The 68,421-nt window shown below is 34.1% G+C and overlaps 2 protein-coding genes and 2 long non-coding RNA genes across 4 annotated transcripts; 1 reads left to right on the forward strand and 3 right to left on the reverse strand.

Moving 5' to 3' along the window:
- Positions 1 to 6,107: 6,107 nt before the first annotated feature.
- LOC132633800 (uncharacterized) lies at positions 6,108 to 8,418 on the reverse strand. The gene is made up of 2 exons (XR_009579824.1): positions 8,213 to 8,418; positions 6,108 to 6,378 (listed from the first exon to the last, which is right to left on the reverse strand). It is a non-coding gene; the product is annotated as an uncharacterized LOC132633800 (long non-coding RNA).
- A 12,997-nt stretch (positions 8,419 to 21,415) lies between these two features.
- On the forward strand, positions 21,416 to 22,923 carry LOC132630713 (uncharacterized acetyltransferase At3g50280). Its single transcript, XM_060346276.1, has one exon. The coding sequence runs from the start codon at positions 21,477 to 21,479 to the stop codon at positions 22,848 to 22,850; it is 1,374 nt and encodes a 457-aa protein (XP_060202259.1). The 5' UTR covers positions 21,416 to 21,476; the 3' UTR covers positions 22,851 to 22,923.
- Positions 22,924 to 25,494: 2,571 nt separating this feature from the next.
- Positions 25,495 to 31,824, reverse strand: LOC132630714 (sulfoquinovosyl transferase SQD2). The gene is made up of 11 exons (XM_060346277.1): positions 31,451 to 31,824; positions 30,037 to 30,103; positions 29,498 to 29,568; positions 29,214 to 29,331; positions 29,039 to 29,112; positions 28,869 to 28,924; positions 28,694 to 28,777; positions 27,962 to 28,049; positions 27,785 to 27,862; positions 27,461 to 27,517; positions 25,495 to 26,239 (listed from the first exon to the last, which is right to left on the reverse strand). The coding sequence occupies exons 1-11, from the start codon at positions 31,561 to 31,563 to the stop codon at positions 25,741 to 25,743; spliced, it is 1,305 nt and encodes a 434-aa protein (XP_060202260.1). The 5' UTR covers positions 31,564 to 31,824; the 3' UTR covers positions 25,495 to 25,740.
- An 18,967-nt stretch (positions 31,825 to 50,791) lies between these two features.
- On the reverse strand, positions 50,792 to 54,895 carry LOC132630715 (uncharacterized). The gene is made up of 2 exons (XR_009578659.1): positions 54,283 to 54,895; positions 50,792 to 51,080 (listed from the first exon to the last, which is right to left on the reverse strand). It is a non-coding gene; the product is annotated as an uncharacterized LOC132630715 (long non-coding RNA).
- Positions 54,896 to 68,421: the final 13,526 nt, after the last annotated feature.

Below are 68,421 nucleotides of genomic sequence, written 5' to 3' on the forward strand. Positions count from 1 at the left end.
AATCACTACTTTTCTGCCATCAATTGATTCTCAAACATCCTGCTTGCTTTTGCTTTTCATTGCTTGATTTTGCTTTTCATTGCTTGATTTTACAGATTATAACTTGAGAATTTTGTACTACATGCATCTATAGTTCCTTGATTATATATTATTTTGGGGTCTTGCATAAATATCATATAAAGGTGATTGGCTTTCTCGAATTTGTTTTTAATCCTTTTAATAACAGGTATTGGCAGATCAACAGACCAAGCATGTTGACAGGATGTTATCACTAATTCACAATGAGGATTCAGTAGAAGAAGAAAAGTTGAGGAGGTTGAACATTGTATTCACAACATATGTTCGGAACAAGAAAATCATTTATTGAAAATGATTTTAATTATCCGCAGTGTGTTTCTTTCTTGAGACAAAAAAAAAAAAGTTGGTAAGTTTATTGATTTCTTTATTCAAATAAAAAAAAAATTATTGTGATAAGGATTAACTGAAGTGCAAGGCAGTAAGAACTTTAAATAAGGGTGAGTTATTAAGTAAAAGATTTCATTGCCGTTAGGGCATGAATTTTCGGTAAAAATAGTACCACTAGACAACAAGGTCTATAAACAAAAATGATAAAGGAAAAAAGTGTAAGGAGTATTAATGGAATTGAGAATATGATTATTTTGGAAATGATAGGAAATCAAAATTGCAAAATGGATCTTGCTTGAGGTTATTAGGTTTTGTTTGTTTTTCAAATTTTAGTTCTTTTCTAAATTTGGTATCATTTGGATCCCATTTTTTGCTTGAATGTGAAAGTTAGGAATGGTGTAACTAGGAAAGTAATATTTGTTCTTAATAAAAGATATTTTTCTTTGTCTATGAAAGTTGGTTCCCACTTGCACTAAATAAAAAAACGAATAGGTTCATAATATGATGTGGTCTGTTTTGTTAGATTTTCAAAAGTTTGCTTATATTTTTTAGTTGGTCTTTTGTAATTGACAAGAGACTGAGATTGATGGCTTGGTCCCATGATTAGAGAAGGACCGTCTATAATTTTGTTTCTCTATTTTAGGTTACTTATTTGATTATTGATCAATGTAACGTCAATTGGGAAAGAAGTTTTCACCTCACTCCATATAATACAAACAACTAATCGATTAGGAGAGATTGATTATCTTTTTTTATAAAAAAAATTAGTACTCTAATCATATATTCTCTTTTAGTTTATTTAATAACCATGGGAAGCATGATAAATAACAGATTACATTGTCCTTAAAATGCTAAAGTTGTTGATTTTTTTCTTATTCTCTTCAATGGTGTTGTCAAGATACTTGAAATGCAAGATTAGAACGTCAATATTAAAAAGAGCATTGGACGAAAATATTAAATCAAGTAACAAATTAATAAATAGTTACATTGACAATTTAATAGTGTTAAGTAGTGAAAAAGTAATAAAGAAAAATGGGCAACAATTAAAAATTATTGGATGACTTTTTGATATAATTATTTCCTTTAAACAAAATAAAAATTAAACACTTTGTTAGAATATTATGATCTATTAGACTTTAAAATTAGAACGTCTCAAAAAACAAATCAGTTGTCAAATCTCAAATAGATTAAAAAAATTCCATCATTATGTATAACTTAGTGTAGCTATTAAGTAGGCTCTTATGATAATAATTTATCCACACTTGGTGTTTACACAAAATCATATTAATTTACTTTGGTTAAATTATAAATTAAAGAGGAAATGTGTAATTAATTAATAATTGGTGATAATTATCAGTGCAGGTAAATTTTTACAATAAGGTGGGTACGAATACTAGTTTTGAATTGGAGAGAAAGAGGATACAATAAGGGAAGTTTCCTTAAGTTATTTATTGTGTTTTATTTGCTTCTTTTTAATTTATCTGATTCATATAGACTTTGTAAAAAATCGATTGATATATTTTGTAAACTGAAGAGTATCGTCATGTTCTGTAAATATACCCTCTTAGTATGTATGTATACGTTGTTTGCCCTATTTAGAAACTATTCTTTTGTCGTTATCATTGGTAGCTCGTGTTTGATCAATCTTTTCAAAAAGTGATCTGTATTAAATTATGAGATATTAAGGACATGCCACGAATATTATTTTAAATAGATAAATAATTCTAATTCTTTTTTTATTATTATGAGAGACTTTAATTATTTTTTCAATTTTATTGAATTAATTTAAGGTGGGGCAGAAAAAATAGCGTAAAAGACAAATATGTTAAATTAAAGAGGAATGGTTAGGTAAATATAAACTTTTTATTGATGCATAATATTCGAGAAAAATTAATTTCATCTTCTTCTTCTACTTCCTCTTCTAAGGAAGAGTTGCGGATTCTTATTTCTACTTAACACAACATCTTAATTCTCAAAAATAAGTACCTTATTAGAATCATAAAATGAGCTAGGTAAAAAACAAAGACAAAAAAAAAGGTACCTTTTTCCAAAAAAAAAAAAAAAAAAAAAACCTCTAATAAATACATTCACCATAGAGAAAATTTATCAAGGAAATGAATATATGTAGCCCCTATATCCCATTTAATGGCAAAAAATAAGTGTAGAATGAATTTTTACTATACATATGTAATACGAATTTGTAAAATAATGTTAAAATATCTATCTCCTATATCCTATTACTCTGCTTTATTTTTTTAGAAACATTTCCATCTAATATTAGTGAAATACTTTTTTTGGTCCCTAGTGAAAACATGAGTAATTAAAATGAAAGTTCTCTGTGTCCGATGTTGTTTATAGCTTATACTTTTCGAGAGCCAACTACTATAGTAAGTACACTACTAGATTTTGACCCCCTTTTTAAAAATATTTCTAGATTTTTCTAACAATGAAAAGAAATTCCATCTAATTATATTACTTTTTTAATAGTAAATTATTCAGATGAAATATTTATCTAAAGAAATTTCATTCTAAACTTTGGTTAACTTTTACTGCTATAACACAAAGTGACTGATATCTGGGGACAACTTTGTTTTCTCTATTTGGGTTTTTGTTTTCTATTTCTTGTTTGTTTGGGAGTTGTATGGAGGTTTAGATGAAAATCTTCAATAATTATCAACAATAATGATGACAATGATAAGGTTGATAATACACCCATTAATGAGCGATTAATCAGTGATAATCCTGTACACATATTATTAGTAGATTTTGTCTGAAACCAGACACAATTAGCAAAAGTTGATAAGAAGATATGATTGTGTCATTTGTGTGCTAATTAACAACAAATTTCCGAAGATTAGTCTTTTGTTTGGGCCTCATATGTCATACAAAGGGGCCAATGGGTAAATTAAGAGCCCGTTTGGATTGGCTTACAGCTTAAAGCTGTTTGCAGCTTATAAGCTGAAAAAAATAAGTTGGGGTAGTCCAACTTATTTTTTTTGGCTTATAAGCTGTTTTCAGCTTATAAGCTGCTTTAGATAAACTAAGTCAAATGGGTCAAATTATTTTTTTGAGCTTATTTTAAGCATAAAATGACTTTAAGCTGGCCAGCCAAACACTCAAAAAAGCTGAAAACAGCTTATAAGCTAACTTATAAGCCAATCCAAACGGGCTCTAAATTAATTCCAATAAGCCCCACCTCTATCATCAGATGCATGAACCAGGTTTTATTTAAATAATTAATCATTTTCACTTGATTTCGTCACTCAGTCCAGCACATAAAACCTCAAGCCAATTGGCACTATTTCTTTTTTGGGTACTCTTGTCCGACATATATTATAGTGATAAATTGAATTGTATATCGACTCAAAATTGTATATTATCTGTATACTTATTTTTCAACCATATGTATAGGGTTAAATTTGAAGCACTAGATCTTGCCGAACTCGCAAAATCGGTGGTTAGATTAGATACGTCACTCGCACAATGAAATTTGCCATTGAAATATGAAGGTTAATAACGCATCTACTTATTGGTATGAATGAATTGAATTTTAATTATTTTTTTGAAATAAAGTTTAAAAAATTAAGAATTATGGAAACAAATACTACAAATCCTGAGGTTTTATAATTAATAGTATTTCTTCTATTCTATTTTATATGACGCTATTTTTGCACTAATCCGTACCAAAAACAACAATACCTTTTACTTATGGAAAAAAAAAAGAACAATACATCTAGAATTTAAAATAATTTAACTTCAACTGTCCATTCTACTTGACAAGTTTGTTTAGTTACACAAATATTAGGGCATGTTTAAGGATATAAGTTTCTAAAAGTTTCTAGCCACATAAATATTATGACGTATTTAAGACTACTACAAATTTTGAAAATTGTATGCCATCTCTGTAACTGCATGCTTAATTAAATTACCATTTTTAATTAAAACCGAAAGAGTAACATTTTTAGATATTTTAAAAGATATAGTCAAAGATACTATACAGTAGTAATAGTGACATTTTTTGGACTGAAGGAGAGTATTAGTGCATGAACAACTTAATTAGAAGAAAGTGTCAATGTTCTATATATCCACTTCTAGCCAATAACTAGTCGACAACTATTATGTTCTATATATCCACTTCTAGCTAATAACTAGTCGACAACTATTTTAGATTTTCTACCCTTTAGAAGAGTGAGTTGAGCTCACTTTCGTCGTCCGTCCCAATTTAATAGAGCTCACTTTCGTCGTCCGAATTTAATATTAAAAAAAAAATTATGAGCCCCATATATTATATATATTAAACAACAATTAATATTAAAAAAATAGTGCAAATTAATAATGTAAAAAAAAAAGTGTCTCTATATTAAAAAATCAAACAATATTCATGTAATTTTCAAAGTATCTGATGGATTCATTGCCACGTGCGTATTCGTAGCAAACACTAATATAATAAAGTTTTAAATACGGATCACAAACTACAATGTTATATTAATTGTGTTTTGGACATAGTATCTCATATTGACAAAATCAAGCAATATATATATATATATATATATATATATATATATATATATATATATATATATATATATATATATATGGGGTGCACTTTTTTTTGGACATTATTAATTTTCACTATTTTTATGCATATATATATATATGCATAAAAATAGTGCAAATTAATAATGTCCAAAAGAAAAGTGCACCCCGTATTAAAAAATCAAACAATATTCATGTAATTTCCAGAGTATCTCATTAAGTCAATAATGATGGATTCATTGCCACGTGCGTATTCGTAACAAACACTAATATAATAAATTTAAATACGGAGCACAAACTACAATATTATATTAATCGTATTTTGAACATAGTATCCCATATTGACAAAATCAAGCAATATATATATATATATATATATAAAGTGAATCCCATATTAAAAAAGTAAACAATATCAAAAAAAAAAATGCAGACTTTGTATTCGTAGCAAACACAAATATAATAAAGTTTTAGATACGGAGCACAAATTACAATGTTATATCAATCGTGTTTTGAACATAGTATATATATATATATATATATATTATATGCATAAAAATAGTGCAAACTAATAGTGTCCAAAAGAGTGGGCCCCATACTAAACAACACCAAGCAATATAAAAAATATAAACAAAAAAAAAACTATATAAAGCATGGGTTTAGACCCATGCTTCGCCGTCCGTTGTCCCTTACAAAAAGGGTGGGCCCCATACTAAATAACACCGAGCAATAAAAAAAAGGAAGAAAAAAAGTGGAACTCATCATCTCCCAACTCATGAGAAAAAAAAAGTGGACCCTATATTATCAAAATCAAGCAATATAAAAAAAAAATATATATATAATGTTAAAAAAAAGGTGCTGGCTTTGTATTCGTAGCAAACACTAATATAATAAACTTTTGGATACGAAGCACAAACTACAATGTTATATTAATCATGTTTTGAACATAGTATATGTATATATATTATATGCATAAAAATAGTACAAACTAATAATGTCCAAAAAAAAAAAAGTGCACCCCATAAAGGGTGGACCTCATTGTCACACCCTAATTCCACTAGGGTGTGATGGGCACCCGACCCCATATCCGAAGCCGATCGAACCCACAGATTCTTATTACACGCATAATTTCTTCGGACTCTGAAAATCAAATAAAAGTAAAATACATATTAAGTTTTCAAAATCTTTCTTTTATCGTTCTCAAAATTAAACAAAATCTGTAATTATATAAAATTTATTACATAACACAGAATGACATATCGGCTGATGGAGCCGCTTACAGACTGACAACCAATACCCACGACGCTGTCTGCAAAGTCTCTAACATTAATCAGACATTACGGCACAAACACTCTGACTCAGCAGCACTCCAGGAGCAAATGGAGCCTACCAACTTCGTTGGAACATCTTTTGTAATGACTTCTACTCATCTGGGTGTACCTGCGCGGCATGAAACGCAGCCCCCGAAGAAAGGGGGTCAGTACGGAATATGTACTGAGCGTGTAAGGCAGGAATCACAGTAAAAGATCATAACTGATATAAGGAGTACAGAAACATGTACAATGTCCAAAATACCAAAACTCTTGCCTTTAAAACATAATCATACATATCATTATCACATATCGTACCTGGCCCGTTATGGGACTCGGTGCATAAAATCATGTCATCATACTATCATATCAACATGCATGCATATACATATACATATATATACCGTACCCGGCCCTCTAGTGAGGGACTCGGTGAATGAAGTCATACCGTACCCGGCCCTCTCGTGAGGGACTCGGTAAATGAAGTCATGTGCACATGTACCGTACCCGGCCCATCATGGGACTCGGTGCCATAATCATATCATCATATACATATACCGTACCCGGCCCTCTAATGAGGGACTCGGTGAACAATGCAGTGGAGTGCACACGAGAACGTACCCGGCCCTGGACTCGGTGAAAGATACATTGAGGCATGCACGAGCAGAGTCGTGAGAAACCATATGCACACAAATCAAGACTCGATAGATACATATACTTACTGACATCAGAAGGCTCAGAAACAAGTTTCAGGCCAATCCGACTTCGTATGAGAAAGTTACAAACGTTTGAAGTACAGAACGTTCTATAAGCGTTTTAAAGCAAATCTGAGATCTTTTTCGAAGGTTAGGGACATTAAGACTCACAGAATTCTTTCAGAAACAAAACTCTTTATACTTATCTCGTTACTCAATCGTATAATAACTCAATCATATCAGACAGACTTATATCAGAAGTGAATCAGAATCATAGGCAGACTCAGAAACATGTTAAATAGAACTTCAGAAATCATAGAGACATATAAAAAAGGGTGAATACGAATCATGAACCAACTCGGAATCACAGAATAGAGTAACCTCAAGATGTATACCATATCATACCTTATTTGACTCTAGGACATGCCAAAAGAAGGAAAAGGTAAGCCTTACATACATGTGTCACGCCTTATTAGCTACGCTTATTTATCCAAACTTGCTAGTCTACATTCAAGAAAGTTGACATAGTCATTAGATTCATCGACATATACTCGTCTTATTCTTTCGAATGAATTTACTTATATTCTACCGAAATTTCGGCAGCATTTCCCCTATAAATACACCATCCCCGAGATTTAACTCGGCCAAAAATACAACAACCAATCCGAGAATTTAACTCGGTCAAAATATCAACAACAATACCATCAATCATACTTACAACTTCAACAACTAATTTAATGTGCATCTCTTTTTATATTCAATTCAATTCAATTCAATTCAAACAACCCCAATCTTGCAATCTTCCAACCACATCCTTTACCTCTAAATCCATGAGTTATATTCACAATCCACACGCTACAATTTCATTCATACAAATATAAGAACCATACTATTACTACACTAACTCCTCCAAAAATCATAAACGATTTCCATCTCACTTTAAACCACTAAATCTTCATTTAACATCATAAAATCTATTACAACAACAATTAGAATACTAAGTAAAATTAATTCATTCCTTCCATACAATGCCCCACCTACACGGCCACAACTACAACTTCACTCCCAAGTGACCAAACCTTCATTTAACATCATGGAATCCACAACACAACATCAATCAACTACTAAATAAATTCAATCCCTTTTTCCACACACACACACCCCATTCGGCCACACCACACACATGCATATTTCATGAGTTCCATTCTTTTCTACATACTACAATATTCACAGATCATCCATAACATATAAACGAAGATTAGTTCTTACCCTTTTTCCCTTCAAGTTTCCTCTTGGTTAAGGTCATGAATTTGTCCAAATGAATAATTTCCTTGCTCCAACAACTCTTCCATGTTGTAGAGGACCTTCCAATTGCTTGAAATGCAAGAAGAAAATAATTTTTCTCCATCAATTTCCATGACTCAAATTTTGCTAGCCTTGGCCGAATATGGTGCCTTATTTTTCTTCAAGTTTTCTTGATTGTGGAAAAGATGAAAAATGTCTAGATTTTTCTTCCATTTGCTCATATATATATTTTTCCACAAGCATGTGAGGGGCACATGCCCCCTCCCTAGAAGTTTCTTATAATAAATAAATAGGACCACTTGTCTTATTATGTGAACTTTAGTCCATTCAAGAATTTTCTTGAATACTTGTGAAATTACCGTTTTGCCCCTAGCCTTTTGCAATATTACCATAAGCCATTTTGTGAATTTTCCTTTTTTCCCTTAATCTTTCTCAATATTTCCATACTAATAATGTTCATAAATAATATTCATAACAACTTGTATATTAAAATAATTTTGGAAAAATGGTCTTGCCTTCAACATACCACGACTACCCCGAAATTTCCGAACGTATAAAATGCGGGCTATAACACTCATACTAAACAACATCAAGCAATATAAAAAAAAAATGAAACCCACCATCTCCAAACTCACTGTAAAAAAAAAAAGTGGACCTCATATTAACAAAATCAAGCAATATAAAAAAAAAGGTGAACCCCATATTAAAAAAAATAATGTCAAAAAAAAGTGCAGACTTTGTATTCGTAATAAACATTAATATACTAAACTTTTAGATACGGAGTACAAACTACAATGTTATATTAATCGTGTTTTGAACATAGTATGTATATATATATATATATATATATATATATATATATATATATATATATATAATGTCAAAAAAAAAGTGCACTCCATATTAAGTCAATAATGGTGCATTTATTGCCACGTGCGTATCAATCTATTAGTGGGAGCAAATGAAATTGCTATTCTTCAAAAAGTTAAGTGGTCAAACCATACAGTTTTTTTTATTTTTTATATTAGCCTCAGATCTAATCTAGATATTAAACTGTTGTATTTGCTATTCCAACATGTCATTTATTTGTTATGTTAATTACTTTTTTATTTTTATTCTTACTCTAATAAATATGAAAAGAGATTAATTTCGTAAAAAAAAAATATCAAATCGAGATCAAATAATGAATAAGGTAAATTAGTCAAATTATAATTCTAATCGACGTTTTCTTAAAAAACCATGCAAAAGACAACATGACAAGTAAAATGAGCTAAACCGAGAATATTTACCAAAAATTAAAAAATATTATTTCTTCGTTTAAATAGAAAATCAATTTTTACTTTGTTTCGTTTTAAACATGTAAAATCAATTTAATAATTTGATTTAGAATTATCCAAATCAAAATTTGATAAACAATAATAAGTATTTTTACACCTTTAAATTAATCAAATTAAAATGAAAAATATCAACTGATGCTTAAATATTGCTATTGTTTTATATCAAAGAGAAGAAAATAATTTCCTTTTAAACAAGTCTTCTCTTTTAAAAAATATTAATATATTTGTCGATTTTGTATTCGTAGCAAACATTAATATAATAAAATTTTAGATACGGAGCATAAACTACATTGTTATATTAATCGTGTTTTAAACATAATATATATATATATATATATATAATCACTATTCAAAAACAACTACATACACATAGATGCACCATAATCTAAAGTGTTGGGCCCGTGCGTAGCACGGGCATAGGCCGTCTAGTTCCACTACAACATGCCTACCACTCAATAAGTCATCCCCGTCTTCCTAAATGGCACTAATAATATCTAGAGCCCGTTTGGATTGGCTTATAAGTTGCTGAAAGTTGTTTTCAGCTTTTTTGAGTGTTTGGTTGGCTAGCTTATAAGCCATTTTGTGCTTAAAATAAGCCCCAAAAAATAATTGGCCCGTTTGACTTAGCTTATTTAAAGCAGCTGATAAGCTGAAAACAGCTTATAAGCCAAAATAAATAAGTTGGCCTACCCCAACTTTTTTTTTTTTGGCTTATAAACTGTTTTCAGCTTATAGGCTGCTCTTTTTAAGCCCATCCAAACAGGCTCCTAGTTTGATTTATGTGATACTATATTTCGTGAGGAAATTATTTTAGTAGGGTTGAAAGGACAACTATATTTTTTGTTTAATTATGAGATAATTATTAACATGCTTTGCCATGTTTTATAGTTACATAAATGTTAAGTATTAAGGTAATCACAAATTCACCGCTGAAATTTGGTCATTAGTATTCGTAAGTATTGAACTTCAATATTTAAATTAGTGATGGAATGTTAAAAAAGACATTGAGGAGCATTATGGTCTCTATTATCAGAAACGTGAACTTACTTCATCAACTGAAATTTATATTCAAACACAATTTTATCAAATACTCCTACTTTTTTTAAAAGAAAAGTTTTACTTCATGTTTTCTTTTTTCAATTTCAATAAAATATTATACAAACGCCTAAAATTTCTCTTACGAATAGCAAGTAAAAGTTATGAGTAGATAACTAGAAATTACTATCTGAGGCGTTTAGGCGGAGGTAGCCTTTCGGCTGTTAGAGTTTATCCTTATGTGTATTAGTTGTAGTAGGATTCTATTTGAGGTTATTCTGTATTATTCTTTTCTACACATATGCTGTAACTTTGTATTATAAATATAAATCCTGAGGTGAGAAAACTCACGTTTAACCATTCAGTCTTTGTCTTTCATCTTGGTATCAGAGCCATATACGATCTTTCTTTTTCAATGGCCCCAGAAAACTCCTCCACCTTTTCGTCTCAACAAACTGTGAATCAATCTTCCCTTGGTCTTCAGGTCCCCCCTCCAACAGTTTCTAATATCAAAGGCTTTGTCCCTATTGAATTGACATATGTCAATTACCTTACTTGGAAGAAGGTTTTTGTCACAGTTCTGAAAAGTCACAACCTTCTGTCCATTGTAGAGGGGAAACCGTGTCCCTCGCCAGATCACTAAGATTATAGATTATGGATTCAGTGTGATACTATTGCATTGAATTGGATTAATGCAACACTTTCTGCGGCAGTTCTTGACACGCTTTTGAACTATGCTTGTGAGTAATTTCATATGTATGCAGGGCCGGCCCAAGGCCAAAACCACTAAAGCAATGGCTTTGGGCCCCCAAATCTTTAGGGCCCCATATTTTTATTAAGTTTTATCCTACTTTGTTTAAAAAATTATTGTGACTTATAGTACTTTTATGTAGTTTCTAAATATGTAAATTGTTTTAAAAAAAAACTTAAAAGATTATATGTCTGAATTCATGATAAAATAAAGAAATTGGACTCTTGAAATCCAAATTGTGTCATATAAATTGAGACAGAGGGAGTGCAATAAAAGAAAAAAGAGAAGAAACTTTTTTTTTGTCATGTGATTGATTAGCTATATTGTCAGTTTACCTTTTTTTTTCCGAGTAAATTGATTTGAAAAAATTATTAATAACTTTGCATTGTTCTTGACGATTATAAAACAGTAATTAATGACTTCGCATCTAAAAAAAATAGGAAAGTAGATTTAAAATAAAAATATATATGACGATCCTTCTCTTTTAAAAAATAAAATAAAATTGGGCCCCTCTCTGAAATTTGACTTTAGGCCCCCAATCTTGTTGAGACAGTCTGGTATGTATGTAAAAATCTATTGAAATTTCAAAAAATATTATACGGAAGCCTGTATTTTTAACATTACTATGAATTTCATGCTAATAATCTTAAAAATTAAACCCATTAAATTTCCCTCTATTTACTACAAATACTAAACAGATAAAGCTCCTGAAAACAGTTGTTTTGTTCTTGAAATAAACAAACACAAAGGACGGTGGATACTGCGTATAACTAGTAAATAAAGAGATATCTCCTTTGGTCGCCCCTTGTGTGATTTCTTCTCATGACTTGAGATACCCGAAATTTTCCATCTTTTTCATTTTATTTGTTTTTAATAATCTGTTAAAAAAGATATAGTTTTGTATTTGAAAGAAAAATTATTTTATTTTATTTTTTCACTTTATTCTGGACATATATAATGATATGTTTAAATACCATCGGTTCTAAATATATTATAGTCACATAAACTTTATGACAGGTTCACAAATTTAGTATCGTGTCAAACTATGTCAAATAAATTGAAACAGAGGAAATAATATTTTTTCTACAAAAAAATATACTTATGTTTACTTATTAACCAAATAGAAAGAAAGATTTTTGTAGAAATAGCTTATTTACTTGAATTCTTTTGTTTTTCTGTACGAGAATTGGACAAAGAATTCCTCTAACTCATCCCATATTATGAAACCTCATGATTTCATTTTAGATGTTTACTCGTATTTATGTCTTAGTTTATGAAAAATATTCATCAATATTCAAAAGGTGGTTAAATTTAAAACACCAAGTCTTCAGATAATTAAGCAACATGAAGGATCAATACCACAATGAAGGTGGCTTTTTGTCTTTAGCTCATACTTTTTTTAATTAAAATAGAAAATACTGTCAGGCCTATAACTTCATGATTGATGGGTCAGAAACACGTGGGGCAAATGGGTAGTAGATCCTCTAATTGTTTTGTTATAGTTGGTAATTAAAGATATTAATCACGGAGAGACAGCCAAACTTTTTTGTGGCAGTTTTCGTTTGTCTGGATATTTTTTGCTACAAAATATTATCGTAGAAAATACATATTATAACATAACATAAAAAATTAGTTTAAAAAAGAATTTAAACGTTATAATGAAATATTGTTATACCGGATAATTGTTATATCATTATTTTTACATGAGATAAGTAAGATAAATCTATAATACATGAATCGTAAATAAAACATAATAAAAAAATTTATGATCGTTTTCTTCTTTTCAATTATAACTGATCATATTAGAGTGTTTCCTCATGTGATAACAAGTCAACAACTTAATTAGAGGTAAAAAAAAAATAAAAAAGTAGAAAAAAGAATATATATATATATATATATATATATATATAGTAGCACTAATAATTAGATGATGTATCGTGGTAATAAATAAGAGTGAATTTTGAATAGATATGTTCGGTTTGAACTCGTTTTTTTTTCTCTTTCACAGTTTCACTATGCATAAAGTACATCTCTACCTCTAAAGCAGCTTTTACAAAGGAAGAAAAAACATAATAATTTTAAGCACGTTTTCCTTGATGGAAAAAGAATTATGGCTTCGAAGAAGTTACCAACCACACCCAGGAGGAACACATGAGGCATTTACCTTCTTGGAAATTGGTTGAAAACCCCAAAAGAAAAAAATGATCAAAATGGTCCTTAATGAATGAGGGTTGGATTGTTTTGGTCCTTGATATATCCATTTGATTGAAATAGTCCTTAATGTATGTAAAATGTGGATGATTTTGATCCTAAATCCTAAAATTAATTATTCTCCGTTAAAAACTAACGGCCCCCTCCCAATCTCCTCTCTCTTCCCCTTTTGCCAGCCTCCCTCTTTGCTTCTTCACAACATCTTCTTCCTCAATAAGAGGAGCCTTATTTAGCATGAAACAAAATTAAGGGAGGGTATAGTTTTTCTGTATTTTTGTACCATTTTTTTACTGACGTGGCAAAAAAAAAATTTGAAGCCCAGTTGCACAGTGGAGAGTGTTGCACACTCTCCGCCACATTGGTGCCACGTCACTGCCACTTTTCCTTTTTTTTTTTCATTTGATTTTTCATTATATTTTCTTTTATTAATTATATTTATTAATTATTAACGTCACGGCGGCGGCGGTGGTTGCTGCTGCTACTGCGTTGTTGCTACTGCTGTTGCGGCGGCGACGGCGGCGGTTGCTGTTGCGTTGTTGCTGCTGCTGCGGTGTGGCGGCGGCGGCAGCGGTTGTTGCTGCTCCTGCGGTGTTGCTGTTGCTGCTGCGGTGTGGTGGCAGCGGCGGTGGTTGCTGCTGCAGTGTTGCTGCTGTTGCGGCGGTGTGGCGGCGGCAGCGGTGGTTGAGGAGAAAGAAGAATAAAGAGAAAAATAAATTGCATTTAACAATTGAAATGTGAAAGAGAGGGAGGGTGGAGGTGTGTGAGAGAATAAAATATAAATTAATTTTTATTAAAATATCTCGTTTGGACCATTTTCACTCGCCATAATTTTTTTTTGCCACGTCAGTCGAAAATGGTACTAAAATACTGAAAAATTAAGACTGGGGGAGGGGGTAATAGGTCGCCCGCAAAGGTTGGGTGCGTCATAATTAATCTGGCTATACGTTGAGATTTTTTTTTAATGTATTTTCCCATATTGTAATCCTAGTTCACCCTGTATATTGATGCTCATTCAAACTCACCCATTAACATCTCTGCAGCCTAAAAAATCATTTTTTTCCCTTCTTTTCAAGTAACGTCTGGCATCTGGGTCACCTGAAAATACATTGAAACCAGTGAAAAGGCACAAAAAAACTCACCTAGTAATTTCATGCTTCACTTGAGTTAACCAATAAACTCATCAATCCAAAAATTTCCCAATTCTTAAAATAAAATATAAGTTACTAGTAATAAAATTGTGGATAATTCACAGTGGGGGGTTTACCCGGTGCGCACAAAGTGCTCACCCAAAGGGCGGCTGTGCCAGAGGTTGTAGCGGCTGCGGGTTATCCTGGGTTCCAAAAAAAATTGTGGATAATTTTTTTGTCTGTGCATCCTTAAGCATGGATATTCTATTTCTCTATATGATTACAACAATAAATATTTAAGAGATAAAACCATTCATTCCACTAACAAAAAAATGGAACAACCTGCTCATTGAATTTTAGAGAATTAATAGAGAATCCTGATTCCCACAATGAGAAAATGGCTCTGTCCAAGCATGAATAAAGAACAAGTCTTCTACAGTTCTACCTCTTCATTCTCTGAGATATTCTTTCAGAGCAATTCAATCGTACTCATTGCGATCTTCTTTGAAGGGCAGTTCAATGGTACTCATTAATATTATCGGTTTGCTCATTAGTTTTTAAGGAAGTCGACGTGATCTTCTATGAAATACCATTAGTTTTTAAAGAGTAGATTAGGAGGGGGCCGTTAGTTTTTAACAGAGAATAGTTAATTGTAGGGTTTAGGACCAAAATCATCTGCATAACATCAAGGACTATTTCAATCAAGTGGATATATCAAGGACCAAAACAATCCAACCCCCCTACAATAAGGACCATTTTGATCATTTTCTCAACCCCAAAATGTGCAAAGTAATTTTTTTATTATTCGATATCTGGTATTCAAATTAGTGTCAAGAAGTCTCACATTGAAAATAAACGATTTCCTAATAAAGACGATTCTATATTCAGTAGGGCTCGAACCGAGATCTCTTGTTAATTGGTGTGAATATTTTCTCTAAACAATCAACTTGAGAGTTGCACGACCCATACCATCACATGTAAGGTTTATTTACTAGGTTAAGGTGAGCTACAAGTTAAATCATCTTTATGTCTAGTCAACACAAAAGTTCAACAATAAAGTTTTTTCTTTTTCTTTTCTTCCAATTGGGGAAAAACATACACATTTTAGGACTAACATAAAATCGGCAAGTGCTGTATGTTCCTACATGCACCGTCCGAATGTGTTACGTGGAGGAAGCTTCAACCTCAATGCTTCTACTTAGCACTTTGATTTCCACGAGGTTTAATAAAAAGTAATACAAGTACGTGTGAAATTAGTATATAAGCTACTAAAATAATCCGACTCAAATTTGACAAATAGCATAAGGAGAGCAAATAAATCAATGAATAGAAAAACATGAACGAAACATGTCTTATCAGTTATTAGTATCAACCATTGGTCCAAAACCTATTGTTCGCATAACATAACATGTTTATTAGTATCAACCATCTAAATTATAATCAAAATTCTAACAAATAAAACCACACCATCCATAATTTTTGTTAAAAGAGTAATTGTACGTTATTTATTGACGACTCTGGATCAATCATTATGTCACAACAAGTCTCATACTTCAGAAACATTTTGGCCATATCATCATCACATAAATATATATACAATCTAGCAATCAAAAATCTTTTCCAAACGACTGAAGTGTCTGATCCAATCCAGAAAAGATTTTTTTTTTCTTTTTCAAATTAATCACGTTAACTAAATTGAGCCGATCCAATCCAAGGAAAAGTTCATATGTCAGCTATCTTAAATTAATAGCAACTGTACAACAAGCTCCATCGCTATTAATTGAATTTGTTTCTTCATTTCAGTTGCTCTTTATTTCCTTGATAGTACTTAATTTAATTTTTCCACAGTGTACACTGTACACACGTTAGTAATGATAATGACTTTGTTGTCATCAGCATTAATAATGATCATCAACTGTTTCTCTCAAATGATAATAGCTAGACTCAATTATTAATCTAAGGATGACTGAACTCCACAAATTCTCTGGAATTTTTGCTAATCACACATTCAAACTAGAAGCTTTTTAACTGTGCAAACGAAAATCTTTAATTTCTTATGTGAGTCCAAACAAACTTTTCATGGGGTGTGTGAACAGTTAGTGATTATTAAATATGTAATAGACTCATCGTATACTTGTTCCTATCCGTGAAATAAAGCTTAATTTGTCGTATATCCAATATCTTAGATCGAAACAAAGGAAATTTAAGGATATCACATGTATGGTTAATTTCATGACAACAACGTAATGTATGCACTCACTATCTTAGACTTGTATGATATTCATATCTATTTAAGAACATTATGTAAATATACCAACGATAGTTAGGCTATTAGATTGAGTCGAAAGTCTACCAACGCATAAAGGTTCCGATTAGAGGGTGAGGCAAGAAGATTCGAAAGCTTCACTATTCTAAATAGTGAGAAAGAATGTAATTGAAAGCTTCACTGTTCTGAACAGTGAGAAAGAATGAAATTCGATCAAGAATCTCAGATGTGAGAAAGAATGAAATTCGATCAAATCGATCAAGAATCTGATATGTTAGGTGAGCCCACTGACCAACTGAAAAAATGTCCCTTTCGTTATTACTTATTTCTTTATGCCAAATACCAAAAGCTGGAAAGATATTTTTTTTTTTATTCTTTTCTTATGAGGCCATGTTTAACAACCTTAACTGTACAAGCCTGGACTAGGCCTAGCTAGCTCCATCCCTAGAGGAGCCATATGAGGCAAAAGCTTCCCGTATGATTTTGGAGCCGAGTCTTTCCAACAATGAGATCTAGGGACTGATATGATGATTGATTTAGGGCAGCCAACCTACTTCGGGCACCTTTATTATTATAACAAAGTGTGGTGAATAAAAATGTACTCTAAATTTACCTACAAAAAATTTTGGCGAGTCTTTCCAACAATGAGATCTAGGGACTGATATTATGATTGATTTAGGGCAGCCAACCTACTTCGGGCACCTTTATTATTATAACAAAGTGTGGTGAATAAAAATGTACTCTAAATTTACCTACAGAAAATTTTGGATCAGTTGAGGTGAAGAGCATTTTGTGTCAGCCATAGATCACATGATGAAAATCATGGAAGTAGAGTCTCGAACAACCTTGACCACCAAATATGGGATGGGTCAATGAAACAGAAAAATCAGTCTGTGAAAGTTCCATGTACAAAAGTGGCTGGCACTTACTCATCAGTCATCACTAGTTTTTCCCAACTTGTATTATTGTACAAACTCCGCAAAACACCACAACTATGTCCACCACTCTCTTCGTCATTCATTACACTGTGTACTGACCATCAATGATTCAATATACATGGGAGAAAGTGGTGGTTTGAAATGATCATTTCTTCGCTCACAGACAGATTCAAAATTTAAAATTTTAAAAGTTGAAGTGATTTCTTTGCTTGGAGACAGATTCACAATTTAAAAATTTATGAATTGAATTCAAGTTAATGAAATATAATAGTAATAATTATATTTCTCCATTTCTTTTTACTTGTCTCTAATTATACTAAAAATATATTTTCCTTTGTACTTATTCATTTTAGCAAATCAAGAGAGATATATCATTTTTTTCCAATACTACCCTTATCATTAAGTAACTATATAAAGTACTAGTAGTCAAACTTAAATTTCTAAATCATAAGTTATAAGGTTAATTTAGTGAAATGAACTTATGATAAATACTTTTTTAAAGGCAGTGCCAAATTAACATGGTCAAGTAAAAATGAACGAAAGGAATAACTGAGTTCGCTTTAACTCATAAATCAATAATACTTATCTATAGACTAGACGACCTATGCCCGTGCTGCGCACGGACCCAACACTTTAGATTATAGTGCATTTATGTGTATGTAATTGTTTTTGAATAGTGATAATATATATATATATATATATATATATATATATATATTCAAAACATGATTAATATAACATTGTAGTTTGTACTCCGTATCTAAAATTTTATTATATTAATGTTTGCTATGAACACAAAATCGGCAAATTTATTAATATTTTTTAAAAGAGAAGACTTGTTTAAAAGGAAACTATTTTCTTCTCTTTGAGATAAAACAATAGCAATATTTAAGCATCAGTTGATACTTTTAATTTTAATTCGATTAATTTAAAGGTGTAAAATACTTATTATTTTTTATCAAATTTTGATTTGGACAATTCTAATTCAAATTATTAAATTAATTTTACATGTTTAAAAAAAAGTAGAAATTGATTTTTTATTTAAACGAAGAAATACTATTTTTTAATTTTTAGTAAATATTCTCGGTTTAGCTCATTTTACTTGTCATGTTGTCTTTTGCATGGTTTTTTAGGAAAACGTCGATTGGAATTATAATTTGACTAATTTACCTTATTCATTATTTGATCTGCATTTGATATATTTTTTTTACGACATTAATTTCTTTTCACATTTATTAGAGTAAGAATAAAAATAAAAAAGTAATTAAATTCTATCTTATTTTAAAATATAAATATTTTAAGTATATTTATTTTAGTAAACATAACAAATAAATGACATGGCGGAATAGCAAATACAACAGTTTAATATCTAGATTAAATCTCAGGCTAATATAAAAAAAGAAAGAACATTGTATGGTTTGACTACTTAACCTTTTGAAGAAAAGCAATTTCATGGATTGACACACACGTGGTAATGAATTCATCATTATTGACTTAATGAGATACATTGGAAATTACATGAATATTGTTTGATTTTTTAATAGGGGGTGCACTTTTTTTTTTTTGGACATTATTAATTTGCACTATTTTTATGCATATATATATATATATATATATATATATATATATATATATACTATGTTCAAAACACGATTACTATAACATTGTAGTTTGTGCTCCGTATCTAAAACTTTATTATATTAGTGTTTGCTACGAATATAAAGTCTGCACTTTTTTTTTAGCATTATATTTTTTTAATATGGGGTTCACTTTTTTTTTTTTTGATATTGCTTGATTTTGATAATATGGGGTCCACTTTTTTTTTCCATGAGTTTGGAGATGGTGAGTTCTATTTTTTTTCTTGCTTTTTTTTTTATTGCTCGGTGTTATTTAGTATGGGCCCCACCCCGTCTGCACTTTTTTTTTTTTGACATTGTTTGTTTTTTTAATATGAGATTCACTTTTTTTTTTTTTTTTATATTGCTTGATTTTGTCAATATGGGATACTATGTTCAAAACACGATTAATATAACGTTGTAGTTTGTTCTCCGTATCTAAAACTTTATTATATTAGTGTTTACTACGAATACAAAGTCTGTACTCTTTTTTTGACATTGTTTGTTTTTTTAATATGGGATTCACTTTTTTTTTATATTGCTTGATTTTGTTAATATGGAGTTCACCTTTTTTTTTTCCCCGTGAGTTTGGAGATGGTGGGTTCCACTTTATTTACTTCTTTTTAAAAATAAAATAAAATATTGTTTGGTGTTTAATATGGGGACCACACTTTTTTTTTAAATGCTTAATTGGTTGGTGTTTTTTTGAATTTTTTAATATTGGTTGGTGTTTAATATGGGGACCACACTTTTTTTTTAAAAGTATTTTAAGTATGTTGCTGTACAATAATTTCATTTGCTCTCACTAATGGGTTGATACGCATGTGACAATAAATCCATCATTATTGATTTAATTGTTTGATTTTCTAAGCACTTTTGTATGTTGTTGTACAATAATTCCATTTGCTCCCTCTAATGAGTTGATACGCATGTGGCAATGAATCCATCAGGCTATATGGGCCCACAATTTTTTTTTCAAAAATTGGAAAACGGATATATATATATAAGTATTTTAAGTATGTTGTTGTACAATAATTTCATTTGCTCCCACTAATGGGTTGATACGCATGTGACAATAAATCCATCATTATTGATTTAATTGTTTGATTTTCTAAGTATTTTTGTATTTTAAGTATGTTGCTGTACAATAATTTCATTTGCTCCCTTTAATGGGTTGATACGCATGTGGCAATGAATCCATCATTATTGATTTAATTGTTTGATTTTCTAAGCACTTTTTTTTTAACATTGTTTGTTTTTTTTAATATGGGATTAACTTTTTTTTTTAATATGCTTGATTTTGTTAATATGGGATCCACTTTTTTTTTAATATTGCTTGATTTTGTTAATATGTGATCCACTTTTTTTTTCCCGTGAGTTTGGATGTTGTGAGTTCCACTTTTTTTTTTTTTTATTACTGGTTGGTGTTTAATATGGAGCCCACATTTTTTTTTAAAATATTAGTAGTTGTTTAAAATATGTGGGCCACAATTTTTCTTTTTAAATATTAATAGTTATTTAAAATATGTGGGCTCATAATTTTTTGTTGGGCCCACAAACGGACGATGAAAAAGTGGTGGATGGACGATGAAAAAGTGCCCACTCACTCTTCTAAATAGTTAGAATTCGCCCTTAGTTAGGAAGTTTTGGGTTTGAATTTTAAGGAAAAACGAAACTTCTGCGGGAAGCGCTTTTCCCTTTAGAGCTCTATTCACTACGAAATTCACATTGATGACCTGGTGGACTTTAGATACCCACCTATAACTTAAAAAAAAAAAAAAAAAAAAGGGTCCAATAAAGTTACAAAGGTCAAATTAAGTCCACTAACCACTAAAGTGCATGAACCCAGCCTGATTCCTAACCTCTATATATACCTTCCAACTGTCTGTCTTGTTTTCCCCATCCCAATTTCCATTCCTCTTCCCATAACAACATCCCTCTACAACTATGCCTTCTTCTTCAGTTTTTGTCGTTTCTAGATGCACAGTCTACCCCGGTAATCACGAATCTCTTAATAGCACCTTGAAACTTTCTGTCTCTGATCTCCCTATGTTATCTTGTCAGTATATCCAAAAGGGCGTTTTGTTAACTCAACACTCCTTTGACCAATCTTCTTCCCTTATTTCCCATCTCAAAACTTCTCTCTCCAAAACCCTTTCCCATTTCCCTCCACTAGCCGGTCGGTTAATCACCAATCCTGATGGCCACGTGTACATCCTCTGCAACGATGCAGGTGTCGATTTTGTACACGCGAAAGCACCCCATCTAACTATTTCCACACTCGTACCCCCAGGTCACTCAGATGTTCCTCTTTATTTCCGAAAATTCTTCCAGTTTGATAGTACTTTGAGTTACGCGGGGCATTATAAACCCTTAATGGCGATACAGGTTACTGAGCTAAACGACGGCGTATTCATCGGATGTACCATGAATCATGCCGTCGTTGATGGAACTTCCTTCTGGAATTTCTTCAACACTTTCGCTGAATTCTCAAAGGGAGAAAAGAAAATCACTAGACAACCTTGTTTTTCACGAAAAACAGTGTTTGATTCACCTGCGATACTAAAATTTCCTGAAGGTGGACCGTCAGCAACGTTTTCAGCTGACGACCCAATACGTGAAAGAATATTCCATTTTACAAGAGAAGCTATATTGAAGCTCAAGTACAAAGCAAATAAAACGACAGTTATCGTTAACGGTCTTAACGGTAAAACTAACGGAAAGATAACGCCAGTTAACGGCAAACCAGAATTAAGAAATGGCGAGATTTCGTCGTTTCAGTCATTGAGTGCTCAATTATGGAGATCCGTTACGCGGGCCCGGAAGTTAGATGGAAATAAAACGACGACGTTCAGGATGGCGGTTAATTGTCGTCATAGGGTTGATGAAAAAATGAAGCCGTTATATTTTGGTAACGCGATTCAGAGTATTCCAACTGTTGCTACCGTTAAGGAGCTGTTATCTAACGACTTGTTTTGGAGCGCAAAACAGTTACATGAGAATGTAGTGGCACATGTTGATGCTATAGTGCGCCAGGGTGTTAAGGATTGGGAAAGTAATCCTAGGTTGTTTCCTTTAGGTAATTTTGATGGTGCTATGATTACTATGGGAAGTTCACCTAGGTTTCCAATGTACGATAATGATTTCGGGTGGGGTAGGCCTGTAGCGGTAAGAAGTGGTATGGCGAATAAATTTGACGGTAAGATATCGGCTTTTCCGGGACGAGAAGGAAATGGAACCGTTGATCTTGAAGTTGTTTTGGCACCTGAGACAATGGCAGGACTTGAAGAGGATATGGAATTTATGCAATATGTTTCTTGATGAATTGTGTTTTTATGTTATTTTACATGGAGTGTGAAGGTTCAATTAAAAGAAATGACACTATTGTTCGAAATATAGTCTCTTGATAATTAAATTGTTCTTTAAGAACATGTTTATTGAACTTACAAAAGAAAAATGTTTCCCCTCTTCTATTTTTCCTCGATTTTATTTATGTGGTAATTGGCCTATTTAAAGATAATAAATCCCCTCTTTTGAGGGCTTTTTGTTTTTTCATTTCTTGAATAAAGCTACAAGCAAAGAATAAGAAATTGAAGGGTTCAAGATAGAATATCCGGGGAACTTTCCTGTTAAGGATAAAATATGGGATAAGGCTAGAATTAGTGGAGCTTTGATGCCTCATATATATCTCATTTAGATTTTGAGATAAGGGTCAAACACACCCCTCAACTATTTTTTTTTTTTTGAGTTTCATATCTAAACTATCAGAAAGTTAAGAAAACTACCTAAACTATCACAATCTAGTTTGCAAAACACACCTCAAATTATTCTTGAATAGCATGTGATCTACACTCTCCATTTTATATAAAAATGTTGTCAAGTGTTGTTCACGTGGATAAATAATGTCACAATGGCACCTAACTGGAAATTAAAAAAAAAACTATTTATTTTAAAAAATAAACTAAAAAATAATATTTTTTGTAAAAAAATATCAAAAATTATAGAAAATAAAAAAAAATAGTTTAAAAAATGGAAAAGTTATTTTAAAAAAAATAATAAGAAAATTGATTATTTAGTTTTCACATTTTTTTTAAATCAACTTTTCCATTTTCTAAATCTTTTTTTTTTTCTGATTTTCTAAATTTTTTGATATTTTTTTACAAAAATTATTATTATTTTCATTTTTTTTTAAATCCAGTTTTTTTTAAATGCTGATTTAAAAAAAAAAACAGTTTTAAAAAAAAATGCATTTTTTTTATTAAAAAAATATATTTTTTAATTTCCATGTAGGTGTCACTATAGCATTACTTATGCCATGTGGACAATTTTTTTGAGAAAATTTCAACTTCACTTGCCTTTTGGAGAGTGAGTTCACACATTTAGTTCAGGTGTGTTTGCAAACTAGATCGTGATAGTTTAGGTAGTTTTCTCAACCTTCTGATAGTTTAGGTATGAAACTAAAAAAAAAGTGATAGTTGGGGTGTGTTTTTGACCCTTTATCTCTTAGATTTTCAGTTCTTTCCTTAGTGAAGGTACTAAGGGCCCGTTTGGCCATGAAATTTTTTCACTTTTTTTGGAAACGTTTTCACTTTATTTGAAAATTAACTTTGGCCATGGAAATTTCAAATACAACTTGAAGTTGTATTTGAAATTTGGAAAACACCAAAAAATTTGTTTTCATTTTTTTCCACTTTCAATACATTCAAGCAACCAAATATTTTTTGCAAAAACTATAACCAAACACAACTCCAACTCCAAAATATCAAATAAAGTGAAAAATATTTGATTTTCATGACCAAACGCCTACTAAATATTCTGTTTTGAAGAGGATGTTCAGTAGTTAGGAAGCGACGATTTTGAAACTTCAGGATAAAATCTCATATATTAAAACTTGAATTGCAAAGTCAAATAAGAGAAAGATGAAGAGGTGTATAACCGAAAAACTAATCCTATGTTTAGGGGAAAAGACTTTTAAAGAGAAAAGGTCATTTACAAAATCTTTATCGAAAAGAAGATGATGACAGTAGTTCAGATTTGCAGTCCATAAAATCTCTGTTTTGGGTTTAGACTGTTTGAAATTGGGTAATGAACAAGAATTGTGATTTTGGTAACATATTTGAAGGCGCAAGTGCACAAATAGCCTATTGGAGGATTATAGTTACGATATAGTTGAAAATTACAAAATATTTAATATTCAACGTTAAACTTGGAAGACTGAAGTTAAAAATCTCGGGTCTAAAGTTTCAAACTTCAGACATACTGATCTGGAGTTGAGTATTGTAAGCCTAGCTGTATATGCAATTCGAACTTCAGACATTTGGGTTTGAAGTTAGGCTTGGCAGTTTCTAGCCTCAGACTAGTAGTAGTAGTCTGAAGTTTGAACTAGCCGAGCCTAACTTTAGTGTCAAATGTGTGAAGTTCAACTCATTATAATAAATCCAGTCTGAGATTTCGAGCTGGTATATTTCAAGAAAAATACTTGAATTTCTAGAGTTAAATAAGGGGGTGCTCAAAGCCATTCCTACATATGTGAAGTATTACAAATCGAGATTTTTATTACGCAATGGATGCATGTTTAAATCGCCAGTTTGAGTCTAATACGTGATTATGGAAAGGTAAGTTTCATGTCACATTTTATCTATCTTTTTCAGCTTTTGTCATTTTGATGTCCACGATAGAATTACTCCTCTTACAAGGGCCGCTTATTCTGGATAATTTGGATAGAGATTACTTTATTCATCAATCAATTCTCATACAAAATATCAACAAAAGGTGCCACCTTGAATAAAATGTTACTAATAGACATTTATTTACAATAATATAAGTGCCACACAACTTTCAAATCATGTGAATACTAGGTATAAATAATTTTTAATTTATACGTGAACAGTTCTCCTATTCATGAGGAGTCCACCATCTCAAGAAAGTCCCTAGATCTCAAAAAGTAAATACAGGATTTCCTACATTTTGATAGTAGAATGTGTAGCTCACTAAATTCAAATCTTCATGAAAATAAATTTACATGTACATGAGTTTCAATTTAATACATAACAGCACAACAGACCAGGTTTTGAGGTCTACATTGTACAATCAATAGACAACTAATATTCTACAAACACATCTTGATGCAAAGCTATGAAGGATACACCTTCCAAAGCATAAGAAAATGTCCATGCTTTTAGAGAGAAAAAAAATGCGAGAAGAGGATCTATCACCTACAGTCGACTACTTCTGGAGCTGCGAATATACGCCGAAACAACCATTGAAATGGTCTCAAAAATTGTGCTCTCTCCTTCCTCCAGAACCAAATAGCTGCACTATAATGTTTGTCATGAATTGTTGTTGTTGCAGCCTTCCAGTCGTATTTCTCCATTTCTACTCGTGCAGCTTTCCCCATGGTTTCTCTCAATTCAGGGTCCTGCAAAAGAGGCACCAGTTTGCTCAAGCAGTCGTCAAGGTCCCCAGGATTAAAAAGATATCCGATTTTGCCTTGTTGATCATCGGGTATTATATCTGGAACTCCACCAGCACGGGCAGCTACTACGGGAAGACCTGATGACATGGCTTCTAGAACGACGAGCCCTAATGTCTCTGACTCGGAAGGCATTAGGAAAACATCTCCACTCGCATATGCTTGGGAAAGCTCATCCCCTTGTAACATACCTGTGAACACGGCAGGCATGCCATGGAACATTTTCTCCAATTCCTCCCTACAAGCAATCAACAGAACGATAATTTTACAACCGTTCTATGTAAGGATTGTAAATTGTGCCTCATTATAATGTTTTGAGAAAACATGAAACATTTTACTCAAGACACTTCTGTTTTTTTGGAAATGGAGGACACTCATATTATACTCCCTCCGTCCCAAAATATACTCTTATTATCACGTTTAGCTTTTCGAGAATCAAGCTATATGAAGTTTGACAAATATTTTAAGATGTATATTTTTCACCGTGTTGATATGAGTAAAATTTCAACGTATAGTGCTTTTTGTTTAGTTTCTGAGTATCTAAGTCTTACTTTTAAAATATTAAATTAATCTAATCTAAATTTAGCTTTGAAGATTAGTCAATTGACTCTCGAAAAGCGAAACGTGAAAGGTATTTTTGGACGGAGGAAGTAAACAGCAACGACTTGCAGGTATACACATTCTTAGTCAATTCAGCATTCTGTAGTAGATTCCTTTTTTTTTTTTTTGACTACCAAAACTCTGTTGTTTACAGCTTCAGAACTTGGCGGATAATGGGCCCACCTTTACCCTTCTACGCAAAATATTAGACTTGGTTCACAACAGGGTTCGAACTCGTGGCATGCAATCATTGGCGAAGCCACACGAATTCAAGTTAATATTACCTATCTACAGAGTGTAAGATACTATTTATTTCTCAGCAATATTTAACTATTATTTCTGCCAAAAAGGTAGATAGTTTGATTCTGACAAGGAAAGTACCATCAAATGTAATTTGACCTACATTATGACCAGACATCAAGTATCTACAGCGGGCATGAAGAGCATCATAACCGCACCACCTGGCTTGCTAATACCAAAGCAGTTCCCAGCCAATTTAAAGATCTGCTTCTTACTCAGTTCTCTATCGCATCCAATTAATTAATACAGGTAATCCTTAACAACTTCCTTTGTCTCAAAATTCTGACAGTAATTATTTTAAAATATGGGGGATTCTTCAATTCAAAATGGTACAGCAACTAGTATATGCCAGGCTTTGGTTAATTGACTAGGATTCTTACTCAGTTCTCTATCCAGTCACGTCTTTGAATGCCCTAACATTTCACCCATAGAAGTTTCGTAGACTGAACATTGGTTACGGTACAAGAAACAAGATTAGGTGTACTTTCTTAGCAAAGAACATGAAACATTCCGGCTGATGTTCCAGAAATCAAGAAGCCAAACAGTCATTGCAACTCACCTGTATGGCCCATCTCCAATAAAAGCTATCCGAACATCAGGAAGTCTATCCATGACCCTGTTTCAAAACCATTCTCAAATGTCATGTGCAAGTTATCGACACTTTCATATTTAACTTGACAAGCACATAATTTGCTTGATACAACATATTGCCAAAAATTTGCAAGTACATTTGCCCCATATCGATGAAGGGAGATTATTTTGTATAATGCTGGACTGAGATGAATTTAAATGTAGAACATGAACAGTGAGGATTAATATAGACGATAGTTTGAGACTGAGGTGTAATTATCGTTGTTGTATATTAATGAAGGACGAGTTGTACCTTTTGGTGAATTCCAAACTCTTCTCAACTCCAAGTCGTCCAACATGAACTATCAATGGTTTATCGGGTTCTCCATTACTTATTGTGAATAATAGCAGGAGCAAAAGGAGAAAGAATTATCAGCACATACTAAAATTTGCTTCATACTGGATCAAATTTTCAGCTGAAAGGTCCTACCTTAGTCTTACTCGCATTTCATGAGACCGATAGTGGGGGTGGAAGCTCTCGGAATCAACACCCTTATCCCACACGCGTATTCTGTTCGCTGAGAATGAAAAGAAAAAGAAAGGCAAAGAGTGACCAACTTGTAGGAGAATGCTTTGATGGGTAAAGCATCTGAATCAAGCAAAAAAACTGCTTTGAAAGAACAGAGAAGATGGATATTTTCTTTTTCTTTTTCCTATCGCTAATTAATACTCCCTTTGTTTCAATTTATGTGAACCCATTTCCTTATTAGTCCGTGCCAAAAAGAATGACCTCTTTCTATATTTGGAAACAATTTACCTTTATGCAGTGATTTATAGCCGCACAAAATATATGTGACTCATTTTACACCACAAGTTTAAAAGGCTTCTCTACTTTCTTAAACTCTGTGCCCAGTCAAATGGGTTCACATAAATTGAAACAGAGGGAGTAACAAATAGGGATAATTACATTTTTGGATTGTTCAAAAGAATAATAGCCAACAAATGTATAGGTTTTGGATATTAAGTATAAATACACATATATACATATTTTATACACAAAATATACATATCATAAACATATAACATACATAACCAATGTATAGTTTCTGTATATTTTCGCTAGCACCCGTAATTCATTGTGCTCAACGGGCCAAAAATAAAAAATCCCTTAATAAAATCATTATTGGAGAGCAATTGACTAGTTCATGTTTCTTCCTTTTACCTGCTGTTACCTTATAAGCTTCCAGATCCTTTGCGATAGCAGCAGATGGCACCAGTGTAAGATCAGCAGCTCTATGTAGAAACTCTGGTGAGCAGTAAATGTATCTTTAATTAGTATCAAGAAGTGGACAAGTAAGAGAACAGCCAATTTATAAGATATTTCTCAACTGACATACTTATAACCATCCACATTGGTTGAACCAGCCAACTAAAGGTGTATCTCGGTATGTACCTGAAGAACAACAATGAGGATCAGAGTACTTATCAAGAGAAAGAACAGAAATGTAAATAGGATCATAATAAAGCTGGATTTGAGCTAAGAACCAGAAGGAAGGAGCGAACTTACACTGGCACATGCGTGTGATAAGACATTACAATCGGCACAGATAGGAGTTTTGCAATGATAAGAGCACCAAATACCTAAAACAATGAAAAAAGTTATCTAAGACAGGAAGCTGGAAAACCTTAATTTCCCGTAAGCTTTTCGATAGCAACAAGAAGAACATAACTGAATTACTTACCATTATACCAGGAGATGATGCATGTATGATATCAGGCTTGAACTGTGCAACCTCTGAGATTATTCTAGGGCTGAGAGCAAGTGAGAGGGGTACTTTCCGGTAGCACGGGCAGGGAAAACTGCAAAGCAAGTAAAAAGCTTACTTAAGGGACGGGAAAAGCTCCATATATTGACAATTTTTATAATCATGGAGTAGTCAACCTCAACTGGTCAATTGTAACATAAACGAGTGAATTTATTATTTAAACAAGGAACGGGAAAACTAGTAAAGTTAGCAGTTGCAACCTCCATGATCCTATCAACTTTGCCCCATAAAATTCTTCGGGTACTCCTTCATGCGTTGTCACAACCAAAACCTGATAGAAAAGATCAACGGATATTAAATTCTTTATTGATATTGATATAGAGCCTGTTTGGATGGGCTTATGCCTATAAGCTGCAAACAGCTTATAAGCTAAAAAAAAATAAGTTGGGGGTAGTCTAACTTTTTTTTTTTTTGGCTTATAAGCTGTTTTCAGCTTATAAGCTGCTTTAGATAAGCTAAGTCAAATGGGCCCAATTATTTTTTTGAGCTTATTTTAAGCACAAAATAACTTTAAGCTGGCCAGCCAAACACTCAAAAAAGCTGAAAACAACTTATAAACAACTTATAAGCCAATCCAAACGGGCTCATACTATCATAAAAGTATTCATTGGATTTAATAATATGAACATTGCAGTTTCACAAGTAGATCATTACGCTATAGCATGTCATTCAGGCCCTACCAAAAGAACAGCAGCAGACATCATAAACTAAAAACATCATTGTCAAACAAAGAATATACCTCATCCCCCATTTCCCGTAGATACTTTATAAAATTCTGGAACCTGTTCTTGTATCCAGAAACATACCTGTTATAACACAAAAGGAAAACGGTCAATAATAAGACAATTCAAGAACAAACATAATGAGAGTAAGACGTGATTGAAATCATGCATAAATTTTGATCATAGAATTAGAAAAAATCGGTATAAAGTTGATTTTCTAAAACTACAATATTTCTCGTCTAAAAGCATACTTACATATGTAAATGTAAATGTTAAGGTAATATTCTAACTACTAGAGAGAGAGAAACAAACTAAAGGATGAAAGAGGTGTCACTTATAAGGACTATGGAGTACATTTTAGTTTCTCTACAGACAGCAACAATGAACTAGAAGCAGGAATTCACTTAAGTCTATCCAAGGTTGAAGGTTATCTATTTTGAAACAAGAAAATCATTCCAGACTATGACATAAATATGACGTTTTGATATTTTGCAAATCTCGAGGCTCCCTCTAGGTTGCGTAAGCTTAAGGAACCATACAAGGATAACAAAGAGCCAAAATGCAGCGAATAGCAATTAGGTTCAAGTAGTGAAGCAGTAATGAGCACTAGAAAAGTGAATTGTAACTAAGCAGTATTTGTTCAAAGGAAGAAATGAGAAAGAATATAGTGCAGCTTAGGCTAACACCTATCGAAATTGAATTTAAATACCATTCTAGTAAAGTAAAGACATTTCTTTGTACTTCTAAATAAAGTAACTTAGAAATTTGTATATGATCCATCCACACCACATTGCATTGTTGACATGATACTTGACAAACGACAACAATTTAGTTAAAGTAACACATGATTTTTGACAGCATTCCAATATGATGCAAAATAACACAAACTAAGAAGAGTTGATTGAAAAATGCAAAGCAGAGCAATAGCATGGCCTTAAAATACAACTCATATAAGATATTAGCAAAGTTGGCAGCACACATGAATACACATCTATGTAACTAGATTGAAAAAACTCTTATAATTAATGCTTTCATTGAGGAAACATATGGTCAGCAGGTATGAAAATACACTTTCACATAAAAGCAAAACAACAACAACATACCCAGTTGGATCCCACAACGTGAGGTCTGGAGAGGGTGAAGTGTACGCAGACCTTACCCCCACCTTGTAAGGTAGGGAGGTTGTTTCCGAAATAATAATATAAGCATAACAATCCACATCCAAAAGTTTCTTTAATTCATTGTCATAGAAAAAGGGATCTAGTGGATCACATAAACTAAAGTCAACATATATCAAACAAAAAAGAATCTAAAAACAAAAGCTTAGTAGCAAAAGCATCTTATTAGCTACTAACTTGTCATGTTTGGGTCGTAATTAAGAATTATACAGGTAAAATCTTGCACAAAAAATACAAGTAATTAATGACTCACGCAAAAGGAGAAGGCTCAATAAAGAGAGCAATACGTCTAGGCTCTTTCATCTCAGATTCAAGTAAAAGTGGAGGATATTCTTCTTCTTCATCTCTAAAATCAGTAATTGTCATCTTACTAGCAATCAAGAATGGTCTTTTCTTGATGGGGTTTTGTTTAAAGTTCTTTTTAAACTGTAAAAATTTGATCTTTGTGGAAATTAAAGTAATGGGGTTTGTTCTTGAAGTTGAAAAGCAAGAATCTTCATGAAAACTAATGTTGAAAAAAGAAGAAGAATAAGAGGAAGGTAAGGAATCACAGGGTATAAAGGAACAAGAAGAATTTATAGAGAGAGAAGAAATCTTGGGACATGTTTAAGAGTGGTCTAAATGATGTTAATATATACTTGTATTTGAATTTAATTAAACCAGTAAAGGAGAGAGAGAAAACAATCTGAGGGACCCTGAGAAAGACTCTACCTGTGGATATTCTTTTTACACAAGGGAGAAAATGGGGAATAATGGGAGCTTTGAAAAGCATATGCTATTTTTTATTTTTATTTTTATTTTTATTTTTATTTTTATTTTCCCTTTGGCGTTATATGTATCCGCATTTGAGTCTAATTAAATTTAGATCGCATACAGTAAGGCCCGTATTTGGGGGAGGCTCTCCCAGAAGGATTTTTTTTTTAATTTCATTTCCAGATATTAAACTCGAGACCTGTAATTAACGGTGGAAGAATCCCAACCATCCCACCTCAATCCGTGTTGATAAAAGCATATACTATTTATAACCACAAATATGGGGCCTTCATTCATTTGTTCGTAGCAAGGTGTTATTTTCTCTCTCTTTTGTGGGATCTTCTATCTTATTACTATAATATTGAAGCAAAGGAAATTAAAGATCTGTCCTTTAAATGAAAAATCTGATCTCTTTGTAAGTTTGTATGTTTGTGTGCTTTTGAGTGTCGATATTGAAGATATTTAGAGCATATGCTATATGCTATTTAGCCCACAATAATCAATATAGGCCCTCGTTCCCCTCCTCGGAGGAAATGAATGAATTCACATAACCATTTATAATTTGAATAGAAAAGAACAATCCTGGATGAGTCCGGAACCAAAATGCCCCAAAAAAAAATATATTTTGAACCAAAATATCCCAACAAAAAAAAGGTTACCAAAATACCTTAAGCGCAGTAATTTACTGCGTTAAAGCAGTTAACGGGGACGGCTCCGTTAACTACTATAGCGCAGTAAATTACTGCGCTATAGTGTCCCTTCCCTTTTTTTTCAACCCTTTTGGTTAACCCTTCTTCTATTACACTTTTTAACGTACTTTGACCATAGATTAATCATGCTTCGGGATCCCGAAACTTCAATATTTTATATAGAACCCTACTTATTTTTGTGCGATTAATAAGGTAGGATCAATACATCAAGGATACACAAAAGTTCGAATGGCCGTTTTAGTGGTTGAAAAGTGCTTGAACGCCATTTTCGTTTAAAGGCTCGGTGACATTAGCTTGAAGTTCTTTACGAATACTTAAACTTGTTCACTTGTTCATTAATAATTAATCAAAAGTTAGTCAAAATGGCAGCATTCATACAAAAAAAAAAAAAAAACTTAATTAAATTGCATCATTCATAACCTTGAGTAGATGAAAATACTTAACATACTAATATTCTTCAAAATAACAGCATAATCATAAATTAAACTTAAAACTAAAATCACAACATTCTTAATCATCATCAGAGTACAAGTCCTCAATATCGTCCTCAGAAAAATATTGGCGGTTTCTTAAGACACATCTTTTTTCAGTAGCAGTTAGTTCTCTACCGGTTGATGATGCTTGTTCTTCGGCCAACTTTAGCATGTAAAATCTACATCGTCTTGCCAGCATTCTGTTGTTTTCTTTTCTAATCCTTTGTACGGCAAGCTCGCAAGTTTCTGGACCTACTTGAGGCATGGTTAAGGAGTACCTTGTTGGGATTTGAGCGTTGAGATTTTTCAAGTCACGAACAAGACGTTCTGATTCGGCAAGCCGATGTGACCATTCTCGGCGTAAACCGCAATAATATTCCCGCGGATCTGAATATTTCACACTGCAGGAATCATCATTACGCTCTATAAGAAGTTGGGGATTTAGCTCATCTAGTTTGAAATCAGTGGTATCGATCGAAAAACTGCTATGATTTGAACTCTCATCATCACTGTTATTTGGTTCTTTTGGAAGGAGTAAAGACCAAGCTGAGTTTCTACTACTCGACATTGAATATGGTGTAGTCTAATAACAAAAGAAAGGGCTACTTATATAGTTGCAAACCCCCAAGTACCCTCGGGGGGGGGGGGGGGGGGGGCTTTATGACCCTACCTACTTACCTTATTGTAAGAAAAATATTAATCTTCATCGGACATTTCACAGTCTGAATCCCACTTGGATCTAAATCTTGTGCTACCATGTATACCATATTCTAGAGCCTGTTTGGATGGGCTTATGCCTATAAGCTGTTTTCAGCTTATAAACTGCTTTAGATAAGCTAAGTCAAATGGGACCAATTATTTTTTTGAGCTTATTTTAAGCACAAAATGACTTTAAGCTGGCCAGCCAAACACTCAAAAAATCTGAAAACAGCTTATAAGCAACTTATAAGCCAATCCAAACGGGCTCCTACCCTATGGTAACGTATTTGCATCCGGTTGTTCTCTTCGCGAAAATGATTAAGAGCCAAATTAAACTTGTGGAGTTCCGCGCGGCATTGACATAGCACGGTTTTTTTTTGGCGTTTAAGCCCTCCTGACGCTAACTTGTGCTCCAGTGCTGCAGCCTCCCTAACACGCCAATCCCACTCCTCTCTCATTTTATTATTGTATTCTCGGTTGAATCTGTCGTTAGGGTTATTTGAGTAATGAAAATCATCATCACATAGTTCCCAGGTCCTACCCATTGCTTCAAAGATGTTTGCTGGAGTGAACGATATAACACGATTAATATCTCTAAATTGGTCAAAAAATGACATAGTAACTCAATTTTGTATGGAATGTTGTGTGGTTGGTAACGGTTATTCGTCAAATTACGTTATATAAAGTTTGATTCGAATCATGACGTTTTTCTGTTTGACAGTTGAGGTGACAATATGATGCAGCAGTATAGCGCAGTAAAATACTGCGTTATACTAGTATATCGCATTAAATTACCTCGTTATACTGTCACAACGCATTATTTTACTGTGTTGTGACAGAATAACGCGATAATTTACTGCGCTATTCTGCTGGGACATGACATAACACAGTTATTTCATGCGTTATGCAACACTCCATACTTAATTTGATTTGACGTAACATTGCAAGACACTGTAATTGCATGCATGTGTTGGTTCTATATTCAAACTTCAAATCCTATTAATACCGAGTTCGTATAAGGCAAAAAAAGCAAAAAATTCGAAGTTTCATCTAGTTTTTGCATTTGTATTCCTCCTAAATTATTCAAAATATGGCAAATGTTCCAAGAATTAGAGTTTCTTTATTCTGGGACGGATAAATTATATTCTAGGAAAATAATTTGCGCTATGATTCTTCCCCAAAATACCATGTTAAGTTTCCACTTGACTTAAAATTCTCAAAACTACTCCAAGCCTTGTATAATAGACTACAAGTCAGTAGAAGTGATTTTGATCTAAATATAATTGGAAAATATCCAATGTCATTTACACCGCAAGGTGTAACTTGTTATAGACAGTGATACATTCAAGACGATGATTCTTTGACTGATTATTTGAAGGCGCCTTATGATTATAGGAAATGCATAACTTTAAACGTCCTTGAAATGTATATAGAGAAGGTGCCTATTAATCGACTTGAATTCATGGCTAGGGCTCCTCGGGAAGCCCGAAATAGACTTCGTCAGGAAGCCCTGTCTATAATTCAGGCCGAAGTCACTCAAGCCGAACCTACTTATCAACACAATTACCCTGACATGAGTACCTATGAAAGCATTTTGACTAGCCAAATGTCTCTGGATAGTTTAAGTCAGCAATTTGACGGGCAGTGGTAAATATTCATTTTTTACAATTATTATTATTATTATTATTATTATTATTATTATTATTATTATTATTATTATTATTATTATTATTATTATTATTATTATTATTATTATTATTATTATTAAAAGATGTGGACTATTTCAAAGTTCTACACAACACACACTTGTGATATGGGTGACCTCCCAGATGATCATTGCAATCTAGATACTAATTTGATTGCGCGTGTATTAGTTGGCGACATTACAGAAAACCCAAGGTATCCCCTTCGCCTAAGTTTATTTTATTTTTGGTGTTAATATAATGTTCCTCGTTGTTATATGCTGATATTTCAACTTTTTCAGGTTCGCTATTAAAGATTGTATTAGAGTCGTCCTGAAAGTATATAGCAAAACTGTTACTAGGAGGAAGGCGTATCTTGGGTGTAGGCGTGCACATGAGATAGTCTTCGGCAATTGGGAGGGCTCTTTCAAGACGTTGCCGAGATACATGGCGGCTCTACAACACTTCAATCATGGTACTGTTGTTGAATGGAAGCTCAAATCGAAGCCTGGTGTGCCCGGTAATATTTTTGATTTTGTGTTTTGGGCCTTCAAACCATGCATTGATGGTTTTGCTCATTGTCGGCCTGTAATATTAATAGATGGAACACATGTGTACGAGAAGTATGACATAAAGCTGCTAATAGCAGTTGGAATGAATGCAAATGGAGCTATATTCCCTCTAGCTTTTGCAATTGCAGCTAATGAGAGCATTAATACGTGGGGTATGTTTTTGAACTACTTAAGGCAACACGTTATTAAGGATCGCATGGGAATATGTGTGATATCAGACAGACATGCTGGCATATTGCACAATATGTTCAATTTGCAGGGGTGGCAGTCAACTTTTGCCTACCATCGTTATTGTTTAAGGCATTTGAAGGCAGACTTCCAAAAGGCATATCGAATCCCAGCACTTTGCAATTGGATGTGGGTGGCTGCAACAGAGCATCAAGAGAAGAAGTTTAACCTGCAGATGGCCATTATTAGGCGGGCGAATGAGAAAGCCTTCCACTGGTTGAATGCAATTGATAAAGACAAATGGACATTACACCAGGATGAAGGTAGGCGATGGGGTATGCTGACAACAAACATCTCTGAGTCATGCAATGGCTTGTTGAAATCTGCACAGGGACTACCCGTCACCGCAATGGTGAGAATGACATTTAAGCAGGTTGTGGAGCGGTTCGTCAGTAGATCAAAAGAGGCCAAAGCACATGCAACAACAAGTCTAAGATGGATGCCAAAACTGTCAAAACTCTTTGAGTACCACAAATATAAGGCTCAAAAACATGACCGGATGGAGTACAACCCTGCAGAGCGCATATTTGAACTCACAGCAAGTGTGCACCAAGGTAAAGGAGGTAACGTCCACACAATTTGTGAGATTCCAAGAACATGCACATGCGGCAAGTGGCAATCATATCACATGCCATGTTCTCATGCCTTCAAGTGTTATATCGTAATGGGAAAGAACGTCTCCCCGTACATGGCTGAGGAATATACAGTTGAAAATTATGCAAGAACATATGCTGGAAGGTTCTACCCACTTGGTAGTGAGAGTTATTAGCCACCGGATCCATTTTCAATGGTTGCAAATAAATCATTTATCTGTAAATTCAGAAAGAATGCATACTCACGTATTCATAATGAAATGGATGTTCCACCGGGGAGATACACTCGAAAATGCTCATTTTGCAATTATGTTGGTCATGATAAGCGCAAGTGTCCCTTACGGCATGGTGGTCAAACTACATCTCGCGGTGGAAGTACCTCTCGTGGTGGAGGAAACTTTCATGGTGAAAGTACCTCTAGTGGTGGTGGCACATCTCGCGGTGGCGGCACATCTCGCGGTGGCGGCGGAAGATCAACTCAAGGGCATTAATTAATGAATGTTTTTTAAGTTTTTTTCTTACTTTGATGATTGTATTTTAAAAAGTTTGGGTTTCTTATTAATGAACAAGTTTAAGTATTTTCATCTACTCAAGGTTATGAATGATGCAATTTAATTAAGTGTTTTTTTTTTTTGTATGAATGCTGCCATTTTGACTAACTTTTGATTAATTATTAATGAACAAGTTTAAGTATTCGTAAAGAACTTCAAGCTAATGTCATCGAGCCTTCAAACGAAAATGGCGTTCCAGCACTTTTCAACCACTAAAACGGCCATCCGAACTTTTGTGTATCCTTGATGTATTGATCCTACCTTATTAATCACACAAAAATAAGTAGGGTTCTATATAAAATATTGAAGTTTCGGGGTCCCGAAGCATGATTAATCTATGGTCAAAGTACGTTAAAAAGTGTAATGGAAGAAGGGTTAACCAAAAGGGTTGAAAAAAAAAATGGGAGGGACACTATAGCGCAGTAATTTACTGCGCTATAGTATTTAACGGAGCCGTCCCCGTTAACTGCTTTAGCGCAGTAAATTACTGCGCTTAAGGTATTTTGGTAACCTTTTTTTTTTTTTTTGGGTATTTTGGTTCAAAATGTTTTTTTGGGGGGCATTTTGATTCCGGACTCAATCCTGGATGGTTTTAGCCATTTTTGGATATTTTTAGCTGTAATGCTTATTTCTTCCGCGTTATTTGATTGTTGAATGTTTAGCTGAATATGCTTTGTTGATTGAGTTTTAGCAATATTATTAATTAATTTCATAATGAGTACTGTTTTACTCACACTAGTTCCCCCGAATAATCCGATTTTTCCTCCACGACAATAAGGGAGTTGAATATGCTTTATTGATTAAGGAGAAATAGGTAGCTGATAGATTTCTTTGCTTGAGATAGTTGTCTGTAGGATTAGCTATGGTTTTCTAATGTTTCACTTGGTATTAATCAAATGGAATGCTTAGTTGCCTAAAAAAGAAGATATCTTAAGAATTTTGTAATACTTAGAACCATGTTGGAGCTGTTTGTCAAGAATCAAAACTTTTGTTGGAGATCTCCATAATTGTCTTCATGTGATTTATGCAAGATTCACAAGTTCTAATGTAAAACAATATATTTGCTAAACCAAATAAGTTTTCTAACAAAACAAACTTTATGTACACCTACTCCCGTTATTTAACAAACTTTATGTACACCTACTCCCGTTATTTACTTCTACTAGTCTTCATTAACACAATGTAAGGCAGCAAGGCTACAAAACTTCATAATCTTTCTCAACAATCAGTCACCACTAATTAATTTGGTACACAATAAGGTAAAATATATGAATTTATTACTTTTATTATGCCAAAAAAACAAAAACAAAAACCTAAGGTGGTCCGATCTCTTTTTCCAGCTAATGGTAGGAAGGTTTAGTTTACCTTCTTTTATTAGATGGGTATTTCAATGTTAGAAATCCAGTTACAAAGAAATTGGGAGCTGTGTGTAAGGATTTATTCATCAGAAGCAGATTTAAAATTTAAACATAATTTCAACCATTAAGATTTTAGTATCGAATTTATCATAACTTTAAAACTATAAATTCAATATTTGATGTTTGTTAAATTTTAGTAATAATTTTCACATATATATACCTTTAAATTCAGTATTCTTCATTATTTACACAAAATAAATAAATGCATGGCATATCTATGTCTTTTATACACATCTTGCATTGACGACTTAGAGCCTGTTTGGATGGGCTTATGCCTATAAGCTGCAAACAGCTTATAAGCTGCTTTAGATAATCTAAGTCAAATGGGCCTAATTATTTTTTTGAGCTTATTTTAAGCACAAAATGACTTTAAGCTGGTCAGCCAAACACTCAAAAAAGCTGAAAACAGCTTATAAACAACTTATATGCAACTTATAAGCCAATCCAAACGGGCTCTTAACCATAATTAAGTAATGTATATTCACATCTATATTTATTACAAATCATGAAATAAAAATTCTCTTGTGTAAACATCGAGGTATGTAAATTTTCCTTTTTCCAACTGTAATTGTGACAGGTGGGGGTGGGGGTGGGGGGGGGGGGGGGGGGGGGGGGGGGCGATGTTAGAGAGAGTAGCTATTTAAGCTTGTGCAGCATGTGATCATCTGGCTAGTACACTGTCTCTATCTCAAAGATGTCCCTTGGACTCATCTTGACTCATTTTGACCTTTACCTTCCATAAATTTATCTCTAATTATAACTTCGTTTCTACTTTTGTTTCTCCATTTGTCCACTTCCCACTCTTCAATTTAATAAAATTGCAACTTTTTAACCATCATTAATATATCAAAAAATCATGAAAATACGATGAACAAGTAGATATAAATCTACAAAAACATATAGAAAAATTATAAAGTTACGCATTTGTCATGTCACCAAAAATTATTATAATATATGTAAGAAAATATACAGTAATTATGTATAAAGTATGTATATCAAATGTATGTATGCATTGATGTATAAAAAATATACATTTATCCGTTATTATTTTTATGGGTGGCTATACAACGTAAAAATCCCCCAAAATAAGACTTCCTCTTGCTCTTAGTTTCAAACTAAGTTTAGTGGCACATCCCGAATCAATAATCCCATGGACATTTTCTTGCTAAGTAAAGGATTTTATTACCAAATGAGTTTTATGTAATGGTAAAAAAAACTGATAATTGGGCATCCAACTTCAATCACCAGTAACAACATGCAAACTACAACACAAATCAGACACACGATCATCTAAGGATCCAGTACTCTCTTAAGGTTACAAATTTAATTGTTCCAGGTCCCTTGCAAATCTACACTTTATTGCTCCTCTACAAAAGACTTCTTGAATAATCTTCTGGATTATAATATCTGAATTAGTTTGCTTGTTTTGGAATGCATAGTTATATTTCGGACCTCTTTAAAATAAAGTTGCCAGCAAATGTGTATTTTGTATATTAAGTATAAATATACAAATAATATACATATATTATACATAAAATATACATCATCAGTGTATAAGTTTGTATACTTTAGCTAGCACCCGTAATTAATTTTGGCCACCCAGTCAAAAATGAAAAATACTCTTTTAAACTCTATTTTTTTTTCAGATGTAATAAACACTAGCAACCAATATCATTCGATACACCTCTACTGAGTGACATTCAATCCCTGTAATACTAACCTATGTATGATATATAGCATCTATCGATATTATCTTCTCTTTTACTTTTTCCACTTAATTTAATGTCTTTTTAAGATTAACCGTAACGTTCATTGTTCGCTTATTACCCATTACTAAACTAATTTAAAGAAAGAAGATTAAAGTGCTATTTTCAAGTTGCCTCTTGGCAAAAACATTATATTGACTTCAAAAGCTATTCTCTTCAAAAGTTATCTAAAAGACTAAAATGATAGCGTATAATTAAAAAGTACTTTTCTTAACATTTTGCACCAAGAAAGAAATTGTGTGATGATGAAGCTTTACAACTATATCATGGCTTAGCTTATATAATACTAGTAACTTAAAAATAAAATAATCGAACGTCAGTATCAGTAAAAATATTCCGTAGTATATCCTTCAGCTATTTAATTTGTTTTGAAACATGTCATTGTCATAAGTCCTCTGTCTCAATTTATATGACACTCTTTCCTTTTTAGTTAGTTAAAAAAAGTGACTTATATCCTTATTTGACAATAATTTAACTTTAACGTTACCTTTTACACTTAACGAGATGATCTATAATCACACAAATGCATTTGATTTGTTTTAGACTATAAGATTTAAAAATATTTCTTTATTTCCTAAATTCCGTGCCCAGTCAAACTACATCACATAAATTGGGACGGAGGGAGTAATAAGCTAGAAAATAGTCTGACATCATTAATAATTATATTAAACTACTCATAATCAGTTTGCGTAATTAAGGATACAAAATTTGTGTCTCTCACCTACAAGGTGATGCAGTCAGATTTGAAAATACTTATTGGTCTTACAAATCCAAATACAATGAACTCCCATGTGTTGTTTGCCTTCTTTTTGGAATCTATGGTCTGTATCTCTTTAATTAAATGAAAGGTACAAACAATTTATGTCAGCCCAAATTTGTTGTGCTTTGGACAACTTTGGCAGGTAAGATACCGGGGTAAAATTTGGTGAAATTAGTTTGAATCGCCAGTTTTTGGACAGCTTGTTAATATTTAATCATCGTTTAAAATGTAAGTAAAAATGAAAAAAGGGTCAAAATGCTCTTAAAGTATGTGAAATTAACAAGATTCGCCCTCCCTTAATAGTTTGATACCCCGACCGTTACTTAGTTAGACAACAAAATTGCACTTATTTCACACAAATTTAACTGAACATAATTAGAAGACTAATAAGGGCATATTCAGATCCCCATGCATACATTAAGAGCATATTTGGTTCAACCATTTAGTTCCTAATTACTGAAATTATGCAGCAATTTGTGAAGTTGTATTTAGGAAGCAACTTGGTTAAATTACAGTGAATTTTCTCACCAATTTAAGACATCACATAGGCACATTCTAAGCCATTGTAAAGGAATTTAACATGCAATTTTGGACAATTTACATTTGAAGTTCTAGATAAAGATACAACGGCCATAATGTCATAAAACAAAAAACATTCATTGCATTGCTTCAAATCTCAAAATATCCTTACATTCCATCGAATCACCAAATATCATAATTGATTTCAGAATTTAATTTTTGTACATGATTGGGTGGACTTCTTACCGATGATTCTACATACCGACCGAAAAAAAGAAAGAGCAGATTGATTGACTCTATGATGGAAATAATGGATATGCTTTGTCGTAGAGCTTCGCTGGCAATGTCGAATACATATACAAGATTTGATCCAAAAATACTAGTTTATCAAGCCCGTTTGTTAAAATATTATTACCTTCCCAGTAATAATCCTCTCTTTTGGAAAAAAAGAAATGGTGTCCAAACACGTATTCCACGTACGGTCAATAACTGATTTTACTAGGGGACACCTCATAATCATTTCCATCTATTATGCCTATCTACATCTAGTATAGAGTAGACATCGCACAATAAACAATATTTGGTCCAAAGCTACTAATTTATCGAGCCCATATGTTAATACTTACCTCCCCAGTAATAGTCCTCTCTTTTAGAAGAAATGGTGTCCAGACGCTTATTTCACGTACGGTCAATAGCTGATTTTACTATGGGACACCTCAGACATATCCAGTGTATTGGGTGAAATATAAAGGATCCAGCTGTACCAATGTGGTCGAGACACGTAGCACGAAAGATGAGACTTCAGATGAGTCAACATCACAGCCACCAGGAAAAGGTCTATGGTATCGGAAGAAGCTGCAGGTCCGATGTAATGTGCAACTTCTCCAGAATTGAGTGGCCTAACGTCATCCATTATTACACAGCTGGGGCGTTACAGATTCACTATTATTGCAATTTTATGACCCTCTTTATTGTATATTATTACAATGCCTTTAAGGCTTATTATGAGTAGGGGCGTGACACATGGAATATGTTCCCCTACCTCTAAGTATAAATAGATGAGGTAATTCCCATTGTAACACACAATATTCAAGCTAATACACACATCTCTTACTCTCATATTTCTGTACATTTATATTCATGCTATTGCTTACTAAGCTCCGGAGTCACTGCTCATAGATAACAAGAGGAATCTAACCTCGGATAAGAATCTATAATCCAGGCTCTCTCTCTCTTTATCTTATTTGCATCTATTCATAATATTTAGATACGAGCATCTTAATCTTATTGGTTACTTTGATCTACGTGTCCCTGACCACGTGAACAAATTCAACTGAACTGTTTTACGGGTAAACAGTTTGGCGCCCACCGTGGGGCCGGGGCAGTTGTGGTTATCATTGTAACCATCGATTGTTTTACTAATTTTCTCTTAAGTGCTCTGTTTTTTCCTAAGCACCAAATCCAGGTATCTCAGAAGTTAATGGAAACCCAAACGATGTGGACCAACATGGTGATCTCCTACTGGGACCAGATGGACTACCCAGTCAAACAGGCCTGCAGCCGCCACACGGGAGAGATCAGACATGTCACGACCCAGCCCCGTGGGCCGCGACTGGTGCCCTATTTGGACACCCAAACTGACTTACGTACCAGATCGACATATCAAAAATTTACTCAGACTTAACATACGTTATTTCAAACAGATACTAAGAACAAATGTCATCTTAAGCGGTTGCCCGTACAGAAATATCATATCAAATCTGGTAGGCTGGCGGAACATACATCGCCCAGATATACAAACATATGGGCCGTTTTGGCCATAACAGCAACCGGGACCGCTTAAGGCACATATCATAAACAGAGACGAACAAACATGACCCATGACCCACATATATGACTACAAGCCTCTACCAAACATAACAGAAACATATGACGGGACGGGGCCCCGCCGTACCCCAGATAGTCATACATATATACAGAGACATATACAATGAAAGGTTTTTACCACAAATATGGGCTCCGAGTCAAAGGAGCACTCCAGAGTAGCAGAATGTATCCTACACTGGCGAGTCACCAGAATAAACGTCTGTACCTGCGGGCATGAAACGCAGCCCCCGAAGAAAGGGGGTCAGTACGAAATATGTACTGAGTATGTAAAGCATGAAGTACAATAATCCAAATCAGAACTGAAATAAGGAGTATGGAAGCGATTACAACCTCAGTATATCAAACCTGTTTTAAAAACATACGTAATGCAGATAACAATCATGCATAAGGCTCAAGAACGTGGTCGCCACTCCGACACTGGCGCCACAACACATCATACTCCAGAAGGTTTCAAATCTCCGTACAATCCCCGAACATATCATATCATCATATCATATCACACATCAGAACATACCATATGCCATATCACATCATAACGCCGTATGTAAGCGGTACCCGGCCCTATGGCGAGGTCTCGGGTACCGTAACACATCATACTGCCGAATATAACATAATGCGCACGATCACAAAACCGGCCCGGGGTCCGACGAACGATATCATAGTAGTAGGCACGAGCGGAGTAGTGCGGGAAACCATATGCATATAAATAAATAAATTTCAAAACTCGATGAACAAATATATTTACGGCATCCGAAGGCTCAGAAATCAGTTTCGGGTCAATCGGAGTTAGTATACGAAAGTTACAAACTTTTGAAGTACAGAACTCTCTAAAAGCATTTCAGAAGCTCTTTTCGGAAATTCAAGTGACATTCCTATTAGGGGAACTTTCAACCATTATTATGGAGCAAATCAAATGGAGCCTTTTAGATCATATGTACGTATCAAAATATATGTATTCAAAACTTTAGCCATATCAAATATTTTTCGGGCATCATTGTGGGTCACATATTCATACTAGGAAACTTGCGGATAACATTATGGATCAAATCAAATGGGGACTTTAAGACCATATTTTCATATCGAAATATTCATCAAAGACTTTAGTTTTCTCGTTTTTCTTTCGAACAACATTCGGAACATAACAAATAGAATCTTTGAACATCATAGAATATGTATCCAGCCATGTGGAATAGCTTATGGAGGTCAAAGATGTTAGCCAACCTAGTGGCTCTAAGAATAGGATTTTCTTTATAAGCATACATATACATTTTGTTTCTTCCAAAAGGATCATGCCAAAAAGAAGGAACGGTAGGCTTTACATACCTCGATCGCTCGCTAATCAAATTTCCGAATCAAGTCTCGGGCTCTCCAATCTCTACAATAATATTATCAATTTCCAAATATTAGCTACAAGTACTTAGAAATTCAATTCTAACTAGTACTTGTCTACAGAAATTTTGGCAGCATCTCCCCTGTAAATTCAACATCCCCGAGAATTTAACTCGGCCAAATTCATCAACAATCACACCAACGATACCAACAACCATAATAATAGTCATCAAGGATCAATTCAAAACACATTCTAGCATTAGTAACCTTCTTTTCAACATAATTCATCGACATTCAATTCAACTACGAATTTTTCAAGCCGATATCGACACTTACATATTCATTACTAATTCAAGATCATTCAAGTGCACTTCAAAAGAATTTCATACAATTCTACAAAATATATTCAACAATCCCGCCAAAACCATATTTCACCCGAAACCGCCAATCCTCGACACGAACATTCACAACACATTTTATCTTCCAATTTCATCAACAACAACAACAATTTACACTTTAACAACTCCATTCCCATAATTACATAAAACTATAATAAAATCACAAAATTTTCCTACAACAACTTACAACAAATTCTCATGTCAATCTTGAACCATTATTCTTTCATTTACATCGCAAGGTCACAACAATACAATTAACAAGCTAAATAAAATTAATCCATCTCCTCCTCATCATAACAACATCACACGGCCACCTATACCTACACACACCCACACGGCTCACTCAACACACAACAACTCCATGATTTTCATTCAATTCTACTCACTATATCATATATAAATCTTCCATAACAAGAAAAGAGTAGAATTCTTACATTTTTCCCATTTTTCCACTTGATAAAAAAAGTACTTTCTCGCCTCAAAATTTATATCCCGTTGAAGAGGGTCTTGAACTTAGCGGGAATTCAAGAAGAAATAATTTTTTGCATCAAAGATTTGGGCTTCAAGATTTTTTTTTTCTCTTGCTCTAGCCCAACCCCCCCCCCCCCCCCCCCCCATGATGACTAGGTAATGGACCCTTCTATTTATTTGTCTTGCATTTAATTTCCCATGGGCCTTGGGCCAAAAAAAAAAATTCTCCTCTTGGCCGGCCACTTATGGGCCATTTTTTTTTTCCATTTTTCCAAGCCCAATTTCTTTTGGTCCATATTTCGTAATCCACGAAACTAATTTCTGAAATTCCCAATTTTGCCCTTGGCCTTCCTCCATATTTCCACATCAACACTTCATGAACAACGCATATATATATTGAATAAAAATCAAATATGGCCTTATTTCTTACAAGTCAAAATTATTTCGAATTTTCCGAAGGTGCAAAATTCCGGGATGTAACAAGACAACAGGAGGGGATTATGACCTTAACACCATAATAGACTATATCCCCACCGATGAACCTATAACAGAAACCATCCAGATCCTCAAGGGACAATACCACGGTGCAATGTCGAAAGTGCAATAGTTAAAATAGATCGTTGAAACCTTCATGATAACATTAGCAGGTCCAACCGCCACACCTCCCATCGGTATGCCAGAACCTGTGACCAACTTGAATGACGCCCGAGGAAACATACAAACGGTGGGAGGAGGCCAAGAGGCCACCGAAAGTGGAACAGCTCCTCTTGATCCTTTCCAGGCCAAAGTCCAGCGGTTTATGAGGGAAATTACCGGGAAGATGGATAAGACTGCCAAGGAGACAGAGAAGAAACGTGAAGGAATTCTAGAAGCACCTTAGCCAAATTCCTGGGGCACCTCCGGTCTTAGAGAGGTCGGATTTGAAGAAGTACAGCCAGCAGTCATACACACCTGAGGCGGTGCCAGAGCTGATCCTGAAGCAGTTCAAAATGCCCAATATTCCCAAATATGATGGCACCACTGATCCGTAGGATCACATTACGGCCTACTCTATGGCGATCAAGGGCAATGACCTTTAGGAGAAGAAGATTGAGTCTGTGTTAATCAAGAAGTTTGGTGAGACCCTTGCCCAGGGGTCCATGACGTGGTACTCCCGCTCCCGGAGCATTCAATCACATCATTTGCTATGCTGGCGGATGTTTTTATCAAAGCTCATGCCAGTGCAAGGAAGGTGAAAACCAGGCAGGTGGACATCTTCCGTATTGCTCAGGGAGAATCAGAGCGTCTTCAGGATTTCGTTACCCGATTCTAGAAGGAGCATATGATGCTACCTACCATATCGGATTAGTAGGCATCCGAAGCTTTTGCCAAAGGTCTGAATCCTTTGGGTTCGAACGCATCCCGAAGGCTCAAGGAAAGTCTCCTCGAGTTCTAAGCCACAACCTGGGAGGACGTACACAACCATTATGAATCCACGATTCGAGTGGAAGACAACTAGTTGGGGGCTTCGTCTTCAGTTTTCCCTGCAAAGGCAGACAAAGGTTACGGTCCAGACCGAAACTCCTTAAATAATCGTTTCCAGCCGTATCCTCCGCAAGAAGCTGCCAATCTATCACGCCCCAAATCCGATCCTGGACGTAACAGGCATCCAATGCTATAAACAACACCGAAAGCACCTTATTGTAAACAACTATCTTAACAAATATGAAACAAGTAATTTATAATTGAATGAAAGCATAACCATTCTTAGAGATAATTCAGCGGAAGTCAAATCAAATACTCAGTTAATAAACGTGGCAAAACGCCTCAACGAATCATACGGGCTCCAACTCACTACCCACAATCTGACAACTATCTATGGAGCTTCTAAGATAATGAATGAATGTCTAACTCATCGGGACGCAACCTAGAAACTAAAATATGAAAAGTAAAGATAGAATGGTGCCCCACGAAAAATCATGTGGGCTCACCGAATGGTCTCGAAAGAAGCAAGTTCTCCTAAGTCATAGGCGTATCATGAATTTGCTCTTCTACATTACCTGACACACCATCAAAAATAATAATGGCATGCCTGAGTACTGGGTACTTAGTGAATGTCTAAGGGGCAATAGTTAATAAAACCAAAGTAAGGTAGTAAAATTAATAAAACGATATCAATAGAAACTGTTCGAACTTTAAAGAATAAGTAAGCCAGTAAACTAGGGAAATCACCAGTAAGAGTCAACATCTAGGAATATATCAAGTTCCACTTATGTTACCATTCACATCATTAAATGTTTCATTTACGAACTCAAGGTTTCCACAAGCCACTCACAGGCAACAAAGATACGAAACAAGCCACTCACAAGCAACCAAAATACGAAACAAGCCACTCACAGGCAACCAAAATACGAAACAAGCCACTCACAGGAAAATCAATAATCAATTGATACTCCGAGCTAGGAAACCACGAAGGTTAATCGTCCTCTGGACTAGCACAGTAATAGCTACACCGGGCTATACGCCTCAGAGGTCAATAGTCCTCTGGACTGACACAACAATAATCGTATCGATACGTTAGGATCCATAATGGCTAATCGTCCCCTGGACTAGCACAACTTTCCCATACAGGCCCAAACACAACCAAAATACAGATCATGGCATATTAACCGAATCAGCAATCATGTCTTATAGCCGAATTTCACTTCTTAAGTCATCATCTCAAGATAAAGGCATTTCAAGTCATAACCGATTTAGAATTCTTATTTAAATCTCTTATTCAATTTCAAGAAACCCATTCAACAACAAAACAAGTTTAAGGTCCAACCTATAGAAAAATGAGTTTAATCATCCAATAATGGAAAAAAAAAAGAATTTCACAAGGTAGTATAGTTCGTATAAGGTTCGATGCGGGCTTGACCCTACACACGCATGACCTTGTCTAAAAGAAATAATCTTTAATTCCAAAAGAACTTCTGCCAAACAAGAGTTGTAACTTATACAAACAGTCAAGGAAGGATTCTCAAATACTAATCATGCTTTCACAATATAAACGTACTTCAAAAGTAGACATACTTGAAAAGATAATTTTTGAAATATAGACATACCTCAAATCCCGCTCAAACGTAATTCCCAAGGTTCTACAATCACACTTATTGAAGGAATCTCAATGTCTCCAAACGTCCATTTCTTCTTCCCTTTCTTGGGTTTCAAGAATCTAGGATTTTTGGAAGATGAACTAGTGTTAATTTGATGTTAGATTGATGTTGAATTGATGGGAATTGATCAAGAACATACCTTATATGTTTTGGGGAAGTTTTAGGGTTGTTTCCTCTCAAAAAGTCGGCCAAAACGAAGTGGAAATAAATATAACGAAGTCAGGCTTTTATAAAATTCGGGAAAAATCGCTTCAGGGCGGCGCACACAATTTATCTATTTCGACGGCGTTAAAATTTTGAGTTTCCTAAAAATTTGGCTTAGGGCGATGCCCACGGGGCCGCGCACTCCTAATTTTTACACTACATAGACGATTTTTAGTAAAATGGGCATAACTCCTTGCACAGAGCTCCGTTGGAGCCGGGCGACCTACCGTTGGAAAGATATTTCGAAGACCTAAACTTTCATTTAGGAAGTTTTTCCAAATTCCCAACCTATTTTCACGAAACTGGCTTAGAAGTCAGACCTATTGAAATTTAGACGAGCTTGAGAACTCTTACGAACTTCACTATTTGGTATTGATCTTAAATCAACTATTTCCACCCAAACTCATATTGACAGGACTTCATTGTCATGCCCTATTTTTAATGGGTTAAAACTATTTCACAACTTATGATTATGTTTCCTCTGGTTTTGTAAATTTTCAGAGTCGCCACCTAATTTTAGGAAATATTATTAGGAAACCATTTATAAAAAGTAAACTCCATTTTTAGTCTTTGAATCCTGTGAGATTCTAGGTAAGGGTTTTATTTACCCCGAGGGGAAGGTATTAAGCATCCCTCAGAGCCTATCCGAAGAATTGCGGAAAAAGAAATTACTCTCTCAAAAATATTTGTATAAAAAAAGGGTTTTTTAATGTAATTGTAACTATGTGAGTAAATGCATATACATAAAGGAAGTAGTTAATGCTAATGTGTGCATAAGAAAAATATGTATGACATTTGTTTTATCTAGAGTAATATGGATAATATAGAATAAGAAGATATATATATATATGGCTATTGTATATAAGGATAGTATATATAATATAAAGTATGAAAATTTATATTTTTTTTATGAGAAAATAATATATACATGAAGTATATTTATCGTATGTAAAAAAAAAATATAGTGTAAAAGGTATACTTTTAAAAATAGCCATGAAAAATATAATAATATGTATAAGTACAGTGATATAGACCACACGCATAATGAAAAGATTGATTAAAAAATGAGATAGTATATGCGTATTAAGATAAGTACATACCTTGTAGTTCTTGTAAAATGACTTGGCCACTATACATAAGTCTAATATGAAGTTCTTAATTAAACTCAAAGAATTTGACCTGCTCCCTATGTTGGCATTAAATAAAAATGATTGCCCATGAAATATGCATCTTACCCTTTTGAAACCCCTATTTAGATCGCTAATTTTGTTAAAATGGATTTAAAATGGAAACGTTAGTTTGTTGAGCGATTAACTCAAAAGGGTTTTTTTTTTTTTCCAGTTAATTTCCTTTAGTCGGAAATCATTTTTTAACCTGACAGTGCATAGACAAAAGATGAAAAAAAACATGGGCGATTATCATTTCTAACACGCCTAAGCCAAGATTAATTATCCAAGGGGAGAGGAAAAGTAATGACTAAATTTACCATCATACTTAACTATTTTTCCGTAAGTTCCTACACAAGCAAGAAACAAATGTGCTACAAATATAATCCATAAAAATGTTAGTAAAAAATATAAACATGTATATACATGATAACGCGAAAGGCACGAAATTTAAAGAGAGGGAGGAAGACGGGGACGCTAGACACGAGCAATTAAATCTTGCAACTGGCTGTTCTCTGATATGGGCAGAATCCGGAGTTGCCATAACTCCAAATGCTCCCAAGGTTCCTCATGAAAAGAAAAAAAAATAAAGATAAGGATTAGAAACAATTCTCAACAAGGAAAAGGAATCTATATAACTTTAATTGTTAAAAGCTAGATAAACGAATCAAATGTAAGAAAAAATAACATATAAGGAAAAAATAATTTAGCATATTAATTGCACCCGAACTTGAGTATAGCAGCCCACTCCCTTTTTATGCAAGTTTTAAGTGTTCAAATCAGTAAACTTTCAATCAAGTATGGACATCCGTTCTTTTAAAAGTGAGGCCTCAAGTTAAACAACTTTTCATCGGCCTAACTGTAGTGTTTTGTTTGAATTAGTAAAATTCCTATCAAGTGTAGAAATATGTTCTTTTAAAAAAACATAGTAGCAATTGCTGCTTTGCTTTCATCAGATATGGCATGTTTTCCTTATAAATAAGAGCAACAGCTTGCCAAAGGTATAACAGCAGCTCAGTTCCTTTCTTAAGTGTGGCACTGTTCTTTTCAAAGTGAAACATCTTAAAGGGGCATCAACATTTCAGCCAAATAAAGGAAGCAGTAACTGATTCTCAATATATATATATGACGTATTCCAGTATTTTAAAGGTGTAGCAAATGTAGCTGCAAAGCAAACACCAGAAGCAACAATTTGACAGCAGCAACTGCTCAAGAGCAGCAGCACAGCAACAGTTGGCTCCAATAAAGGGGCCAAATTTCTCATAATGCAACAGAGAATGAGTTCAATGTCCCAACAACAAAGTAGCAACTTCAAAGAGCAACTTTAGAACCAAAATTATCTCAGAGTAACATCAATTGGAAGGTCTAAGTTAAGCATCTTAGGAGGCAACATAACAGCTCACCAAAAAAAAAACACAATAGTTCAAATGTAGTGTCTGTTTCTATTTTTTTTTATGTTAGCAGCAGAATGTGCTAACAGCCTAGCCATCAAGGTGTGGCTGCTGATCAGAGAAAACAGCACTAGTGTGGTATGTTCCTCTCAAAATTCAACAGCCATATCACCAAGTGCAGCATCATATTTCACAAAAGAGACAGGCAGCAGCCAAAAAGGAAACAGCCCATGGCAGGAAATGCAGCACAACAAGTGCTGTTCAAAGTGCAACAAATGTAGCACAACAAGTGCAGTATGTGCATAAGACAGCACAAAAACTTAGCTCAAAGTGCAGTCATTGCAGACCAAATAGCAACAGCAAAATGGCATGGAATGATGGCATCTTTTAGCCCCAGTAATGCAGCAATTTATTTTAAGAAGAGCAGCAGCCAAAGTGGCCTTAAACTTAGAGATCAAAGATAGTAATACTCAAAGGGGAAGTTGATATTTTGGAACCCTCCAGTTCATGCAAAAAAAACAAAGGGTAAGGGAGAATGAGTATCAACAATCCCAAACCTTTAAACAAACTAACAACTTAACCAATTGTTTGGTAATAATCACTTGAAAACAGTTGCCAAGGGATTAAGACACCATGCAACTAAGCATTTTGAAAGAAAATTTGGCTTAGAGACCGATTCTTGAACATTAGACCAAACACATGGTTCAAAAGACAAAACAACAAAGGAGGCTACCACCCTCTTATTTTTAATGCCGCACGAGGTCCAAAGGTTTCTAGGACCTTGTCATGGCAGGCTATTGAAGGGGCTAAACAATTCCTTTAGCACACCTTGACTCTCGAACAACACAATAAACCTGGGGATGAAAGCTTTAAGCAACAAAGTTATTCAAAGATAGGTTCTAAACAAGCTGAAACCACCTTCCAATACTTAAAATATTCCAGACACACAAAGTTATCCTTTTTTAACAACTAGGCAGAGTACTTTGGTGACTTCAAGGTGCATGCTTCTTAAATGGAACTAATTCAATCTAGAGTAGGCATAAAGGATGATTGTAAGGCTAACAAAATAAAAGGAAGGCTAATCAATTCATTATATGGCACTAGTTACTTAACACACTTTGGAACAGGAGAGATGGTTAACTTAAATGTTAATCTCAAACTTAATAGATTACAATACCTTAGAGTGTAGAAACATACATGCTAAGCAAACTGAAGATGTCTTCCTATAAACACAACATCTTAAATAGGGCAGTTCCTTAAATAGAGCCAACATGGGATTATATTTAGGTTCACACACTTGACCACCCTTCTGGTAAACTATGCAAAAAATGCACATTTATAACACATATTCCCAAAAAAAAAAAAAAACCAAACTGTAGTTGGATTTTGGCAGAAAGATTTGCAGTTATTTGCTATCTTTAGGGATTTGCAAAGGCTCAACTGATCCAAAATAAGGAGAAAAGAAACAATGCATTGAGCACATTGGAAATAAGTTAACTAGAGCGACACCATACCTTTCAAGGGCAGAAGGTTAAGCTTAAACTATATGATCAGGCTGAAGGATATCATGCTATTCAACCATTTCTCAACATGTGGATACAAACAAACAGGTTATCAAAGAGTTAAACTTAAAATCCCAATAACATCAAACTTGTCAGCTTTCAAACACTGGTCTTCTCAAGGAAACTTAACTTCTTTTAAAAGGAATTTGGCCATTCTAATAGTGTTAATGATCCTACTGATTCTGGAACAGCCTGAGAAGGAGAGTCATGCTGCTCTACACATTGTAACTAAAACAAATCCAGTGATTATTCTAAGAAAAGAGCTGAGTAGTAATAGAGAAAAGAAAATCGTTCATCACTCCTTCAAATCAAAAAAACATGGCAAAAATGGGAATGTGCAACTCCATCCCTCCTCTATTTTCTGGAATTCCTATAAACAAGGTTGAGATAAACTCAACATTGACTGAACACTCATCCAAGATAGATCATCAGAGGCAAACAAACAGATAGAGTAGACAGAAAGGAAAGCTGCTTCTAAAAGGCTCAAACAGAACTTCAAATGAATCGAATATCACATAAAGATCATATAGTTCTAACTGAACAGAGAAGGAATATTTTAGCGATTCATATATTTTTACTTCAACATGGATAACCTTAACATAGCCAAACATCGTATAATAATCAAACAAGACCATGACTTTAGCCTAAATTATGTTCAATTCTCTAAGAAAACACAGCAAGCTATTTAAAGACAAACTGAACGACTTTAAACCAAATAAAATCATGTCTCTAAGTTAGCAAAGGAAAAACAACAAAAATAAGATAGCATGAATGATTACTTGAGCACAGAAATCTAATTCTGAAGGAAGGAAATACCAAAATCTAAAAAGGATGATTGTTGCCTTCTTCGGGACAGCGAACTGAGGCTATTTGTCGTCTCGAGTCTCCGAATCCTCTTGAAGAGCTTGTTTAGCCGAGAACCAACCAAGAATTCGACAAAAACAAACTTAAAGATAAATGAGAGATTTTTTTATTTTTTTTTAAGAAAAACGGATGACATTTTTTTTTGGGGTTATTCAAGAGGAATTTCCAACACTTGAACCTTGTCAACTTAAAGGGATTTTCTACACCTCCAAAACTTATTCAAAACAGCCCACAAGGGTCTGTATTTATAGAAAAATACTGAGGGGTTTCTAAAACTTGAATTTGAAGTTCGAAAATAAAGAAAAGGGGGGGGGGGGGGGGAATTCTGGGGAATGTTTTCAACTGATGAGATGATGAAAATGGGGATGGGACTTACCCTGAAATCGGCTGAAATTGCACATGGAGCCTGCAAGCTTTCAGAGATGGAGTGTGAGAAAGGAGAAGAGTGGTGCAGGTAGCGGATTTTGTGGGATATGGGCGTGGTGGTGGTGGTGGTGAGGTGATGTGACGGAAGTGACGGGGAGTGGGGTGGTGGTGACGGTCGAAGAGAGAGGAGCGTTTAGGGTTGTTTGGTTGAAGATGAAAGATGGATTAGGGACTTAATTTAGGTGTTGGGCCGGGCGGGTCAGTGGGGATTTTGGGCTGGGGCGGTTTGGGTCTGTAGGGAATTGGGCTAAGGGGATTTAATTTAGGCAAACTTACAGGAATGACTACCTTATTATAGGTTCTTACCATTAGTAACTATCATTTTATTTATTACATTTTGTAGCTACCTTTTTAGTTAATTACCATATGTATTGTGTGTATTTAGGGTGTAGTAAATAGACTCAGAAGCTATATCTTTAAAAACAGATCCCTTAAGAATAGACATTTAATTTGGTCTTAAATGGAAAAATATAATTCATAATAATATCTTTCATAATCTACTCCACAAATTTAGCTTCCATTTCCATATTCTTCACGATTCTCCTTCTCTCCACCCTTCTTTTTCAAATGCAACGTAAAAATCAATATCTAATATCTGGCAATCTGCAATTGTTCTAAAATAAAAAGTACAAGAAGCTCAAAACCCATAATTATCAGCAAGCAACGGGAGTAAGGAAATCCTAAGGTTACATCTACAGATTAGCTAATACAGAAATGCCTATCTTACAACTATCCTATTGAGGCCACTATCTGCATACCTTCAGCTAACAATATACCTTCTCACTTACATGTCTATACAGAGGACAACATGCAAATCAGAACAATTAATAAGCTTGTATCGGTAGCAAATCTTTCTACTTGACTCGTAAATCAAGCATCACTGTCATCACCTTCAGATTTTTCTGCATCGTCATCACCTTCCGATTTTTCTGCATCGCCATCACCCTCTGGTTCCTCATCACTCATGCTATTTGCTGTGTTGTTGTTTTCCCATCCCAAATACATAAATACATAAGATATCTCTGTATGTATTTTTGTATTTGAGACAGTGTATTGTATATCTCTTATGTTTGTCACGAGTGTTAATGTATTTAGCATACTATATAGAATGAATTGCTGTATATATAATTCTGTAGGTATTTATGTATTTGGTAGACTGTTTCATGTGTTCATTATCATATGTACTAGTGTATTTGAAAGTATGTGCGTATTTGATGAACACATTTTCTGCTTGAAATATGTTTCAGATATATACATATATGTCTGTGTGTATTTATGTATCTGAGATAGTGTTTTCATAAGTTGTCTCAGATACATAAATGTTAATGTATTTGGCATACTATATAGAATGGATTGTTGTATATATAATTCTGTAGGTATTTATGTATTTGGTAGACTGTTTCATGTGTTCATTATCATATGTACTAGTGTATTTGAAAGTATGTGCGTATTTGATGAACACATTTTCTGCTTGAAATATGTTTCAGATATATACATATATGTCTGTGTGTATTTATGTATCTGAGATAGTGTTTTCATAAGCTATCTCAGATACATAAATGTTAATGTATTTGGCATACTGTATAGAATGGATTGCTGTATATATAATTCTGTAGGTATTTATGTATTTGGTAGACTGTTTCATGTGTTCATTATCATGTGTACTGGTATATTTGAAAGTATGTGCGTATTTGATAAACACGATTTCTGCTTGAAATATGTTTCAGATATACGTCTGTGTGTATTTATGTATCTGAGATAGTGTTTTCATAAGCTATCTCAAATACATGACTTTCTCGAAGAAGTTAGAAGGATGTTAGGGAGATGGAATTAAAATGACCGGAGAAATGGAACTTACACGTTCACTACACTCGGTAAAAAGTTTCAGGAGATGCTATCAATCAACGAGTATTTATGTCTACGAATGACGGTATGTTTCAGTTTAATGCTTATTATAATATTTTTGACAAACTTGTACTTGTACTAATCTGGTGTTTCTACACATTATATAGATGTGTATTTGGTATCCATGAACAGTTAGTATTAATGTAAATTATATGGTTCTTTGAAAATTGATATGTATTTGTTTAATGGTTTGTTCATTTATTTTAAAATTCTGATTGGTTCAATAACAAATACATGTAATATTTATTTTTTCAGGTAAAACCGTCAACCGAATTCGTGTACACAGTACATGATAGAGGAAGGCGATGTCACACCCCATTTTAACCGGGTCGATTTTAGGGAGTGTGACGTATTGGTGATTCCTGTTCTTTTGTTATTTGAGGAGTCGCCACCTAATTAATTTAACGGTGAATTAGGACACCTAAATATTAACTAAGGGAAAGTTAAAACTAAACCTCAATTAATAGTCTGCTTAACCAGTGTGATTCTAGGTAAGGGCTCTATATTATCCTAAAGGGAAGGGGTTAGGCATCCTTTAGAATCCGTTAACTTACGGTTATCCGACCAAACTTAGGTTAATTAATTAGTGATTAAATACAATGCTTAAATTTTAGAAAATGACTTAAAAAAATATTGCTAAAGTTTTAAAAGAAAATAATGTTAGTTAAAATAAAATTTACAGAAAATACAATAATTTGTATAAAAGAGACTTTAAATGCCATTTTGAAAACACGACTTATGAATATTGTTAAGGTTTTAGACGAAAGTATAATAGTGTTGTTTAAAATAATACTTGTAGAAAACATAATAATTTGCGTAAAAGAAGATTCTAAATATTAAATGAGACTTGAAAATATTGATAAAGCCTTAAATGAAAGATACTATTTAGTAAGATTTATAGGAAATGTGATAATTTGCATGAAATAAAACTTACAAGCATTGTTAAGATAAAAATGTCATTTAAAGAGACTTATAAATGTGGCTAAACTTTTAAATAAAATGCTATTTGACATAAGATTTGTATAAAATATGATAATTTGCCCATAAATAATAGCTATTGAGAAGAGATTTGACAATTTTGAATAAATCATGTTATACTAATGTAATCATGTAGAAAATCTTGGCTTATAAATAGAATTCAAAAGGAAACGAGTTTTCTTATTAATTATGCTTACCTGAAAATATACGTGATTGGCTCCAAACCTGAAGAGTTATTTATAAAATATGCTTGAATTTATGTTTGCGTTTTAGTGGCGTTTTGAAACAATTATGATAAAATATTATTCATTTTTTACTTTAAGATATAATAAATACTGTAAATAATTTTAACATAAAAGGGAATGAAACTTATAGAACTAATATTGATATCTCTCTTAGAGTTGCTACCCATTATACTAGAGCTAAACCCACTAAATTTCGCTAATGTTCATCTAAATCAAAAAGGTTAGTTGCATAATACAAATCAAATGCATGAAATGAAGTAGAAAAAAAACGAATCATATCAAATGGACCCAGTCCGTTTTGGGATTGCTGGATCTGTTTGCCGTTAAGTTTCAGCCCAGCAACCTTTTATATTGCTGAGGGCTGGGCTGCTGCTGTTGGAGCTGGGCCTGACCCAGAATCTGTTTTTTACTTTGCTGCAGGTGGGATGACACAAGAGGGAAATTGTGTTGGGCCTTTAGCCCAACGCCGAAGGCAGATGGAATCGAGTCCGTCGGACTCGTACGAGGCGGCCATGCATAAAAGATACGAGAGGAAAAAGATTAGTATACGATCAATAAGGCTTAAACAGGTAACAGTACAAATCCAAAGTAAACTCCATAGATTATATGTATATACTTATGTATATTCGAGTATATCTCGTACACACACAATCATAAGGAGGTACTAGACATGCTAACATATATGAATTTTAAAAAAAAAACAACCCAAAATCATCACAACATTTCGCGTAGATCTGATGCACATAGGATTTCCTAAGATATGTTCCAAGTAGACAGAATATTTCAGTTAAACATCAATAATTGTTCTAGTATTTATGCAGTTAAATCAGCTAGCAAAGGGTTCAAACCAATGTTATAAGTTAAACACACAGAGGCAAGCTGATATGCTGACCGATTCCCAATTTGATAGACAGTGATACAGTTCAAACTTATAGCTAGGTCATCGGGTAATTCTAATTATGAAATGTCCTCTGATTTTTAAACCTTAACAGAACTCTAACAGGCCTATAAGTTCTATTTTTAGGTTGATTTTTACAAACATGGGATAGACTAAGACACTCTTGGCAAAGTATAGACTCCAACTAAATTTACACACATTTTCTTATAATATCATTTCTAACTTATTATTTTATTATCAGTCATATCTGCTGCATACCTAACAAATCATTTAAATCATGGATTCAAATAGTTAAGTAAGGAATGGACGGGATTTAAAAGATTTCATTCATCAAATCACACACTTTTATGCACACGCTGCCTATGATCCTTAAATTAGGCATGTTAGGCTATTAAGAATAAGAGAACAGACACAGACTCTCAAATGACCAGATCTTCCTTAGTTCAACAAAAATAATACTAATTTACTGTCCAAATGGAACAGGTTTTCAAACACAACAACATTCAAGGTAAGCTCACTATGGTTTATCTGATCAAAGCTGGCTAAATATGCCAAGGAACTGGTCACTTATAGCACCTGCTACCAGGTCAGTTCGATCCTTAAGTCCAGCCAACTCCCTTAGTTACATATGTCCATAATTCTAGGTGATCAGTGTTACACTTAAGTTTTAAACTAAATGATGCCATTTTGTAATCCTGAGTGTTAACTAGGAGCCATTCAGCTTAATCCTATATCATAGTGAACCATACTTCAAAAAAACTTCTTCTCTCAATTCAAAAAAAAAAAAAAAAAAACTTATGTGCTTAAACATTCAGAAGTCCAACTCACATACAAATCCATAGTATTCTTATGAACAACCTTTAGTGCATTCTAACAGTCCACTATCGAAGAGAACAACATAAGGTCTTTATTTTTTGTTGACTTCTTAATTCATTCCTAGAGTCTCATGCTTCAACTAAGAGACTAAAACATCTTTGAGGTTAAACTTAGATGAGTTATACGCATTAGTATTTTCAGAGGTTCAGACAGGATCGAAAGATGTCATCAAAATTCCTTCAAGTCATTAGTGTTAAATCTCATAGTCATGTATCCTCACACTAAAGGACTAGGCAGTAAGGCAATGACTCAAGTGGCATGGAAGAGAACATCCAGGTTTACAATATCCTTATCAACAAATCACATTATCCAAATTGGTATTCTAACAAACATATGTTACAACATTGGTTATCTGAGTAATAAATAACTAAAACAAGACTTAAGACAAGCATGCTGTCCAGAACAGCTTATCTTGATCCCAGCAAACTCAAATAAATGCAAGGGCAGTACTCACACTAAAAACTAATATTTAAACTAAAGCATTCATTAGCAGAACAAACTACCACCAACAGTTATTTAAAATGGACATTCAACTGCCTCTTAACAGGATAAACATATGTTTATGACCACGACACGTTTTGACATAAATTTGTAATGACATAGATTTAAACGAGTATGCTTGATCACGCAAATTGAACAAAAGGTAAGATCATGTCTGTCTAGGACTGCTTTAAGCTATGATAGTGCACAAGACATGACCAACCTTAATGGCACAGGCCATCCAGCGGGAAACAGGCTTATTAGCATACTCAACTTATTTGTTTCAAACCACAATATTACACCTACCAAACAAAAGACTAACTAGACTAATACATATTCTGCCTATATTGTTTGAAACCCATTCAACATCTAATCTTCATTATAGAATGGCCAACTTATTGTAACAGCCGAATTAATCTACGTGGAATATTTTCTCAACATGGTCACTGACCTGAATGACATTTTAAGGGAGCTAAACTAATATACTGGGCTAACGACCAATTTTAAGTTTAACGTAGCAAGTTGTAACAGATAGGCAAGACGTAAAGAACTAAATCAAGGTAGCGAAGAAGGGAAATTATTCATCTAATCTGTGACTAGCACATGAACAGACTCACACATTTAAACCAGCTAAAACCAAACTGCCATACCTAACATGCGTTAAATAGAATTTATTTAACAACTAAACCATCATGCAAAACTGGTTAAACACGGATTAATATCAAACACAACAGACTTATCCATTAGATTAAAATAATCGAACCGAACAGTATGTCCTACATCCTTCACATCGATTATGAGGTACAGATAAAAACAGAAATATAAAAAGGGGAGGGAGAATTACCTTCTCCAGGTGCAGCGAAGTGGGTGCGAGTCTTCGATTTACACTCGAACACTACCAAATTAGAGATTGCGATGCTCGGATTTGCAACAACATCAAGGCAAACGAAAACAAAATTGATTTGATATTTTGATTTGACGATAAAACAAGATTGAAACTGCTAATAGAACTCATATTTTGGGGAATTATAGGCGACTAAAAGACTCATATTTTAGAGCTTTTCGGGGTTTCAAAACTGGTTTCAGAACTTTGATTTTCAGAGCATCTTTTGCGATTCGAAAGCCCTATTTTGTAGGGGATTTATGGGGTTCAAGAACTCGTTTTTTGTAAGGGGATTCTTTGACTGACCAAAATTGATTCTTGGGAGGGGTTTTTACTGATTCCAAAAATCTTTCTTTTTTAGATCCCCCTTCTAATGGCATTCCCCCTTTTCTTGATTTGGAGATGAGTATTTATAAGGCGATTTAGGGTTTTCTTGTGACGAAGAGAGAGAGGAGCGTAAAGAGGAAAGGAGCGGGGGACAAAAACGAGTGGGGAACAGAGGAAAATGGGAGTGGGGTAGGCGGCGGTGGTGGCGGGGTGACGATGAAAAGGAAACGGCGGTGGTGGGGACAGGGGTAAGTAGAGAGGAGCGGGGTGCGAGGAAGAGGGAGAAGGGAGGAGGAAAGGGAAAGGGAGAGACGAAGGAGGGGAGCGGCGGCATAGAGGAGAAAAAGGGATTAGGGTAAAGGGAGGTGAAGAGGAAAAAATGAAGGGGAAACCCTTATTGTGAACGGGTATGGGTCAGATCCGGTCCATTTATGGACTGGGTCAATTTTTGGACCGGGTATTAAAAGAATGGGCTAGCGAATTAAAACACGGACTGATTTAAAAATTGAGATCAAAATATGGGCTGGTCAGGAAATATTTATGAGTTGATTGGGCTTTGATTTGGGATCCGATAAATCAAAAATACGGACTGAGTGCACAAAATAGTTTCGCTTCTAAATTTAAATAAAATACATGTTTAAATAAATTGTGTTAAAATATTGCTCAATATGAAATATGCAATCATTAATGCTCAGATAAAAAATGGCGTTGTAATAGCCGCGTAATAATATTTCGAAAATCTACAGTAAAATAAATACTATTATTTAATTATGCAAAGATAAATGCGATGCGTGTGCGTAAGCTGGTAAAAATGTCGAAAATGATAAAAATTACGAATTATAATAATTGTAATAAATTATAATAATAGTAATAAATAATAATAATAATAATAATAATAAATAATAACAATAATAATAATAATAGTAATAATCATAACTAATGCAGTAATAGAATAGTGAAACAACGGTATTGATAAAAGGCTAATAATTATAGTAAAAAATCTAAATATATATTTTTTAATTTTCCAAAAATATTAGAAGCGTAAAATAGGTATTTCGGAGGAGAGGCGGGACAAAATTGGGTGTCAACAGGCGATTCATTCTTAATTTGAATAGCAAAACTTGCAGTTGTCGTATGTTTCAACCAGATGAAATCCCCTGCCCGCATGCATGGGCTGTCATTAAAAAGAAAAATCTGGTTGCTGATGATTATTGCTCTGATTTGTTCAAATCAGAGACCTTGTTGAAGACATATGATGTACCTGTGGATCCTCTACCCGACGAGCGTGAATGGAACATTCCCAAAAACATCTTGGAGGATGTGGTTTTGCCACCAAGATACAAAAGACCGCCTGGTAGGCCAAAGAAAAGGCCTACCCATACAAGAGACCGCCTAGTGTTCATGTATTTTTAACACAAAAAAAAAAAGGCAACCCATGTTCCGGTTAGAAAATGGTGTTGTCTATTCAACCTCATAACACTGCATATGTGGTATAAAAACGTACGTATTGTTTCCGAAACTGATGAAGTTGGTTTATTTTTTGTATTTTTTTTATTGAAATCATATAGTTGTGCTGGTCATGTCAAATACGCAAGATGTGTTTATTAAACTAAAACAAAAATGAATAAACTTTACTAAAACATACATATTTTGTGAACCTGGTGAATTAAACATACATATTTTGTGAACCTGGTGAATAAATGTATTTGTAGATTCATGATGTCACATTTTACTGTATTTTTTCCTAACTTCAGATATATTTGACAATATATGGAACTAAGTACATCAAACATATGGAACATAAACCCCCTGAGATTTCTTTGGTTAAATGATAATTATCCAACATCAGTCAAAATACATCTAAAAACATCAGATTGTTTGATCTAATGAAAAAAAGGACAAAAAATATCGAATGCACGAATAGTATTTATCAAACATCAATTGCATCTACATTGTCGTAATCGATTGTTGGCCTAATCGGTCTTGGTGGAACTTCATTATCACTCTCGGCTTTGTCAGCAACCTTGCGTTCAGCGTAGTCCCATAAGAGTGCACCGTATCTCATACGCTACATGTGTGCATCAATGACATCTGGAATCCTTTCACCCGATGTCAAATACTCAGCATACACTGCCACGAAGACACCATAGTCCCTAAAAAAAACAGATAAGAACTTATATTAGAAAATATATGTTTCAAGTTCTAAATAAAGTATTTCAAGTTCAAACAACTCATGCATTTTAGAAGAACAATAAATTGATAGGATATATCATGTATTTGATACACTATGATATTTTAAAAAATATATGTTTACTACTTACGTGCTACCAGCAGTTTGATGCGGCAGATTTTCAACATAGAAACTTTAAGGATATCGATCTGTCCCTTATCCGCATATGCTGGGTCTTTCACCAAATCTATGCTTTTTTGATTTACATAGAATCCAACCAGATGTAGGACATAAACATACAAGTGTGTGAAAATGCATATAATTCGTATATTCAAATACATGATAATCAGTTAACCATTTGTTAAAATACACAGTTAGGTGTAACAAAACATACAAAAAAGGGTTCAAATACATGATAATCAGTTCTTCATTGTTCAAATACACAGTTAGTTGTAACAAAAACATACAAGTGTGTGCAAATACATATAATTCATATGTTCAAATACATGATAATTAGTTAATCATTTGTTCAAATACACAGTTAGGTGTAACAGAACATACAAAAAAAAAATCAAAATATATATAACACATGTGTTCAAATACATGATTAGCAGTCCTCACTTGTTCAAGAACACATCTATACATGTGTCAAAACACATGATTCGTTAAAAGATCAAAGTCCCAGGAATTGAACATCAGTAATAGTAGAGATTGAAATACATTTTAGCTACACATACATTTATTAACATAAAAAACCACATATATTCAAAGAAATACCTGTTTCTTTGCAGGTAATTGCTTTTCTTTCGGTTCAGCCTCTACAACTTGTTTTCCTTTGCTGCCCGGAACAATATCAGTAGTTTTCCTCCTCCTCATGACTGTAGCCGAATCTATTTTCTTTGAAGATTTTGCAATTTGGGGATTTTGAACTCTTCGAGGATCATGAATATTCTTGGAACGCCTTTCAGCAGCCATTTTATACATATTTTGCTGCAGTAACATCATGTTGTTGTTGAGAAATCCCCAAATCAAAAGAAGGAAAATCTATATTTTGAACCGTAAATGGTATACCTCGAGTAACCCTATTAGGTGTTGTTCTATCTGCCATTAATGGATGTTCTTCAAAAACCTAACAAATGGAAGTTGAATACGCTTCAAAATCTGGAAAATATGAAGTAATTATGAACAAACTACAGTAATAGAATGTAAAAAACTTACCCAAACACAACTTTCCCCAATTTCCGCAACAATGATTTGAAGATGAAGAATCATGAAGGAAGATATTGGAGAAGAAAAAGGAAATGATTGGAAGTTGAATACGCTTCAAAATCTTTGAAAATAGGAAGTTATTACGAACAAAAATACACTAATAGAATGTAAAAATCTATCCAAATACAACTTCTCCAATTTTCGCAACAATGGTTAGAAGATGATGAAACGTGAAAGAAGGTAGTGGAGAAAAAAAAGGCAAGGATTAATGTTGCTGGAGAGAGAATCTGGCGAATTTAATTGACTAACCGTTAAACGTGGGATTTGGGGATATGGGGGAGGGTTTTACGTGTGTATTTGGCCTCAGTAACTAAAAGTTACTGCTATAGCTATGTGTGGTAAATATAAAAAGTATTTTAGTTACTATTTATAATTAAATTAAAGGGTAGTTATTATTAATAAATATGTCTTAAGAGAAGCTACAACCAGTAAAAATTCCTTTAATTTAGAGTAGAAGGGAATTGGCCCAATATTTGGTAGATGAATTATTTTCTAGTCTTGCTTTCTCTAATCCCCTTTTTACTTCAATCAATTAAAATATGCTTCTTTATCCTAATTAATTCCCGCAAAAATGCATACATATATAATCTACACTATAAGCAATCTAATTTACATTTTTAGTTTTAAAGTAGAGTAAAATATTATTGATACGACAATAAATAGGATTAAAGGAAAATGCCAACACCCATATTGATATCGGAATATCAACGTTATTTTCGAGTGAAAAAAAAAATCTTAATAATATCTCAAAAATTAGTCTAGTAATTAGCGAAAATATTCAAAACTTATTTTGGGGAATTTTTAGGACTAAGGAGCATAGTGAAATTAATTAAATAAAAAGAAAGGAGGGCCAAAATTGGGTGTCAACATTCATATGCCTAAAATCTCACATTACTTCTCATTTAATACCTTCACACCTAACTCGAATTTACGGAGTGTTACACAATGGTGGGTCCTGTTACAGGTCACTTCAGAAGCCCGGAGGAAATAAAAACTGTAACTAAGGGGAAGGATGGATAGGGTTTGCAACCCAACAATACTCAGTCCCGTTCCCCACCGAAGGGATCGAAACATCCCAAGCTTTTGGATTACAGTTTCACCATTAGCGAATCTCAGATGGTGGATGTTCTGAAGACTCATCAGCCATCTCGTCCTCCGAGGCCGTTGCGGTCCGATCCATATTTAAGGGACCAGATGGTCTGGTGTAAATTCCACGGGACTCACGGGTATAAGACCGCCGATTGTAGACATCTCCGAGAGGAGGTGTCAAACATGCTTTCCAGAGGGCACCTCCGGGAATGCTTGAGCCAGAAAGGAAGAGACAATTACTGCAGAGCCAACCCTATCGAGGAGAAAGACGTGCCAACTGCTCCCCACATGTAATCAACATGATTTTCGAAGGAGCTATGATAGCGGGGACTAGCTTCACCGCATCCAGGAAGATGAAGATCTCGATGACACGAGAAAAGAGAACTCGAGAGTTTCCAGAGGATGAGGCTATTACATTTTCCGATGAAGATGCAGCAGGCGTCACTTTGCCTTGTAATGATGCCCTTGTCATCACTATACTTATTGGAAATTGCCAGGTCAAGTGAGTCATGGTAGATCCAGGAGGCTCAGTAAATATCTTTTACTTGAAGCTGGTGAAAGAAATGGGAATGTTAGAGAAAATGATACGGGCATCGCAGACATTGTCGGGCTTCAACATGGCCCGTGAAACCACCAAGGGAGACATCGACTTGCCCATAGAAGCAGGAGGGGTCACAAAGTTGACAAAATTTTATGTGATTAGTGGTGACATGTAGTACAATGCTATTTTTGGTAGGCCATGGCTCCAAGACATGAAGGCTGTCCCATCAACTCTAAACCTGCTGCTTAAATTCCCTACTCCGGACAGGATCAAACAATTTCGGGGTGAGCAATCAGCAAATAACATGTTTGTTGTGGAAGAGGCTATAACAATAAGAGGCAAAACGAGCCGGTCTTGTAAAAATTATAGAGCTCGGGACCCGCCTCAGACGATGACTAAAAGACCTCAGTGGACAACAAAAATAACGAAAAGCATGAGGAGGTCGAGAATGATTACGGGGTCCTAAGATATTTTCAACAGTTGGATGGATCAGATTCCGCCAAATCCACTGCTGAGAAGCTAGAGCAGATTTCTTTGCATGTAGAACTTCCGGAGCGAAAGGTATACCTGTGCATGGGGTTAACCCCGAAGCTCAGGGAAGCTATACATGCTTATTTACGGATAACAATGATTGTTTTGCTCAGTCCCATAAGGATATGACAGGTATCCCATCGGACGTAGCAACTCACAAACTTGGAATGGATCTTAGCTTTCTACCGGTTCGCCAAAAGATGCGACCAATAACGGAGGTCCGCAATAGGTTCGTTAAGAAAGAGGTTGCTCGCCTTTTGAATATCGATTCCATTCGAAAAGTCAAGTACCCAGATTGTCTATCTAATATAATGGTAGTTCCAAAAAAAGGTAACAATTTTAGGATGTGTATAGACTTCAAAGATTTAAATAAAGCATGCCCGAAGGATTCATTCTCGTTGTCGAGTATCGATCAGATGATCGATGCTACACCCGGACATGACATATTGAGTTTCCTCGATTCTTACTCCGGATATAACCAGATAAGGACACACTCGGAGTATCAAGAGAAGACTTCCTTCATAACTGATTTCGGAACATACTGTTATAATGTAATGCCTTTTGGGTTAAAAAATGACGGAGTTACTTATCAAAGGCTCATAAATAAGATGTTTGAACAGCAAATAGGTAGAACCATGGAGGTATACATAGATGATATGTTAATCAAAAGTCTCTATGTCGGGGACCATATTAATCATTTGCAGGGAACATTTGCCATATTGAGGTAATACAATATAGAGCTGAACCCTGAGAAGTACGCATTCAGCGTTGGATTCGATAAGTTCTTGGGATTCCTTGTCTCCAAATGGGGAGTTGAAATAAACCCGGAGAAGATAAAGGCCATCAAAGACATTTAGGACACCTTGGAGGATGTAAAGGAGGTACAATGGCTCACTGGGTGGATAGCTGCTCTCAGCAGATTTATATCAAGGTCCTCAGAGAAGTGTCACAAATTCTTCTCTTTGTGCAAGAGAAAAATGATTTCAAATGGACACTGGAGTGTCAACAGGCTCTCTGTGATCTCAAAGCATATTTATCTTCACCATCGCGTAGGTCCAAACCAAAGGACGCCGGGGGGGTGGGGGGGTGGGGTGTTGCTAGTCTATCTAACAGTCTCCGAGGTAGCGATAAGCACAGTTCTTGTTCCGGAGGACCAAGGTACGTAATTCCCTATTTATTACGTAAGTCGAGTCATGTCGGGGGCTGAAACTTGATACCCTTTATTAGAAATTTTGGCCTTCGCCCTAGTAATGGCCTCGCGTAAGCTTCGGCCTTGTTTTCAGTATCACCCGATCGCCGTGGTTACCACCTTTCATTTGAGGAATGTGCTGCGATTGGCGATGTTGGCGGTTGAGTTAAGCGAGTTCAACATTGAGTATAAGCCTCGTACTACAATCAAGTCCCAAGTCCTGCCTGACATTATGGCACATTTCAGTCCTGGCGTGGCTCCCCAGGCTCAGAAAGAAGCCTGTC

Source organism: Lycium barbarum, chromosome 3, assembly GCF_019175385.1.
Source record: "Lycium barbarum isolate Lr01 chromosome 3, ASM1917538v2, whole genome shotgun sequence".
NCBI classification, from domain to species: Eukaryota; Viridiplantae; Streptophyta; class Magnoliopsida; order Solanales; family Solanaceae; genus Lycium; species Lycium barbarum.

Excerpts from the sequence above, each read along its gene's own strand:
- LOC132630713 (XM_060346276.1), top strand. The coding sequence starts at position 21,477 with ATGCCTTCTTCTTCAGTTTTTGTCGTTTCTAGATGCACAGTCTACCCC.
- LOC132630714 (XM_060346277.1), bottom strand. The coding sequence starts at position 31,563 with ATGACAATTACTGATTTTAGAGATGAAGAAGAAGAATATCCTCCACTT. Across the intron at positions 29,113-29,213 it reads CATCATCTCCTGGTATAATG|GTATTTGGTGCTCTTATCAT; the intron begins GTAAGTAATTCA and ends TCATTGTTTTAG. Across the intron at positions 26,240-27,460 it reads ATTGGAGATGGGCCATACAG|GGAGGAATTGGAGAAAATGT; the intron begins GTGAGTTGCAAT and ends GATTGCTTGTAG.